At 44.7% G+C, this 72,089-nt stretch overlaps 1 protein-coding gene across 2 annotated transcripts; it reads left to right on the forward strand.

The window, feature by feature from the left end:
- Window positions 1–15,825: 15,825 nt before the first annotated feature.
- On the forward strand, window positions 15,826–48,864 carry LOC309557858 (ras-related C3 botulinum toxin substrate 1). 2 transcript variants are annotated; one of them, XM_082260652.1, is made up of 7 exons: window positions 15,826–16,116; window positions 31,319–31,390; window positions 33,222–33,339; window positions 34,102–34,137; window positions 34,523–34,585; window positions 34,932–35,091; window positions 48,113–48,864. In XM_082260652.1, the coding sequence occupies exons 1-7, from the start codon at window positions 16,082–16,084 to the stop codon at window positions 48,241–48,243; spliced, it is 615 nt and encodes a 204-aa protein (XP_082116778.1). In that variant the 5' UTR covers window positions 15,826–16,081; the 3' UTR covers window positions 48,244–48,864. The 2 variants fall into 2 exon arrangements, with proteins under 2 accessions (XP_082116778.1, XP_082116779.1); XM_082260653.1 differs by lacking the exon at window positions 34,102–34,137 and having other exon boundaries at window positions 15,833–16,116.
- Window positions 48,865–72,089: the final 23,225 nt, after the last annotated feature.

Here is a 72,089-nt window from a genome sequence, read left to right on the forward strand (position 1 = left end):
AAAAGGGATGTATTCCAGAGATAAGACTATAATCCTTCCACTTTATAAAACTCTGGTCCGACCGCATCTGGAGTATTCTGTCCAATTCTGGTCGCCAGTCCTCAGGAGGGATGTGTTGGAGCTGAGAAGGGCAACTAAACTGATTAGGGGATTGGAGGACCTTAACTATGAAGAGCGTCTGTAATCGCTCAATTTATTCTCCCTGGAGAAGAGACGTCTGAGGGGGGGACATGATAGCAATTTATAAAAATCTTAATGGGGATCTCAGCTTAGAAAAAAAGCTGTTCATTCGAAGGGATTGCATGAGGACTCGAGGACATACAATGCGAATAGAGGAGAAGCGTTTTAACCTCAGGCAACGAGGGGGGTTCTTTACTGTTAGGGCTACAAGATTGTGGAATTCTCTACCACAAGAGGTGGTTTCTGCGGGAGGTATGGTGGCTTTCAAAAGACTCTTAGACTTACATCTCAAGGATCAGGACATTAAGGGCTATGTGAGATGATTACAGCCACACACACCTACACAGGTTGAACTGGATGGACTATTGTCTTTATTCAACCTCACCTACTATGTAACTATGTAACTATGTAACACACACAGAGCATTTGCCAAGCTTCATAAAAGCTTTAAAAAAAGCATCACTAAAGCCTCATCAAAGCATCACAGAAGCATCAAAAACACATCAGAAAACGATGTTGAAGTGGTAAGCACCCTAATGTATACTAAAGTTGAATCAAGTGTCGGGAGGAGCCAGGGTGAAGTCACTTTCGTGTTCACGGCCGTAACCGGAAGTTCTTTTGTGTACCGCTGCTAGCGGTGTCAGTGTGTAACAATTTGTTTCCATGTGAGTGCAGTACTTTTATTTAAATAAATAAATGTTTATTGAAGATATTGCACCATGAGCGATTTTTTCTTTACATCCCCATGAGATCGATGCTTTGGGTATAAGATGATATAGTGGAGAAGCCGTATGCACTGTATACATAGCACACTTCCGAACTCTGCAGGTAGCACACCCCTGAACTCTACTCTCTGTGTTTAACCCCACTGAACTCTGCACTCTGTACATAATACACTCCTGGTATTTGATGCCGACTTAACCTCCCTGGCGGTATGATTATGTCAGGAATTCTGTACCAAAAGCGGTACAATTTTTTTCATGGAAATTTGGCGTTATGTATTATAGGCCTACAATTCTTAGTAATTACTGACTTAAACCTGACCAAAACAAGACTCTAGTAGACATCCCAGATGTGATCAATTTGAAACACAAATGCATGAATTATAATCTAATCAATAATATAATTTTATATATTAAAAATTATATTATTGATTAGATTATAATTCCTATATATATATATATATATATATATATACGTGTGTGTATATATATATATGTGTGTGTGTATATATATATATATATATGTGTGTATATATATATATATATATATACATACATACATATATGTATATATATATATATATATATAATATATAAATGTTATGTGTGTGTTTATGTTTTGTGCAACGTTCAACGTTTGAATTTCCCTCCCTAGTTCCGCTCCCATGCAGCACTGCTGCTGCAGGGAACGGAACTAGGAAGTCATCACACCGACGGAGGACGGACGAGCGGCGGGGATCTCAGATGGCTGGCGATCACAGCAATGGGAGATCATCGCTGGATCGCCAGGAGAAGGTAAGACACCGCTGCGCGCTCTGCACATCCACCCCAAGCGTGACTCGGGGATACCGATAACAGCATAGAAAATCCACCCCGAGTCACACTCGAGGATACCGCTAGGCAGGTTAAGACCCTCTCACTGTTAGTGAATTTTTGACCAGTTTGGGGAGGGGGTTTTGGGGGGGTTGTGGTTGAGTTCCTGCACCTTTTTTCTGAGAAAAAAAGCCCTGCATACTACATACATTGATACGCGTAAGCACATTCTTAAATGCACGTTCTTAAATGCAGATTCTTCTTCTGTGTTACGGATCTGAATGCAGTGCATGTTTTTTGCAGCTGTGTGAATGGTTCCATTGAAAACAATGCAGCTGTGTTCAGGTCCGTAATTAAAAAACACTTGTATATGCGTTTTTTTTTTTTTTTTACGTGTGAATGAAGCCATAAAATTCCTTCCTGTATGTACTACATTTCTTATCAGTGCAACCTGCTCAACAGAAGTGCCTTACCATGATCTTTATAGCATTATTAAATGTTTAAACTGATTTCCTTTTACACTCTGCAGTCATTCTCTTGGAATTAAATCATTCTTTTCATTGACTGTTTTTTACTGGTTTGGGTGTGATCGACAAATCAGGGCTGTGGTTTGTGGCATCAAGAGCCCCTCGGGGATAGGTGGGCTTCTTTCAGCAAGAAAGCATTCAATCATTGTAACAGCAGGAACAACTATAAAAGTCCCGAGGAAATGACCTGCAAATGGAAAAAAATATGCAGATCGCATAATGGAGGCAGCATGGTCTCCAAGGGAGCTAGTTTGCTCTTAGGATTTCAATAAATTAGTAAAAATGACAAAATCCAGACATCACTGACACTTATAAAATCACATACTGAAGCAGAAAGACAATAAAATTGCTGTGCTGCCAAGCTTGAAATGCTAATATGGAATTGAATGAGTCTTACAAAAAGCTTAGTTCTTTGATGAAATATCAGTCTTACTAGGATTTCATACTCATTTCATCTGTTTGTATACCTGTTTTCCTAGCACTGCATGCAACATTTTTCTTGCTGGCTGCTGTCATGATATAATAACACATTAGTGTTTTACTATTTGGGTACTTTACAAAACTGAAAAATCTAAAGAGTGCTAATTAGAATACTTGTACAGGGACATTCTTTTTCATGCGTGTCTGCAACCTGTATTGCATCCTACACTCAGCAAGCACAGCAGAAAAATAAACCTCCATTTAACGCTTTCAATGAAAGAGCCATTTTTACATTTATTTGCACTTTAAAAAAAAATGATTTTAAGCCTATAGATTTGTTAAAATATCAATATATATTTTCTGAAAGCAGAGACCCTGGAGAATAAAACAGATGTAGTTCCAATTTGTTTATGTCACACAATATTTGCGCAAAGATTTATTTATCAAGTGCAAATTCTTTGTAAAAAAGACATTAGTTTTAGGGCATAAAAATGCAATACCTTACCCAATGGTTTAAAAAATTAAAAGATGAGGTTGTGCTGAGTAAATAGAAACCCTACATGTCAAACTTTAAATTTGTGAGCGGCGACAAACTTTAGTACCCTATATTTTCCATAGGCGAGGCTTTAAATGCCCCTACAGGTCTTTCACTTACAGCTAGCTGTGATTATTGGCCGTAGAATTTTAGCTCCCCCTCTGGCCTGCACAGCTTTATGTAACACGGGTTGCAAGTGACAATTTCATACACAGGCATAAATTTTTACTTTTTTTTTTATGATTTCACTAAAAAAATCTATAAAACTAAAATATCACAACAAAAACTCTGTTATATGATATTATTTTTTAAGACAGGTTTTCTTGAATGAGACATTAGGGGTCTTTTAGACCCCTGATATGCCACCTACATTCCATGCTAGCTAATAGAGCAGTATTATAGCATTGATACTTAACGCCATCTAGTAGCCAAATATGGTATTTTCTGTTTTTAATACATTAAGGCCTCATTCATACTTGACATTTTTTCTGGTGCTCCTAGGGGCGTTTGGCATTTTTTTCCTGCATCCAGAGCCCCTGCATACTAGCCTATGTGTCCATGCACACATAGGCATTTAGAGGAGTTTAGAAAAAAAAAAACAAACCCACAGCCTTGGAGTCTAGGAACAGCAGAGTCCTGGCAGAAATAAAATGCTTGATGCGTCTAAACATGTGTAAACATATCTAAACGCATCTAGGTGTCCAGGCACTTGATACGCCCAAACACAATACATGAGTTTACAAGCATCAAACATTTTTTCTGCCAAAACTGCTGCCAGGAGGAAAGGAGTCTAGGAGAGTTAGCAAATCGTTCAGTGTGCATGAGGCCTACAGCAATTGTAAAGGTTAAAACAATAAAGATGTTATACTTACCTGCTCTGTGCAATGGAAATGCACAGAGCGGTCAGGAACCTCCTCTTCTGGCATTCCCTGCCTGTGCTTTCAACTTCTCCTCTAATGTATCTGCCATCATAGCAGTCCTTTTCCTATTGGGGCACACCTGGGGGCTTGTCCCAAGCAGGGCTGTGTGCGTCCATAGACGCACACAGTGTGGCTCAGCCCCCCGCTGTCTGCTCGCAGGATTTGATTGACAGCAGCAGGAGTCAGACTGCAGGGAGAGAGGTTAGACTTGCTACAGATGGGCACAGGAGGTTGTGGGGGTGTGGGGGGGGGTACAAATATTGGGACATTGTTTACTTTAATGCAAGGAATGCATTATGGTAAAAAAAATGTGATGGCTTTAGAACCACTTGAAATTAATTGTTTTCCCCATTCACATAGAACAAAAGTACATGCACTTTTACTGGGCTATGCCATTTTGTTTTAATAAATAGAACTCGACATGTTGACTGCAGGCTTATTTCTTTCAAACGTACTTAAAAATTTAATTTTCATATTGGCATGAATGGAATTTCCCAAACGAAAACCACATGTACTGTTAGACATTTGAGAATGGAGGATTCTGAACCTTCTAATTTTTAGTACTGCCAAAAATGAATGTTGTTTTGACCCCAGTAACCATTAGAAAATTGTTCAAAAAATGGGCAGTTTTGGGACTTTAGATGAGACACCGGCAAGCACTGCTCAACGTCTCCATCCCTATACATAATGAAATTGAAAAGCAAGAGGGATAATAGAAGGTGGGTGGGAACCAGCCAGTCCCCAGTTTGATATACTTACCCACCAGTCTGCTAATAAACCAAATATACCTGTCTAACAACTTGGGTTAAAAACAGGGGTTTAGTTAACACACATTTGCAAACGCATGTATAAGCTGCAAGGCCAACAACAAGGCACCCTGTGTATCTTACAGTCCTAACACATACTAACACTACTCAACCTGAGTGTCTGAGTGTCTCCACCGTGGAAGTATATGAATGCTGATGGATGGGAAACAGATGGGCTTGGAGATCGCCCAAACCTCCCCCCACCTGCTCCAATCCATGACTGGTAATGAAAAACTAATGGCTATGTACTAGCCATAGGGTGCAAACTAAAAGTGATCGGCTGGGAAACACACACCCCCATTCCTTTAGTAAAAAAGGGGGGACTTTGAGTGAGACACCCGCCTGTAAAGCAAGCGTCTCTATCCCTGATAAGGTTAAAAAAATGGGCAGTTTTGGGACTTTAGATGAGACACCGGCAAGCACTGCTCAGCGTCTCCATCCCTATACATAATGAAATTGAAAAGCAAGAGGGATAATAGAAGGTGTGTGGGAACCAGCCGGTCCCCATTAGAAAATTGAACAAATGTTCAGAAAATTGAAATTTTCTAATGAAATTCTACTAGTTTACTATATGTCCAGCTTAACATGAAAGTTCAGACAGTTTATGTGATGAGAAATTATTGCTGCATCCTTTAGACCTCTTTGTTGCATATTTTACCGCAACACTCAGTAACATATGGCGGTTGGTTCATTTAGTTAGAATGGCAAACCAATGCACACATACAATAATAACATACCACTGCTAACGTGCACTACAATACACATACCTTGGGTTACACGTCCTTTTTTTTTGGCTGTTGCAGTCTTTTGGCAGACTAGTAAAATATCATGGGTTAGCAACTGCGTGTGTGTTAAAGCACTACTGTAAACCAGACATGTCTGGAGGGGCCCTCAAGTATTCACCTGTTCTTAAAAATCAGTAAAATAGCTTTAAAATAGTCCTCACTGGCCCCCGTATGCAAAGGCACGGTGGAGTGATTCATCCTCAAAGTTCACAGTAGAAGCACCCAAGCCAATTGCACACTGCTGATGTTTACATGTATGTCATGAATGAGTCATGGGATTGCTGCGGACAGTACTGCCAGCAGAGTGCAATCAATTAAAGTGAATGGAGCCTCGCTGCAATTCAAGCACGAAACATGCACGGTTGTGGCGCAGTCGTCCGGTATTTAGGGGCTTGTTAATGAAGAAGCAGATATGCCTGGAAACTCATTCATTGACTGTCCATGCTCCTTAAATGGAGTTGGCACTAGGCTGAGGAGGGCGCTCTCTGTCATCCCAGCCGCTTTCCAATCACACGGATGAGTACCGCCTTCTAAACAGGGACACCTGGCACCCAGCACCATCTCTTTGGCTGTCACCTGTTGGCTTCCTTCATGGTTGTATGCTGATCCCCGGAGCTGCGAGTCTTATCAATTCTGCCTGCCTACTACTTGCTCTTGTGAGTGCAACTTACAATGTTTTAATAAACTGTTTTAATACTACGCTATGGTGGCCCTTACGTCTGTTGTTTTTCCTCTCCCCTAGTGTGCATTCTAAATGGAATATCCCATCCTGATTTATGGGCTGCAGCACCCACCAGTCAGTATAACATTTATTTTGTATAGTGTTGGCTACCCACTCAATAGATTCCATTTGTGTATTAACTATAAATTAATTTGTAATATCACTTTTCCTTTTTGAGATAATAGGTGATAAACTGCTACTTTGATATCACACATTACCCATTTGGTTTTCGCCTAACCATTCAGGGGCTTCTTTGTGAAGCGCTGTGGTCCCACTGGATTTCTGCATTTTTGTGTCATATACCTGTAGCACTACCCCCGAAAGTGTTGCTAGTAACTGGCTCCCCTATTCCTGCACAGCCAGGCAACACACATTTCCAACTTGCATCCAGACACAAAAAAATCAGTCCATGGGCTTGTTTTTGTTGTTTTATTGAGGAAAAAACTTGGAAAGGGTAAAGGAAATGTGGGATGCCCAACTTGATTTGAAGAACAACAGTAAAGAACAACTTCCTAAGATCGTAGACTGCTCTTCTTGCTAGAAACAACCAGTCTCTTGGATCGGTGGCAAAGTTCCTTATGGACCAGAAGCTCTCAGCCCCCTTTGGAAATTAGCGCAAAATATTGAAAAGCTGCATACAGGAGTATCTCCTTTTCTCTTGTAGACTTGCTCCCAGCTCCACCTACCATCCCTCTTGGCTGCAGGTCTACCAGCCCACCTGGCTGCTTTGAAGATCTCCCAGGACAAGGGATAAAGGGTTAATCACAGTACTGTTCTTTGAAAGCATGTGGAAGTCTCTCCCCTTGTGAATCTTGGGTTTGCTGATGTACTCACTCTGTCCTTGCTCCCACTGCTCTCAGGCAAGAATACTGTTCAAATCGTGATGCTGAATGGATCTTCCTGGAGTCAAAGGCCCCTCTTAGACCACTGACAGCCTCCTCAGCACTCCATCTTTCACCAACTCCCCTGCTAGCATGGTTCCTCCATATTTAAGGTCTGACCTAGCCACCCTGCCAGAGCATTTTGCATTGGGATTGGCCTAGTTCCCTCAAATATGCAGACCATTCCTCTTGGCCTTCGCACACTAACTTTTAGAAGTTTCCCCAAACTTCCAGATCCAGGGGGAGGTACCACAGACCTACCTCTGTGAGTCATCCAGCCTGACCTGCAGTAAACCCTGACCCGCAGTAAACCCTGACCAAATTTCAGACTCACAAGCTAACAATGAGTTATAACATAAATTTGTCTGCACTAACACTAGTAGCACACTAGCGGGTGCTACACCTAAATAAATCAATACGTTCATGTGTGGGCGGGACCAACTCACCCTGCACTTCGGGTACCATTTTCTGTAAACTCATTCCCACAATGCCCGGGATCAGGTGGGGACTGTGCTCATGTGAAAGTCGAACATTAAGGCAGTTCCCCGACTTAGAGATGAGCCCTGTGTGTCACTGTGTGCAGTAATAAAAGTACAAAGTTTTTCTGCAATATGTTGCCCTGTGTCCCTACACTCTGTTTTCTGATGGGGGTTGCATTTAGGAGAGACACTGCTGAGCCTGTTCCCTCTCCATGAGTCCAGTGTATCTCTGTTACCTCACTCCTAGTAGCAGAATGGGTCCCGCTGTGCAGATAGCGCAGACCCCAAGCATGCACTTTTTAACTCCTTCACTCTCGTACCCTGTGATCGGATCATGGATCTCCTTAATGTGGATTCAGTTCTGGTTGCTACTAAAAAATTTACCACCAGGGAAGGAGCCAGAACATTGACCCCCTCGCTACCAGAGGACCTGTCATCTATACCAGGTACTACGCCTTACAATTGGCTGCAATGTGGTTTGGTCTAACCATAGCAACTCTTCCTCCTTGACTTGCCGAGTAGACCTTTTGTTATAGCTGTGCTTCATACCCCACATGTGCCTTACTGACCTAAGCTTTTTTGAATACTCCAGGACCAACCTGCACTCCTTTCTGATAACCGCAGACCAGGCTTAGAACAGTTGATGCCACTTTACTTAAAGAGTTTCTGGCAAAACAGTCAAATAATAATGTCCATATCCTGACCCTCACTATGACTGATTGGCTGTGCAGGCATACCTCTTGAAGGTAGTAGTCCAGATTGGCATTTTTCAAGTGCTAGTTGATCTCCAGATCCTCGATGCCCCTGACAGATTGCAAGACCCAGCAGTTCTCCTCCACAGAAACCACAGCATATCCTGCCCAATTTGATTCAGGACATCTCTCAAATCCAGCCTTCCTCTGTATTTATATCACCGGTGGGTAGGCTGGATCCAAAAGGCCCGGGAACAGTAGCACAGACATTAACTCTTGTCCTCCCAGCCTGAGCCAGCCAATAACCAAAACTATACTCTTATAGGCAACCTGCCTACATCTGTGAAGGCAGGTTGCCTACAGTATGTGAGTAAGGTAGCTGGCTGGCCCAGGCTGCGGAAGGGGTTCATGTTTTGCACCTCACTTCCCAGAACTTTTGGGCCCTGCCTTTACATTCAGTGATATAAATATACGGGGAAGGCTGGGTTCCGAAGACAGCCCACTCTCAGAGATGCTGTGACATCTTTGGAACACTAAAGGGGGACTGCTGCTCCCAGCAGTCCACTAGGAGTCACCGGGATTCCAGAGAACTGCCAATCCTTGAGGGAATGCCAGGAATGGATTACCAACTTGTTGAGGTACACATAGACAGACTGGTTCAGTTAGAAAGGGACATGTTGCACTGGAAATGTACTTTTGAACTTTCTGGCAAATGCTCAAGTAAAGTTGCATCAACTGTTTACAGCCTGGTCTGAAGTCATTTAAAGGGTCAGTAAAGAACGTGTTGGGTATAGAGTCAAGTAAAGCCACTGCGAAAGGACTCCTCGGCAAGACAAGGAGGAGGAATGCAGTTGCTATGGGTAACCAAGAACTAGTGCAAGGTACATTGCAGCTGGTCATAAAGCATGGTAGCTGGCATGGTTAAGAGTTCTACAGTAGCAAGAGGGTCATTGATCTGGCTCCCTCGCCAGCTGGGTTACCAACCAACAGTAGATTTACTGAAACTTTTACAACTATCCGTTAATATCAGGGGGTGATAATTTGTCATGCTGTGTTGACTTTTGTAAGAAAATACCAGGCTAATTACTTGTTATGTGTATTGTCAGTGTTTACATTGATTGTCTTTGTTTTTAATAGGAGTTCTGTTTTTTTCAAGTTGTCAATAAAATATGTGTCAGTCAACTTCCCATTTTTTGTCAGTAAAAAATGCCACAGGAGGTTGACAACCCTGCTCCCCCCGCGGTCGCTAATCTGAAATTATTGGGACCGAACCCACGTTGCGGTGACCCACAGCTTAGGTGAATGGTGCGGGTGAGTGGAAAGAGTTAATTAAGGTGGAAATTTAGAAAATTAAGTCCTGTCAAATCACTTCAAGCTGGCCCCTTTGGCAGGTATAGTTAAATATAAATGCCTATATTGTTTATAATCCAGTAATACACTGTCTCTGCACATGCTCATTTGCTCTCTATTTTTAGGCACTGCTGAGTCTGTAGAGGCTGACAGTCTTAAAGCGGAATTAAACCCTCCTATCCTTTACAGCCAAGGAAGCTGCTTCTGTTTGATCTGAGTTCAGTTATGACTCCAGCCGTTTGACAGTTTGCTAGTTTGGTCAAGAGTTCAAAAGCAAATGTGACAGTGATCAATCCTTGCATTCTAAGAATATAACTGTTTTTTGAAACCGTTAAGTGGAACTTTACTCAGAACAACTTGATAAAAAAAAAAGTGTTCTTTAGCAAGGAAAATAAAAAATAATTATACTACCAAAATGAGTGTGTGCTGTAAATTGCCTCCAGAAGTGTTCCTGTTTCTTCTTGCTGGAAGCTGCCATTTTGCTGAAGCGCAGACCCCCAGCTGAAGTGATCTAGCAGGACTTCATTTTCTGACTAAAGTTCCACTTTAACATCTTGCTCTCACTATAAGTCACTGATTGCCACCAATACTAGTAAATAAATAAATAAATGGAAATTCCATAAAAATATCCCATTGTTAGTAGATGCTATAACTTTTGCGCAAACCAATCAATATACGGTTGTTGGGATTTTTTTTTTACCAAAAATATGTAGCAGAATACATATTGCCCTAAACTGATGAAGAAATGAGTTTTTTTACATTCTTTAATTGGATGTGTTTTATAGCAGTAAAGGCCCGTACACACGTAGCGATTGTCGGCCGTAAATATTCGGCCACCGACCGATCGGCCGATAGTCGGCTTGTTAGTATGATGCTTCCGACAACCGACTGCGACTTTTCGGCCAAACAGAATCTGGTGTGCAGGCATTAAAATTTTTGTTGGCCAACACCAGAACGGCCGATTGTTAGCCAGTCAGTACAGAATTCGGCCGACAAACAGCAGATGAGCAAGACTGGGCATGCTCAGAGCAGAAAAAACACACGGAAAGTTAACCATCACATGACATCACTTCTGCAGTCGAATGTTGTTGGCCGACAAAATTCGTGTGCAGTCTTTAGCACTTTTCAACCGACAGGACAGCCCTGGACAAAAGACGGCCGATCGTTCGGCCGACATTCTGTACGTGTGTACGGGGCTTAAGTAAAAAAAAAAATATTTTTTTTTTTTATTTTCACAATTGTCGGTCTGTTTTTGTTTATAGTGCCAAAAATAAAAACTGCATGGGTGATCAAATACCACCAAAAGAAAGCTGTGGGGAAAGAAAGGACATCCATTTTATTTTGGTACAGCGTTGCACGACTGCGCAATTGTCAGTTAAAGTAACGCAGTGGCGTATCACAAAAAATGGCCTAGTCATGAAGGGGGTAAACCTTCCAGAGCTGAAGTGGTTAAATCAATAGGTTTAGTTCTGCTTCGTGATTTACTGCTGTTCAGGGGCTCTGGGCTTTAGCAAAATGACAGCCTCCAGCAAGAAGAAACAGGAGCAATGCTGGAGGCGATTTACAGCACACACTAACTTTGAAAGCATAATTATTAATGGGGAATGTATGCTGCTTGCTAAAGAACATTATGTAATGGGTAAAGTTCTGCTTTAGGCCCTTTTCATACAGGCGCCTCTGTGTAACGGATTCTGCTTGCACAGTGGAGGATCACTCGGCTGATCACTGCTGAGCAGGCGGATGACAGGTCCTGTCTTCTTCGCTGTGCAGAGCGGACACGGACACAGTCCCGCTCTCTTCTATGGGGAAATTGGGTGGAAACAGACCGCCTGTCCATTTTCATCTCATCCGCCAGAGGGATGGAAAATAGGATCACCATCTGTCTGGATTTTGCAGGCAGGATCAGATTGGATGGCGGCGGATGTCAGTGAACATGTGTCATCCACTGCTCCATACTTGAGACTGGAGGGTCCGATCAGGTCCACCAGAAAAACTGACAGCTGGATCTGATTGGAAACCCCGTGTGAAAAGACCCTGATGCTGGCCATACACTATACGAAAAATCATTCAAACTCATTTTAGAAAAACGAACACTCGGCCGTGAGAGCAGATGATCGTGCCATCATGTAATGACCAATAAATCGTTCATTGGATTGGACATAAATGAATCTGTTTTATTGTTTGTTTTTTTCACATAAACCTAGTGCAAACAGTTTGGACGAGAAACACTAAATTAACCTTTAAATTTATCGGCAGAAAATTTCCAAACTTGTCCTTTGTTTTTTTTTTTTTTGCTCAAAAACGTCACAACTGATTACCTATTTGTGCCGATTAACTGGACGAAAAAAGGAAGGAACTGTCCAAATGGCCTAATTTTGGCTGATTCTTCATATAGTGTATGGCCACCATTAATGTACACATGGGGTTCATGCAAGGTGCATGGTGGGGTCCCATTCTGTCACTGGGAGTGGGGTGACTGAGATACATAGGACTGGTGGAAAGGGCACGGGCTCCGCAGTGTCCCTTGTTAGTGCAAAATACAGTAAGAGAAGTGAGTAGTGACAGCGGACAGCACTCAGGATTCTGTAATTAACCACTGCACACAGTGTACGGTTCATCTCTACGTTGGGGAACGGCCATGTTTGATCCCCACATGAATGATGGCACACGCGAGAAAGGTACCTCCCCACCAGAGGGAAGGTGGCTCCACCTGTGTTCCATTAGATTAGCGAAGCGAACCCGTCAGATCAGCGAATGGAAGTGACGTTCTGTCAGCCGCTAATGCATTCCACAGACATCTTACTACACCCAGCTACGTCCTAAATTTCAGAGTAATTTTAGCAATAAAGTGAGGCTATATAAATAAATATAGTATATTGACATCTGCGATACAGTTTTGATGTTACATTTTTTACCACTTCTGGACCGGAAGGATTTGCCCCCTTAATGACCAGGCCATTTTTTGCGATTCCGCACTGCGTTATTTTATAGAACAATTGCGCGGTCGTGCGACGCTGTATTCAAATAAAACATATATTTTTTCCCCACAAATATAGCTTTCTTTTGGTGGTATTTGATCACCTGTGCGATTTTTATTTTTGCGCTATAAACAAAAAAGTTTACTACAATTTTAGCAGGGAAGGGGTTTACACAGTGGTGATCAAAGGGTTAGGTGTGAGCCTAGGGAAGTGGTTTTTAATTTTGGGGGGGGCTTGTGAAATGACCACAGAGATCTGGTTGTCTTTATAGAAGGATCACAGGCGCTCTGTGATCATTTCAGAGAAAATAACGGTCGGCTGTGTTTACAACGGCTGACTGGTGTTCGCTCTCAGCGGGGAGTGATCGCGGGTGCCCGGCGGCAATCATGACTGCCGGCCCAGTGGATTGCCATCCCCGCTGCCTAGTGGGGGCGTGTGCTTGCCCCCAGCACCACTCCCGCGAACTGATGTACCCATACGTTTATTCACGCAGCTGAGCCAGCCTGCCGCAGTTTATATGCAGCGGGCGGTTGGCAAGCGGTTACAGAAGCTGGATGCCAGCAGAAGGAATGGCGGAGGCCATGTTGGTACACCCCGCGTTACTCTGCGCTAAACCTTTGGGCTTTTAAAATGAAACATCAAAACAGCATCACAGTTTACTATATTTTATATATGCTCACTTTATGGCTAAAACTACTCAGACGTTCAAGATGTAGCTGGGTGTAGTAAGATGTAGCTGGGTGTAGTAAGATGTAGCTGGGTGTAGTAAGATGTAGCTGGGTGTAGTAAGATGTAGCTGGGTGTAGTAAGATGTAGCTGGGTGTAGTAAGATATATAACAAAAACTATCAGCGCAAAAAAATATCAATAGTGAATGGTGCAATAATCAAATGATATAAAGACCGGCTGCACACACTAAAAGTGTCTAAACCACACAATGTAAACTAAATAAACCAAAAAGTAGTGTTGCGCCAGTCATGTGCACACATAGTGTAATAAAACTCAAAATCAGTGTCCATACATGTTCCAATGTCCATACAATCAATCAAATAAACGGTGAATCCACGTGTCCAAAAGAATCTTGTGCAAAACTTAATTAGTGCTTTCGTGATTACTTAGTGCAATCCCACCACCAGGTGAATTGGTCTCTCACCTCCACTATAGACCCACTGCTGGGTCAATCACAGCGTTGTATATACACAGGGACCTTCAGATAGTAAAGGCTATGGATAGCCTATCACCTCCAGAGGGATTCTCACCGATAGACATAAAAGGGGAACAAAGGAAGAGATCTAGTGCTCTCTGTATGGTTACAGTAAACCGCTTTATTGAGTAAAGGAATGGTACTCACAAAGGTGGAGCTTCCAAAGCGCATAGCAATCAGCACAAACGGTATCTAAGAAGAGACAGCTTCCAGCACGCAGGCTCTGTCCCCTATACGCGTGACGTCGAAGCCCAACCACAGGTGTTGACTTCCTCAAAATCAGACACTGATTTTGAGTTTTATTACACTATGTGTGCACATGACTGGCGCAACACTACTTTTTGGTTTATTTGGGTGTAGTAAGATGTCCGCTGCCGCTGTTCTGTCAGATTAGCGAACCCGTGGAACACATGCGCAACCGACAGAACGTCACTTTCGATTGCTTATCTGATGGGTTCACTAATCTGATAGAACACCTGCACATAAGGCCGGCCTGTTCTAAAATTTAGTCAGACCCATGAAAATTCCGGACCCTCGTCACTTCCGGTGACGCTACGTCATAACCCAGCTGATGCGAGCCCATTGGCATTTTCAAGGTCCAATAAAATTCTAAGACTTACGAACAGCTGAGTGAGAGGAGGAGGGGCTGAGGTGGGACGCACACACCGCCGCGTCATCGAGCAAGGAACATGTTGCAGAGCGGACTTAGAGGAGGCGGGAAGGAAGTGAATACTCATACTAAATAGTAATGATAAAAAAAAGAAAAAGAAATACTAAACATTTTTTATCATTACTATTTAGTATGAGTATTCACTTCCTTCCCGCCTCCTCTAAGTCCGCTCTGCAACATGTTCCTTGCTCGATGACGCAGCGGTGTTGTAACATTTTCCCGCAGCGGTGTATGCGTCCCACCTCAGCCCCTCCTCCTCTCAGTCAGCTGTTTGTAAATCTTAGAATTTCATTGGACCTTCAAAATGCCTTGTGCGCATGCGCACCGGAGCTCGCAGCAGCTGGTGGTGACGGAGCGTCCCCGGAAGTGACGAGGGTCAGGAATTTTCGCGGGTCCGACTAAATTTTAGAACACCGGCCCAATGTAATAATCAGAGCCTGCATTTACTACTATATTATTATTATATATTATTTATATAGCGCTTTACAATTTGAGGGTAGACAGTACAAATACAATACACTTTAATACAGTAGGAATCAGAGGGCCTTGCTCGTTAGAGCTTACAATCTAATTGACTACACCATGTTCTTAGGGCATTGCGGTACCATGCGATCCGCTGCAGTCAAATCTGCATTTGCGATCTGCGTCTGAGGCGTCGTTAGGAATTATATGGCGTCTGAGGCGTCGTTAGGAATTATATGGCTACCCATAACAGATCGCACACCCAGCACGTTTTGTACAGTGTGGGAAAGGAGTTCCTCTTCAGCTTTCATTTACGACCAGTCATACATTTTATTTCTGGCTTATCCGCTGATAATTCCACACTTGTATCCCTGTTTTTAGTACAGTGCCCGAAGCTCCCCCTGTCCCCAGTATTATTCTCTATATGTCCCCCAGGAAGTCACCCTCCACACTAATACATTGTAGCCAGGTCTCTCATTATCATGTCCCCGGAGAGGAGGAGGTTTATTATGAACGGTATGTGATGAGGAAGGGAGCAGATTTCCCCCCTGAGGGGACGGATTCCCCCAGCCGAGAAACACAACACACACCAGCACGCCTCTTGCCCGCGCTTTCCCCTATGACGTCAACCCCCCGAGCGCGGCCACGGTCGCCTGGGCGCACCCAGCGCGCTCCCGCGGCGTTTCAAGGCGAGGCCGGTAGTGACGCGGGCACAGCGCTTCCTGTATCTTGTTGAGGTGTTTGATGGTCAGGCTCTGGGTGGTGGCCGCATTCTGACGCTTCTCTTCTCACACGTTTGTTCAGGGACAGCCGGCGTCACCGGACCGGGGCACACCTCAGCGGGGGGACCCTCGTAGCCTGTCCAGGGCTCCTCTGCGCCGCCTCGGGCCTTTATTTTTTATTGTATTCCCTTTTACTTCCCGGACGGCGAGTAGCCATGCAGGCCATCAAGTGTGTGGTGGTCGGAGACGGGTGAGTAGAGGCTCTGCCATCACATCTACCTCTATATACCACCCCCAGACACTAGGGGGCAGATGAGGCGCCCTATTTCATCTCACTCTGTATACCACCCCAGACACTAGGGGGCAGGTGAGGTGCCCTTTTTCATCTCCCTCTATATACCCCCCCCCCCCCAGACACTAGAGGGCAGGTGAGGTGCCCTATTTCATCTCCCTCTGTATATCATCTCAGACACTAGGGGGCAGGAGAGTCGCCCTATATTGTCTCCCTCTATATACCACCCCAGACCCTAAGGGGCAGATGAGGTGCCCTATTTCATCTCACTCTGTATACCACCCCAGACACTAGGGGGCAGGTGAGGTGCCCTATTTCATCTCACTCTGTATACCACCCCAGACACTAGGAGGCAGGTGAGGTGCCCTATATTGTCTCCCTCTGTATACCACCCCAGACCCTAAGGGGCAGATGAGGTGCCCTATTTCATCTCACTCTATATACCACCCCAGACACTAGGAGGCAGGTGAGGTGCCCTATTTCATCTCACTCTATATACCACCCCAGACACTAGGAGGCAGGAGAGTCGCCCTATATTGTCTCCCTCTATATACCACCCCAGACACTAGGGGGCAGGTGAGGTGCCCTATTTCATCTCCCTCTGTATACCACCCCAGACACTAGGGGGCAGATACTGGCAGTAGATGAGATGACATGTTTCATCTCCTGGGGGAAGCCTGGAGATCCTTTATTCCAGTACCTCAGGCTGGTCATAGACTGTGCCAGGTGGGGCTCATTCACATCTGTATGTATCATACGTATGATTGTTCTCACACTGGTATGGCTCATGTATGAGATGCTGTGAAATCTTAGATGCAATGATACCCCTTAATGCTCCGATCACATTTCATTGTGTTAAATAACACATTCCAGATGCCTCATCTGTGTTGCTTTTCCATTTTTTGGATTCCTATGTTATCGGCTCAGCTAGTAACCCTTTCTAAACACATCTCAAATGTGCTGTAAATGCCATGGGGGCACCTGTGAGGCTTTTGTAGCATGTTTTCCAGTGCGTTTACCTTGACAAGAATAAAGGTGTTTGGGGGGGGGGGGGGAGATGCTAAAGCTCCACCTCAATGATATTTGATAAACGCTTGTCAAATGTACTGTAATTGCTACAGGCGTGTTTACCGTAGACGTAAGTGGAAAGAGTTGACTAGCTTCAATGCCTTCCAGACCCAACATGTAGCTTCCTTTTTGCTGCAAACACTACATGTTTTTAAAATGTAAACAGCTCTGTACGCTGTCCATATTATCCGCTGTAGGCCGCTTTGCTAGATGTTCTGGAAGCAGCAAAAAGGTGCCACAAACGCTTTCTAACACCAGTGTGAATGAGGCCTTAGGCCAGTGATGGGGAACCTTGGCACTCCAGATGTTTTGGAACTACATTTCCCATGATGCTCAACTACACTGCAGAGTGCATGAGTATCATGGGAAATGTCGAACCTTGGCTTCCCAGATGTTTTGGAACTACATTTCCCATGATGCTCATGCACTCTGCAGTGTAGTTGAGCATCATGGGAAATGTAATTCCAAAACATCTGGGGTGCCAAGGTTCGCCATCACTGCCTTAGGCTAATATTACACTAGCATCAAAAGCAGGCATTTCAGCTGCATTGTTGAAGCCTCACGAGTGCCTATCAACGCTCTGTGTCGGTGATGTGCATTGCATATGGTTGCGTTCTCATCGCTTTGTGTTGTGCCAAAATATATCCAACATATAAGCCATTTAATAAAGGGGGGCAAGCAAAAATAGCTAAATGGTGAATTGTATAGCAGCAGTGCAATGTGTTCTTACAATGGACACCAGCGCAGGCACATGTTAGTGTGCAGGCTGGTATAAATGACACCCCCCCCCCCCCCCCAAACCATGACGTTTTAGACGCAATAACTGCCTATGCTTAGATGTGGTGCACCTGCGGCAAGTGGACTGTTTATTGTGGGGAAAGAAAGGATTGCTGATCACATGCAGAGATTTTTAACATGTTGGAAAATCTGAGAGCGGTAAAGAGCACTTGGCGAGTGCTGATTATCTTTTTTGAATCACCCTGTACATGGCTTGGTTGTGACAGCGCTTATCAGGCCCCTGCAGAGTGCAGCAAAGGTCTGTAACCCAGAGAAGCTTGAAATGATCTAGTTGCTATTCTGTAGTTGGGAGCTTAATTTTTCACCATATTCTAGAATAGGCTTAAATCTGTGCTAAGACGTCAGACACCATTGAAAGAATTAAAATTCTGACATTATGGCTCTGGAGAGAATGGCCTCCAACCTCCAACGTAATCAGGTTATTTTTCTCTGACAGCTCATTCACACACCGATCAATGCAGGTGCAATGAAAAGGCATCTAAAGCCCCGTAAACGGGCTGAACATTGGCTGCTGTCAGCTGGTACAGTAGAAACTAGCCGACATTTGGCCTGTGTACAGGTCCTTCCCTTGTCTGACAGAATCCAGTCTTACTACTGGCTTGTGTTTATTGAGCATGCTGGAAAACCAGCAGCCGATCAGCACTTTCAGCCAATGGCTGTGAGCACTGGTGGGGGAACACAGCACAGTGGGGAGATTGAAATTGCATTACTAATGTCGCATAGTTAGTAGACACCACCTAAAGTGTTTTTTTATTTTTTATTGTTTTGTTCAGCCCACTGGGTTGAACGAAAATAACTTGCTGTGTGTACCTGGCATTAAACATGGTTTACTTTGTGTGCTCTGTTCTGTACATGTGTGCTGCATAAAAATGCAGAATTTCAACTAGGGCTGCGCAATATAATCGGAAGATCGATGCATCGCGATGCGACCCTTCGCGATTCTGCATCGATTCGGGGTGCTTGGAAAATCGATTACTAATGACGTCAGTTCCGGGGGCGGGGACAGAAGTGACATGGCGGCGCTGGGCCGCTGGCCGGGCTTGTGGAACACGGAGCTCCTCCTTGCGGCGAGGTAGAGGAGAGCGGAGCTATCGGTGCTCTCTCTGGCCCCGGGATCAGGGGTCGGCAAGGTGTCCGCTCACGGACACCGGTGTCCGCTCACGGACACCGGTGTCCGTGAGTGGTTCTTGCCGGGTCTGCCACGCTGCCCTGCCATCATTGGTTTTTTTTTTTTTTTACTCCCAGAGATGATCATGTGCTCACTGACACTGCCTCGCCGGCCGGAGTCGCTGACCGCCGCTCCCCCCTGCAGACAGTCCCGCTCAGCCTCCCGAGTCCTGCTGGCCAGTAAGATTATCTCTCTGCTGGCTGGGGGATGGACTGTGGAATTGGTGCGGCGTTGAGACTCCGGTGGTCACTGGAAGAACCGTGTTGTTGCAGGCAGCTGGGGGGCCCCACTGCTGGACCAGTGGAGAGAGAGAGGCCGGAGTCGGACTGACCAGGGGACCAGAGACTGAGGGGAGACACAACTTACACAAGGTACAGTAACAGAAGAAGTTTTTAAAGGTTTAACTTTGGGGGAGGGGGTCAGTAGCCAGTAGGCCACCTCAGGAAGGGATGGGACCTGCTCTGGCCCTGGGACCTAGCCTGTTTTTAAGGGTTCTTTATGGAGGATCCACCCTGGGGGGGACTGGGCTGGGCCCTGGTCTGCTGCAGTGTTCTTCTATGGGGGATCTATAATGGAGGGGGTCGCTTGGGAGTTGGGACCCTGGCCTGCTCTTAGGGGGGTGGGGGTCTATTGGTTGGGACCAGTCACCAAGCCAGGGGTCCTCCCCACATCGATCCCCCTAGAGCAGGCCAGGACCACCAGGGTCCCCATATAGATCCCCTTAGAGCAGGCCAGGCCTGCTCTAAGGGGGGGGGTCTGTGGAAGGGGGACCCTAGCCTGCTCTATTGGTAGGGGACCCTGGCCTGCTCTAAAGGGGAATGGGATCTATGGGGGGACCTGCCTGCGCTAAAGGGGGGCCTGCACTAAAGGGGGATCTACGGGAGACCTGCCCTTCCCTGCACTAAAGGGGGATCTACGGGAGACCTGCCTGCACTAAAGGGGATCTATTCCATAGATTCCCCCTTTAGAGCTCAGTTCCCCTGGATCCCCTTTAGGGCAGGCCCAGGCTCCCCATAGATCCTCCTTTAGAGCAGGGTCCCCATAGATCCCCCTTTAGAGAAGGGTCCCCATAGATCCCCTTTAGAGCAGGGTCCCCATAGATCCCCCTTTAGAAAAGGGTCCCCATAGTAATCGTGATGCATCACGGAATCGAATCGTATCGAATCGCGACCCTAATAATCGTAATCGCATCGAATCGTGAGGTAAGTGAAGATGCACAGCCCTAATTTCAACACAGCAAACCTCATATCCCTGCATAGAGATGAAGTGCCATTTTCTGTGCTTATAGTTCTGAAAAATGTAAACTGTGCAATGGGTTTTAACACCTGTTATCAACCCTACACCACGTACAGCAGTGCACCTGTGTTTTAACGTTTAGGCTTTTGTGAATGGCCCCTCAGTCCCAGCGTGAGCCGCTAACCTCTACATGTGAAGTGCTGGTTTCTCCTCTTAGGTATGTTTTATGGAGAAAAAGACCCAAGGACATGCAAGTCTCTTCACTTTATCTGCTTTTGTCCTGAAAGACTCTGTTCTATAAGTGGTATTGTGTATCACTTATATTCATTTTATACCGTGTTCCTGTGGCTCCAACTCCTAGGCTAGGTTATGCCTGACATCTTAAATATTGGAGATTAGGAAATGATTACATTAAGGGAATGAGCAGCTAGTACAGGGGAGGTCAAACTTTTTGACTCCAGGGCCGCAATGGGTTTATATATTGGACCCGGGGGCCGCACCAAGAGTAGATGGGGAAAAAAATTGCGTGACTTTGAGGTCACAAGTGTGAAAGGGGCCTTCAGTAATTTTATAGTGTTCCCCCTTTCAATGCAGGGAGACCGGCGCGCCCCCTTTCAATGCAGTGTGCCCCCCCCGAGACCAGTGCACTTACCTGCAGCCGCGGCAGCTTCTCCTCAGTCCCCCGGCGTCTCCTCGAGTCCTCCCGCCTCCTCGGCCAATGGCATGGGGTTTGCATTGCGGCCAATCAGGAAGCGGGTATTAGACCCGCTTCCTGATTGGCCAGGAGGAGGATCCGTGTTACAATAGCGAATTTTCATTCGCTATTGCCACACAATGGGTGGGCTCGGGGCGCACTGCTCTGCGCCCCGGGTCCACCCTTTGCTGAAGCCTAGGACCGGCCTCCACTGTTAGCTAGCGCTCCGCGGGCCGGATTAAATGGTCCGCCGGGCCGTAGTTTGCCCATTCCTGAGCTAGTACTATGAAAAAAAGCTGTAGAAGTGGTTTTTCTAGGTTTATTGCTCCTGGAAAAACAATTAGTAAAATATTCTAGCAGTACAGAGAGTAAAAAATATATGAATTTGTTCAAATGCTGGTTTTGCATCTTGCACATGTTAACATGTTTACCCACCTACAGTGGGTATAAAAAATAATTGCCCTCTTTAAAATCACATTTTGTTGCATTGCAGCCTGAAATGAAGACAGTTTTTGATTTATCCAGCTGTATTTATTAGTGCAACTTATAGTTGGAAAAAGGATCACCCCCTTATGTTAGTATTTTGTTGAACCACCTTTTGCTTTAATTACAGCCTTTAGTCTGTTAGAATATGTCTCTACTAACTTTGCACATCTAGACTTTGCAATATTTGCCCACTCTTCTTTGCAAAACTGCTCAAGTTCAGTTAAATTTAATAGGGACTGTTCAAGTGGGCTGCAGTCTTCAATTTTTTTTTTTTTTTTATGGGGTTTAAGCCGGGGCTCTGACTTGGCCATGCAAGGATATGCACATTTTTCTCCTTCAACCATTGTGTGGTAATTTTTGCTGTGTGCTTGGGTCATTGTCATGTTGGAAGGGAAACCTTCCCATCGACAACTTTCTGGCAGAGGGCAGCAGATTTTCCTCATGAATTTGATGGTATTTTACCCCATCCATTTTCTATCCTGACAAGTGCTCCAGTTTTTCAAAGTTCAAAAATACTCTAACTCTATTTAAAGTGGTTGTTAATCCACTTTTATATAATCCTCTGTGTAGTCTGATTACAAGTGCTCCTGAGAAAAAAAAAGTGTTGCCTTAACCGTATGTCAGAGGGGCTCCCGGCAATCGCGTGACCGCCTGGCTCTTTCCTCTTTCCGTCTAACATATGCAGGGGGCGAGACCAATAAGAATAGAGACAGATGTCGCATGTGACAACCATATTAGTCTAGGATCCCCTGCTGGGACAGAACCAAGAGCACTCATGTAAAAGGTGCCGTAAAGCAGGCCATAGCTATCACTACAATTTTTGTCCCCCTTTATACGTACTGCAACATGCATTCTGCCAATAAAACCACTTTGATACTAGCCTAATATTGGTTTCTCCAGCCATTGTCCTGGAAAAAAGTAGTTGTGGGGGGGTTACCGGACTATTGGCAGGTAGGTACCTGGCTAATGCAGAGCCACTGATTAACTGGAAGCTGGATAAAGCCTTTATCGTTTTTAGGCGGTGGTGAGGAGGTTCCTGTCTTGAGTGTTTCCTGCAAGCTTCGCTGGATCAGTAAGTAAGGGCCCCCTTCTCTCCCCTGGATGCAGTGGGGGGCGTGGGTACTCGGCTACTTCCTGGGGTGGAGCCCGCTGTCTCCCTGTAGCCCTTGGGGAGGCTGCTATGGTGTGGATGTTCTTTGGATCCCCTTGGGAAAGCTGGTGAGCCTGGGGGGGGGGGGGGGGGGGGCGGATGGCCTGGTAATCTGTGGGTCCAAGTACCACTCGGTCGGGCAGGCCAAAAATTTAGGCCATGGCTTTTCAGCCTACTAGCTAGAGCTTGGATGGGGTGACCCCAATTGCGGCAGCTGAAGCTGCCTTTGTACCCCGGGACAATCTTCTCTCCACTCCCTGGGCTGGTCGTGGGTTTCTCGCGGATCGCGCTCCTCCAGTGCCCAAAGCTTTCTTGGGGAGAACAGGGTTCCTGGCAGGTTTAGCTGCTATGGCACTGTGGGGCATCAGTCTTAGTGGACGCTGGGGGGGGGGGGGGGGTAGCCAGGTCTATTTGGCAACTACTGAGTCCTTTCGGAGGATAGACTCGCTCTTTGTGATTACGGATAGGCCGCAGAAGGGGCTTCCTCTGCTGCCATTTCCAGATGGATCAGACAGACGGTGACCCAGGTTTATTCGCTTAAGTGTCGGGTTTCCCCCTTTTCCTAGGATGGCACATTCTACTCGGGCACTTAATGCTTCTTGGGCCTCATGTCATCGGGCATCAGTGGCGCAGGTGTGCACTTGGTCGTTGGTGCGTACTTTTTCAAAGTTTTACGGAGTGGATGTTTTGGTATCTGCGGATGCCTCCTTTGGCCGCAAAATTTTGCAGGCTGCGATTTAGAGGGTTTGTTTTTCCCTCTTGAGGGTGTATTTCAGGTTGGGCTCCTGTTCTAGATGAGATACTATTTCCTGGATTGGCTTGTGTTTAGCCTTGGGTTTGTTATTCCCATCCCATGTAGCATGGGCAGGTGACAGGCACTCCTTATGGTGACATGTTTGGCACTGCTTTGGGGCATCCTTATGGTGAAGAATATGGAGCTGTCTGTCAATGAATGGAAGAGAAAAAAGGATTTTTGTATGCCGTAAAATGCTTTTCTCTGAGTTCATTGACACACAGCACCCGCCTCTCTAAGGAGTTTTTATGCTTCGGTTACTGTGTTATAAAACTGAGTGTATTTAAGCAGAGAGGGGGATTATGCCAGCCGAGGACGGCCCATGGGGCGTAGCCAAGCTTTTGTGTTGTCTGCCTAGTCCTACTCCTGTAGAGGGCAGCATAACCTTTTGGTGAAGAATATGGAGCTGTCTCTGTCAATGGGACAAGAAAAGGATTTTATGGGGAGTACAGAAATCCTATGTTTACCATCATGCGTAGAATGAATGTAAAGGCACAAGGTATTTTACCTTCAACCACTTTAATAGAGAAGTTCACCTTTCATAACATTTTACAACCATATTCGGGATGTAATGTTATGAAATGACCAACCCCCACACCCCCTGATTCTGAGCGCTGTGGTAGTTCATGGATTCGCTTTCAGGATAGGAACCTTTTGATTGCGTTTTTGCAGCGATTCACGTTTAGCCTCAGTCAGCTAGCGTACATGTAGCCTTATAGCTATCACAAGTAGGCTAACAAGCAAATGTGGTAAAAAAACACGAAGAGGGCGCACCAACCTTGCGCATTACCCAAGTGCGATTTATTAGTATAAAATTAAAGGAAATCTACTCCCAAACATCAGTCATAAAAGCATTTCAAAATCCACAATGGACACAAAGCAACTAGGTCACCGGGACCGTGTCCAGCACACCTGGGTACCTTTCAGATGGCTGACGCGATTCGAGGGGAGATCCCCCCCCCCCCTCTTCCTCAGATGGCTCTAAGAGGGGATCTCCCCTCGAAATGCATCAGCCGCCTGGAAGGTCCCCAGGCTTGCTGGACATGGTCCCGGTGACCTAGTGGCTTTGTGTCCATTGTGGATTTTAAAATGCTTTTATGACTGATTTGTTTGAGTATATTTCCTTTACTGTGTTCCCTGACCCATGGAGGGCAGCAAGGTCTATGCATTTACCCAGAGCCTGAACGATCCTAGGCAATATCCACTGCCATCACATCACTTTTGAGCGCAGGCGAGTCTTTTGCGTTTAACAAAAAAATAAAAATGTAGCATGGGCAGATGACAGGCACTCCTTATGGTGACATCAGGGCTCTTAGACCCTCATCGTCTCCTGCCTTCCACTGCAGCTAAAAAAGCTCAGATTGTACTTGATTGGTGCATTCTTGGCTACAGTATTCGAGAAGTGACCGCTCTGAAACTGGAAGTCATGAAAATATTGTTTGTTAGATACAGAGAAGATGAACGGATATTCATTCCCTCTGCTGAGTACTACTTTAAAAGTATAACTTTAAGCAGAAAATGAAGTCTTGCTAGATCGCTTCATGTTGACCTCTTTTGCAGGTATAGCTATGTAAAACATTAAGGCTAAGTTCATACTGGCATTAAAAGCAGGCAATTGAGGTGTTAAACACCCCTCAAACGCCTATGCACATGATACAGTAGACGGCACACAGTGCTGTTCACATTACAAAAACATGAAGCGTTAGCTTTGTTTTAAAATGTAAGCTTCATGTTGAGTCAGGAGGCGTTTGAAGCCCTTCAACGCCTCCCATTCAATTATGTGGTAAAGCTTTGCGAATGCTCTGGTAGGCCTTTGCGGGGCATTAGAGTGAGTTTTTCTGTCCCTTTCCATTGTGGAGAAGTTTTAACATGCCAACTCTTAAACGTTTCAAAACCACGCATGGGGGCTTTAGGGAGTGTTTTTTTAACCCTTGTAAAATGCCCCATAGTAAAGCTTATTGATGCCAGTCTGCTGCCCATACGAACGCCATATAAACTCCTATAGAAGTGTTTGAAGGCTCTCACACCTGAGAATTTCAGCTGGTAAAACACTCCTTTCTGAAGTTCCAAAACGCCCAACAAGCAAAATCCCGTTAATTGCAATGGCCCCTGTTCACGTATGAGCGTTTTGTTGCCTGAAGTTCAAAAAAGTACAAGCTGCTTTTTTGGCAGATTACAAGTGTTTTTGGTCAGATGTCAATACCGGCCTCCAAACACCTGCAAAAAATGCCCAAAAAAGCCTGAAAATGATACGCTCAGGTGTGAATGTAGTCGAAGCTTTAGAAATTTAGTCAAGAGTGAACAAGCCCTAAAAATAAGTGTCTAAACTGTTTAAAATCCAGTAATTTGCTCTCACCCTGCTCTGCACATGCTCAGTTGTTCTCTATTTTTTGAATAAAATCTGAGCCACTAGAGGCCAATCTGCTGACAGCTCAGAGATTTACTGCTGCTCAGGGCTTCAGCAAAATGGCAGCTTCCGGCAAGAAGAAACGGGATCAACGCTGGAGACAATTTACTGCACACACTAATTTTGGTAGCATATTTGTTAATGTGGAATGTATGCTGCTTGCTAACGGGGGCTGCACTGCCATATTAGAGGAAACACCGTTGATAAGGAAAGCGTTTCCAATCAGCCTCCAGCATGACCATGATACCATTGTTCTAATTGGCCCAAACCCCAACTTGTTTTTGTTTAAGTGACCAGTCTCTCACTTCCCTCAACTTAGTTACCTTATTGGGGCTGACTTTAATCCTAAGGAATTTTGAATACGGAAGCAAGTTTCTATATTCATTAATTGTTTGTCTAGTTGGGTTTTTTTTTTTCCCTGCATGCTGACAATGGTTAGTCCTGTCTGCTGATTAATGATTTACTTGCATTCTACTGAAAGTAAATTCTAGATGAATTGAGCTTCTCTTAAATTTTGTATAATCGTGTCTACTTTATCTGAAGTCAATAGTCCTTTTTTGTGCATATGACCATTAAAATAAAAAGCCATCACTTTTAAGGTTTTTTTGTAGGTGGCTAAAGTGCAAGATAAAGCTAATAATTTAAAATGCTGCCCCCCTCCTCCTCCTCATTAATTTTGCACGGCCTGTTTAAAAAAAAAAAAAGCAGTGTAAATACCAATTTTCAAAAGGATCATGTGATCCAGCAGCTTCGGCTTCTCGGTGTCAGAGATTGGCTGCTGCAGGGGAGAGGGGGAAGCACTCACAATGAAGGGGCAATGAGAGTCGGGTGACAGTGCTGAGAATGAACAACCATTGAGTGCTTCCATTACACAGGGGAGTCAGAGCTGCTAGATCACATGACCATACATGATTTAAAAAAAAAAGTAGTTGTACTATCCCCCCCCCCTCTATAATAAATATATATATTTAGTAAAGCTGCACGATTAATCGTTAAAAATTGTGATCTCGATTCACCCCCTCTCACGATCATAGAGCATGTCCTCGATTCTTACAGAGCTGTTCTCTGCTCATTCACAGCTGTCAAAAGGAGGAGGAAAAAAAACAAACCTCCGGCAATTGTTAACATTAAGCCCCCGTTCACACTGGTGGTCACACTCGCCTGGTCGCCTGACAGGTTGCCGTAGGTCGCCTGGCATAGAGAAGCTGTGGACCCGTTCTAATAGGAGCGACACAAGTCGCTCTGACTTAGAAAAAGGGTCCAGAGCTTCTTTGGGGCGACCTGCATTGACTTCAATGTTATGAAGTCCGTGCCGGCCGCTCTGAGGTCGCGGTGCGAGCAGCACGCCGTGACCTGTGAGGTCGCCCCGGGAAGTCGGATCGCCCCAGTGTGAACGGGGCCTTAGGCTGCTAGATAGCTATAAACACAATGCTTTACAATGTATCATTTTTTTGTTCTCTTTTTAGATGAAAGGAATGAACTTCCGTCTGTGAGGGCAGTTTAACCTCTTAAAGACTAAGCCTTGATACTTGTTGCTTACAAGTTAAAATCAGTATTTCTCTTTCGTTCATTGACGGACACAGCTCCCATATCTTCTTTGACCCTTGGGTATTTCTGCTCTCCATAGGAGTAGCTGGAAACAAATTTGACTACACCCCTATGGCAGTCCTAGGGGGTATACTTCCTGCTATAGGACTTCAGTTTTTTTTTTTTTTTGCCTAGTCAGGAGTAATGAACTTGTTCCTTGCTGCAAAGGAAGGGGTTTAGTTCCTCAAGCCAAAAAGAAAGGGGGGATTTTGTAGGCAAATTTTATAAATAAAATGTAGGTTTATTGATAAAATACATCAAACAAAGAGCAAAAAATGAATGCAAGTTTAATGCATGATCATATAAGTACTATACATAAATAATACAATCTACATTGTGAACTATTGTACTTATGACTTGGAGTGGTGATTCCCGGTTGTGGAAACTGGGGTTCCGACGCGTTTTGGCATTTATACAATAGCCTTTATCAAGGAAAAAATCACCATACTCTATAAAGTGAAGAAAATTGCAAAAAATTAGTGACAATTGTGCTGAAAAACATTCAATATAATCACATTGTTTTTTCTAGTTTTGTACCTAAGATGCAGAAGTGATTGCCCCCATGGGTCAGTGGGAGGGGTTTGTGGTCTGCAGTCCCCTAGCTTGCTGGGATCTCTGGTCCTGGCATTTTTTCCTTTTTTTGAATTTCATTTTTTTTTCTTTTTTCGACGCACTGGATATCCTAGATCCTTACGGTCTTCCCAGTCTGGTCATCGAGTGCGACCAAACTTTAGCTCCACGCTAGGTTGGCCGCGACATCGCCCCTGTGTCCTTCCTTCCTGCCTGGTGTTCCCGCCACCCACCCCCACCTCACTAGCGGGCTTCCCCCTGCCCATGTTACCCTCATCTACCTCCGGCTTAGTCCCCCATCCCCGGGGTGGCCTAGCTACTTTCGGGTACGGGCTCGTGCGGTGTTGGGGAGGGAGCGCGTTGGTGGCGTCTCATAGGAATCTTTTTATATGGGAATATCGGGGTGAGGGTCCCTGTTAAAGCCCCCCTCCTAGCGGACTGCAGGTACCTGGAGGGCCTTTGGGGGTCCTGGGTGCCGCGCCGCCATTTTGCTGTGGATGGCTGTTTTAAGGGCTTTGGCCATGTTTGTGTAGTCCGGCGGCCAGGTCTTCGCAGTTTCCCATTGGGCCTGTAGTGGCAGTGCTCCTTCTCTGTTCGCCGCATGCCAAGCAGCTTTGTGCTCTGCATCGTTCCCTAAATCAGTGGTGGTGAGTCCCTGCCAGTGTACAGCTCCCTCTTTCTGATATAGCAGCTCCGCTGGTACTAACGCTTCAGCGGTGAGGAGTGTTTTTTTTTTTTTTTTTTTTTTTTTTTTTAAATTGCAATTTTTTCACACATTGCAGACGGCCTCCGGGCTAAGCATGGAGTCCCTGGAGCATGTGTCACCACCTGAAGGGGTGCCCTCATGCGTATCTGGGATGGGGGGACGTTTTTTGTTTCTTTCCAAACCCGTGGATCTTTCATTCAAAACAAATGGGTCCACAAGTTGATTAGGTCTGGGTACAAGATCGAGTTTCTGTTCTTGCCCTTCTTCCCTTCCAACTTGCGCCTGTCCCCGGATCGTCTGCAGACGGTGGTGCAGGCCTATTCCATTAAGGGCCAGGATCCTCCTTTTCTCTTTTAAGGTGCATTCTACAAGGGTGTTGGAGCCTCCTGGGCCTTCCGTCGTCAGTGGTCCAGGTGTGCAAGGCGGCCACATGGTCACCTGTGCATACATTCACAAAGTTTTACAAGGTGGATGTACTCGCATCTGCGGATGCTGCCTTCGGCCGCAAAGTTTTGTGGTCTGCCGCTGCAGAGGCTCCTGCCTCTTGTCCTGCCTCTTGAGGGTATTTTTTTCTGGTGGTGAATTCCAGTTCCTGGTTGAGCTCCTGGTTTACCTGGTTGGCTAGGTTTAGCCCTTTTGGGAATTATGCGCGTGGTCACGTGAGATCGTATGCCAGACGGAGCGGTATCACCCGGGTGTCACTTATGGCAAGTGGGTGAGAGACGGATCTGTATCGGGTGGGTGGTCGATGGAGCGGGTGAGAGAGCAGTATTGAGTGGATGCCGAATGGAGCAGTATCACCCGGGTATCACGGCAAATGGGTGAGAGATACCGATGTGAGTGGCATATTCAATAACATTTGTAAACGGAATTATGCTATGTGACATTTTACCCTTACATGAGCATCACCACCTAATGGTTGGAGGAGAAGACTAGTCTCGGACCCTGACATAGAATGTACAAAATATCGGCCGATACCAATATGCGATGGCCAAAATATCAAGTATCTGCAACGAAAAACCGATATTGGTCGATCCCTAGTCTTAATGGCGTCAAAGTGTAGAATAAAAATATAAGCAGAATTTCAGGTGTTGCTTTAATTTTCACCTTTTATTCAATGGGATAATAATTAGACGATTAGATTACCGTGTTTCCCCGAAAATAAGACCGGGTCTTATATTAATTTTTGCTGCAAAAAACATGCTAGGGCTTATTTTCAGGGGATGTCTTATTTACGGTATGTACAATGACGATCTTAAAGTGATTGTAACCCTAAAATAAATATCCTGATGCTTTAAAGCATGCTAGACAGCACAGTGCTTGTGATGTGTCATTTAGCCCTCGCTATGTTCTAAAAACCTGGAATAAAACAATAGAATGTTAAAAAAAAGTTCTCTCCCCCTCTCTCTCCGTCAGCATTATGACAATCTGTAATCCCAAAAATAAACCTTTGGATAAAGTCATTGTAAATTGGATAAAGTCATTGTAAAATGATGTAATCGATTTTGTAAAAAGATTATTTAATGTGCAGGGAGTCTCCTTTTTGTAACTTTATTGTGGAAAACACCTTCTTTACAGCGCCGCTGGGCCCTCATGTGACCCTCCGGAGCTCTACTTTCCCTCTCCGAATACTGCAGAGGGAGGGGCTGAGATCAAGGATTTCACTAGGGCTTATTTTCGGGGTAGGGCTTATATTGCAGCCATCCCTGAAAATCATGCTAGGTCTTATTTTCGGGGTAGGGCTTATTTTCAGGGAAACAGGGTAGATGGGCTTCTTTGGACAGCGGCTCCAATTTTATGCTCATATTTCTTCCCCCACGTTTGATGCATTGGGTTCAGATGTAAGCTGGCTGGATGGATCCTGTAGTGAGATATAGATATAGAGATAGATATTGTATTCCTTAAATCAAATGTCAAGACAAAATAAACCAAAAAACCTATGCATTCCATCTCTGTAAAACGTGCACATTTCTGGTGTTTATCCCTTTTTAAGTCTCTGCAAATACAGAAAAATAGTTCTTAAAGCGGAGTTCCACCCAAAAGTGGAACTTCCGCTTTAAATAGTCCTAACCCCCTGACATGCCACATTTGGCATGTCATTTTTGGGGGGGAGCGGGTACCTAGTTTTGACAGGTACCCGCTCCTACTTCCGCTTGGAGCGCTGCGGCGCCCTGAGCGGAAATTCTCCTCCCTCCCTGCAATCTTCTGGGATTGCCGGCCAATCACGACGCATAGCGCAACTCGCGCATGCGCAGTGCGTACCCGGCTGTGAAGCCGCAAACTGTCACAGCCGGGTGCCCACATCAGTGATGCCGCAGAGAGGGAGAAGACGGCGCATCGCTGGACCGTGGGACAGGTGAGTGTGTGATTAGGCTGGAACTCCGCTTTAAGTAACAGTCAACCAGGTAGAGGCTTTCTGGCGATATTCAGTAGTTCTTTGTTTACATTACATTAATATTGGAATAAAGCATTTGAGTTATCTTCTATTCTTTTACAGAGCGGTTGGTAAGACTTGTTTGCTCATCAGTTACACCACCAATGCATTCCCTGGAGAATACATCCCAACTGTGTAAGTAAAAAAAAAAAATAGTCCAATCACTGTAATACTTTACCGATTTTGACTAATCTGCCATTTTTAAAGTGGACCAGTTAAAAATTGGGTAAATCTACAAGACTAAGTTTCTGACAGGTCACTATATTCAGCAACAGTATATTTTAAAAACGTCTGTACCATTTCAATATTACAAGCAATCGTTGAGCTCCCGTCAAATCAACTTGCCCAGCCAAAGGGCTGGTTCACACTAGGAATCGATCCACGTGCAGTGTGATTTCAGGCCATTTTCTTTAAAGGACTGAAATCGCACCATATGAAATGTAGTGCATGCACTACTTTTGGAAACTCCCTGCAACTGCATTCCATGGTACTTCTGAACTGAAATCTGGTGCAGCAAACAGTGTTTGCAACCTGCATTTGAGGTGTCATTCACTTAGTGGCTGTAAACCCTCACATATACCCAGTGAAGTGAATAGCCTCAGATGATACACAGAAATGAAACAACTCTCCCTCCCTAATTATTTGTATATCTGCTGTCTTCAGCATTATACACAGTTTAGAAAATGAAAATCATGTTATAATTTTAACTTCCTGTTCCAGCAGTGGGTGTGGAGGCTTGTATGACAGCTGATTGGAGGAAAGGCACACCCACCCCCCCCTTCCACATGGGGCAGAGGAAGGAAGAAACATAGAGCTGTGTAATAGACCTGCTCTCTGCCAATCTATCTCAATGTACCCACCCAGACCAAATCTCCAGCTGCTTTTATCCCCTGTGTCGGAGAACTCCTCAGATGTTTTCATGCTTGTTAGAGGAACGGAGCAGCAGAAAGACACGGGACTTAGGGCTTTGGAGGGAGCTAAGTAAACACTACAGATGTATGTGCCCAGATTTCATGAATGTGGTTTACATCCACTTTACTATTGACCCCCACTGCATATCGCAACTCCAGTGTGTATTGAATGCAGTGCGGAAAATGTGGGACGTGGGTTTCCCACACCGCATTCTGGTGTGAACTGGCCCTGAAAAATTAAAGGCTACAGGAAGAAGCATTTTCCAAGTCTCCTCTTACAAAGTGATCAGACTGCAACACTAAATCTGCAGCAAGTACACACGGGCTGAAGTCAGCCAGTACAGTAGATACCGGGTGACATTCTGCCAGTTTGTACAGGTTCTCGTTTAACAGAAGCTGATCTCTCGGTCGGCTTCTGTCGAAAGAGCTTGCTGGAAAACCAGCAGCTGGTCGGCATCAGATCAGCGCGCTCAGCCAATGGCGGCGAGCGCTGACTGGTGTGTTCTGGCAGGGAGGGTGGTCCCCCTGTCAGAAAACACAATAGCTCAGCTGGGAGATCACTGTACTAAAATCGCGTGGTTAGTACAGCGACCTTTTGGCGAGTTCTTCAGTTCGGGCTGAATGGGGGAAAAAATATCGTGTACAAAGCTTGACACTAACAGCCACAAATTTCAGACGCTAGGATTACCATGACTCCTATCTCAGTCCAGGAAGTAGATGCTGTCCCTAGTTAGTGATTGAGCAAATGTGAGTATCTGAAACGAAAATGTTATGGTGTTTAGCAAGGTTATACATGTAGTACCTATAGTTTTTGTTACTTAGCATTTGTTTAACATGGGCCAGTTAAAGGAAGCATGTTAGTGTTTCGGTTTGAAAGCCTTCCAAAAATCAGACTTGCTGGAGGATTCTGTTTTTTTTTTTTTTCTGTGTTTTTTTTTTTTTTTTATTTTTTTTTTTTTTTTTCCCTCACAGCTAACCAGCAGCTGACTTTTTATTATTTTCTTAAAATGTTTAAGCCTATTGTGTGAACATATACATTTAAATTCCAAATTCAGATTTGACAACTACTCTGCCAATGTTATGGTTGATGGAAAACCAGTTAACTTGGGCTTGTGGGATACAGCTGGGCAAGAAGATTACGATAGGCTGCGTCCATTGTCTTATCCACAGACGGTAAGGATCTATGTTTTGATCTTCTGTACAGCTATGTGAGCATGGGTGAAAGCACCGTGTTTATGCAATAGATCAGATTATTCTGGGTTGGATGTAATTCTTTGTTCCTCCAATGTATATTTTACTAAAGAGGCACACAAGAAATATATTTGATGCTGCCCACAGTGGTTAAGTAGCCAATGTAACAATTGCTATAAGTGCTGTCAGTCAGAAGGCTTTCCGCCCTCTTCCATGCCCTTCATTATCATACTGCGGACTTAATGTCAACAGCAACCCTTTTCATGTGTGGGCTAGCGCCAGCCTTTATTTTTTCCTCAGCAGTTTTAGGAGTGGTTAAGGTAAATATTTATTTTATAAACAGATAAGGCTTGGTGGCTGTTTCGCCTGTTGCGTCATTGTCTGGTCGTTGGGTACACTGGGTAACTTAAAACTTTTTTATTTTAAACTGTAATCATTTAGAAATAGAAACTTGGCAAATTGATTTTAGAAGGTTCTCTAGCAATAAAAGGTTTATTTCCTGTAAAGGGAACTTTTTTGTGAACGCAACCAGACTTTTGTAAGGTTTTATTGCAAGGACTGTTGCTCTCTTTACAAAGCAGAATTTATTGCTTCTTTCCTGTTAAACCAATTTTGTTTTCCTGATGTTTGTGCTAAAGGTCTCTTTGAAAATTATTTCCTAAATGTATCTGTCTCCTATTAAAAGGGAGCTTAGCTAATTTGAAGCACTAAAATCTGCTTTTGAATCTGAGTATTTCTTACTAGGCTTTTAGCCCGAGCCCCAAAGCTTCCAATGTTTCGGTGAGTTAATTAATACCTGCTGCTAGCAGAGGGATTGCAATTCGTTCGTCCGTCCATGCGTGCCACCTTCTGTCGGTGTGGGTTGCAATTTGCAGAGCTTATTTTCTTGCTTGCAAGGAACAATTAATGCTTTTCTCTTGTCCCTTTTTTGATCTGCAATCTAAAACACCCTGGTAAGGGGAAAATTAGAGGAACTGGTAATTCAGTGTCTGTGTTCTATGTTTTCAATGTTTTCACTTCCTGATTCTAATGTAATGCACTTTTTTTTATTTTTTTTTTTTCCTCCTGCAAGATCTATTTTTTTTTTTTTTTTTCTTTTTATTTGCAGCATAATCAAATATTGTTGAAAGACTTGGTAATGTACTGTTTGCCTTTATCTTTTTAGGACGTGTTCCTTATTTGCTTTTCACTTGTGAGCCCAGCTTCATTTGAGAATGTCCGTGCTAAGGTAAACATGTGTGTTTTTTTTATTTCCTGGGGTTTTCCGCACTGCAGGAATGTAAGGATGTTTATATGTACTGGGAAGGGGGTGAGCAGTTCAGAACCTGCTTTAAAAAAAAAAAATCAATGTAAATGGTACATTGTCTTAAATGGAAATGGTATTTTGGAACCGTAGACACGAGTGTTTGGCCTACTTTCCTGACATCTGCCCTGACCTGGGTCATTGTTAGTTTTAAGCCCCTTTTATCTATAAAGGCATAAGGCAAAATGTTTGCTCTTAGTTTTAGCTGTGGGTTGAAAGAACTTTACTAGATTTTTTATTTACTTATAACTTCTGTTTATGTTTTAAATAGTGGTACCCAGAAGTCCGACACCACTGCCCCAACACTCCCATCATCCTTGTGGGTACAAAACTTGATTTGAGAGATGATAAAGACACAATTGAGAAGCTGAAAGAGAAGAAGCTTACACCCATAACTTATCCTCAGGGACTTGCCATGGCAAAAGAGATTGGTATGTTTTGTGTGTGTGCTTTTTTTTTTTTTTTTTCGTTTGAAATATTTATTACTGGTGAAACAGGTTTTGCAGCATAGCAAAATAATGGCTTGAGTTCATCCTAAATTTAATTGTCAATTTGTCATGTAGCAGAGCAGGAAAGTTTTATAATCCCTCCTGTTAAAACTGACAGCGTCAGCTTTTGGCTTCCTACAGTTCAGTGTGATGGTCTTCTGTAAATATTTGGATTTCATATGTGAGATGGTGCTTTTAGGGCCGGTTCACACTTTTGCGAGTGCGGCGATCGCATGTAATTCGGAGCGCACTGCTCCATTACATGCGATCGGATGCGAATTCAGCCATACACTTTGTATGGCTGAAATTCGCACTGCACCCGCACAAGACGCACAGGACCCTTTTTTCCAGCCGCATCAGGATCGGATCGCACAGTGGTTCACACTTGTGTGATCCGATCCTGTGCGAACTGTCAGATCGCACTGCGATATGCGATCAAACTGGGGGTGTCAACATTTAATTGACACCCCCTGCGTATCGCATATGGCAGTGTGAACTGCCAGATGTGCGTTTGCGATGCGGGAACAGGCTGCGAATTCGCAGCCTTCCCACATTGCACAAGTGTGAACCGGGACTTGACTAGTTTGCCTCTTCAGGCATGTCTGGTGCATGAACAAAACAAGCTCATAGCTGTGCTTTTTTTTTTTTTTTTTTTTTCAGTTTTTATCTGTCTGCTCTGAGATTTACTAGAAATGTTATCCGGGGGGCTATGGAGTGACCTGATCACTTTTACATAACTGGCAGGTGCTGGCCCCTGTGTGATAGCAATAAAGTTAGAAGTCGCATTAAAGGCAAAACCTCATTTTGGTTAGAGTAAGGAAGGGATTTTGCCCCTCCAGTGGATTTTTATTTTATTTTTTTTTTATTTTTTTTATTTTTTTGTTCTCCCCTACACTTTCTGTCCCATAGCCAAAACGGAGTGAGAGGAAATCCTTCCCAAAGTAGGAGAATCCCAGGGTCTCAACCCAAAATTTGTTTCTTTTTTCAGGGATAATGTTAAACAGTACAAAAAGATGGGGGCACAGATGGCAATAAAAACTGGCACAGGTTCTAATCCCTCCACTCTATCCAAAACTAAAAAAAAAAATTTTTTTTTTTTTTTTTTTGCCTGTATGAGCTTAGGGGTAGAGCGATTTGGGTGTCATCCGCATAGAAATGGTATTGAAAACAATGGGAGGCTAAAACCTGACCCAGGGAGGAGGTGTAGAGTGAGAAAAGAGGTCCAAGAACAGAATACCGACAGAGAAAGGAAGAGGAGTAGAATTGTCAAGTGACACTGAAGGTGCCGTGGGATAGTTAGCATGGGAACCCGCCAAAAGTACAGTCACAACCAAAGACCTTTTTTTTTTTGTTTTGTTTTGTTTTGTTTTGTTTTGCGCTGGCTTAGTGTCAAAAGCAGAATAGAGGTCCAGGAATAGGCACACAGAATAGTGTCCATAACTTTAGCCATTACTAGATTGATTGTGAGTTTAAGGAGAGCGGTTTCCATGGAATGTGGAGGGTGACATCCCGAACTGAAGGGGATCAAGAAGTTTGTTCTGGGTAGCCAAGCAGAGAAGTCATCAAGGAAGGTTGATGCCAATCCAGAAGGTCAGTAGATCACAGAAACTTTTAGAGAAATTGGAGAAAATAGATGAAAAAAAATGTACCTAAAAAGTGCAGTGTGTGTCAGAGGGGGATGTGGGTGAAGCACCCGATGGGTGCTTTGTGGGCCAAGGAGGATTCCCACTACGTCTCCCTTCTGACCACTGGGTCTGGGGAATGATTCCAGAGAAGACCACCATGGGAGAGGGAAGCAAGCAGGAGAAGCAGTGTTTGATTCATGAACCCAGGTTTTGGTAATGGATTAAAGGAATTCAATAAAGAGGTTGTGGAGAGAGGCAAGTTTGTTACCGACAGAGCGGGCATTCCAGGGGTTGCAGGAGAAAGGGTGACTGGTTTTGGGAAGAGGAATGGAAACTAAGTTCTGTGGATTGCAGCAGCTGCTGCCAGAGAGTGTAGGGTAACGGGAGTGTTGGGCATAGTTAAATAATGGAGGCCCAGGGTTTAAAGCAATGTTACCAGAGGTAAGGAGAAGCAGAAGGGTGAGGGGAGGTAATATGGGAGTGCCAATTTTGTATAAAGGGACATACCCCAAGGCCTTGGAGGTTTTATCAGCTTGTGGGTGTAGAAGTCACAGGAGTTGGTGAGTGCATTATTAGGGAGAGGACAGAAGGGAGGGTGATCCACACTCACTGGCCACTTTATTAGGTACACCTTGCTAGTACCCGGTTGGACCCCCTTTTGCCTTCAGAACTACCCAATTCTTTGTGGCATAGATTCAACAAAGTCCAACAAGGTGGAAGCATTCCTAAAATGTTGGTCCAGATTGACCTAATAGCATCATGCAGTTGCTGCAGAATTGTCAGCTGCACATCCATGATGCGAATTTCCTGTTGAAGTAGCCATTAGACGATGGTTACACTGTAGTCATAAAGGGATGGACATGGTCAGCAACACCATATTTACACCACCATCGCAAGCCTAAACCGATGATCCAAATCAGGATGGATCCTTGCTTTCATGTTTACACCAAATTCTGACCCTACCATCTGAATGTCGCAGCTGAAATCAAGACTCCTCAGACCAGGCATCGTTTTTCCAATCTTCTATTTTCTGATTTTGGTGAGCCTGTGCGATTTGTAGAATCAAATTTTTGTTCTTGGCTGACAGGAGTTGTCTTCTGCTGTAGCCCATCTGCTTCAAGGTTCAATCTGTTGTGTGTTCAGAGATGGTATTCTACATTACTTGGTTGCAGAGTAGTTGTTTGAGTTACTGTTGCCTTTCTTTTATCTGGAACCAGTCTCCTCCTCTGACCTCCAACAAGGCATTTACGTCCACGCAACTGCTGCTCATTGTATACTTTTTTTCGGACCATTTTCTGTAATGGCTCTGTGTGGAAATCCCCAGTAGATTAGTGTGGTGTGTTTTTTTTTTTTTTTTTTTTCCTGTGGGATCTGCAATCAACTGCGGGACTGGGCGACGGGCTGGATCATCTAGATCCAGTGGTCACCCCAGTCTGGCCAACGAGTGCGCGCCGACCTCAGCTCCGTGCTAGGTCAGCCACGACAGCCCCACTGGACGGGGGACGGCCTGCGAGCTAAACGGCTCGCGAGGTCGCATACAACCGGGTCTCAGGCCCGAGTCGCAATGTTGCTCCTGGCTGACGCCCCCCCCCCCCCCATTTCAATGGAGAGGAGGTTCTGTCTGGAGCAGTGCCCGCCTGGTTCCTGGTATGGTGAATAGCTGTCCCCTCCCCCTGGAGGGTTTTGGAGTGGATTTGGGCCCCCCCTCCACTTATGCTGGCGCTGTGTTGGTGGTCTGGTCACCACCTGGGATTGGGGAAAGGTGCTATGCTGGCAATAGGGGCCGGGGGATGCATGCCAGTGACTGGCTGATCTACTGGGGGTGGAGGTTGTACCCGGTGGGGGGCTCCTGCCTGGGCCTGTTCTTGAGGCCTAGGGATCCCTCCTGGGAGCCTCTGTGGTGCCGCCAAACTGTAGCCTGTGTTTCTATGCACAGCGGCCATGTTTGTGTAGTCTGGTGGGCATTTTGCGGTGGTTTGCCATTGAAAATAGTGGCGACCATTACAGTGGAGCTCTGAGGGTGGGGATTTTGGCGGTGGGAGCCTCTCTTCCCCTGGTGCTGACTCCTTAGATCTTTTCACTTCCTTATCGCTGCACGTGGAGTGCGGATTATCCTGGTGGCTGCAGGTGCCTGTTTGTTTCTGCTGGGTGGTGAGTCTGGGGTTCTCTCCCTCTCTGCTGAGGATTGCTTTGTGTCTGGTGACCAGGTGGTGCTTCCAGCGCGGTGGGGGCTGTCCCTTTGCAGTGTTTTACACTTTTCTTTTGTTTACTGATGGACACAGCTCCTGATTCTTAAGTTTGGTTATACTGCCCCCTACAAGAGTAGGACACTAGGCAGGAAATAGCTTGACTACGGCTATGGGCTGTCCCAGGGGGTATACACCCACTTTCAGCTATTGACACTGTCTTTTTCTGCCTAGTCAGGAGTAAGGACCTAGTTCCTTACTGGGATCTCTGGTCCTGGCAATTTTTTCGTTTTAAATGGAATTTTGTTCCTCTTAAATGTAGTTCTCACAGTAAAAAAATTAAGTGCCGGACTGGGCGAGGAACTGGATAATATATATTCTTAGGGTCCCCCCCAGTCCAGCCAGCGAGCATGTGCACACCGCATCTCTGCGCTAGGTTGGCCACGACATAGCCCAACTGGATGGGGGCTGGCCTGTGAGTTACACGTCTCGCGAGAACACATACGAACTGGCTTCGGCCTGAGTCGAAGCATTCCTTCTGGCCGACTGCACCCACATTACGATGGAGCGTTGTACTGTCCTGAGCGGTGCCCACCTGTTTCTGGTGTGGTAAGGATCTGTCGTCCCCCCCCCCCCCCCTTCCACTACCCCTGGAGGGTTTTGGAGTGACGTAGGCCCCTCCCTTGCATGGTCGGACCCCCCGGTTCCCCTCCCTTCCTAGCCCCTCTAAAATTTTGGTCACTGAGTCTTTCGACCACAAAGCCGCAGCCTAAATTTTTGGTCTACTCGTTGTAACCTATGTGAGGTGGCCCCTGTGAGGATGGCTGGGGCTCTCGTCCTGGCAGATGGGTGCCCTCACAAATTTGGGCCGCGGCTTGTTGCCTACTAGGCCCCAGTGCGTGTAGCGGAAGCTCCCCATTCTTCCTTTGAGCATTTGCCAGGCTGAGGATCTGTGTAATTGTGGCTTGGCCCCCACAAAAATTTAGGCCGTGGCTTGTGGCCTGCCGAACCATGTGGTCAGCTTGGCACCTCCCTTGGACCAGGTGGCGCTGTGGGGGCTCTTCATTTTTAATGACAATCTTGCCGCCGTTATTGTGTGGGGCACCTGCCTTGTTTTAGCAAGGGTACCCTGCCTGCGCGTCCGCGTCACGGCGGGCGGCCCCCTTTTTAAGGGGGCTATGTCCTAATTTGTCCTCTATGGAGGGCTGTTTTTTGGGGGGTCCAATTGGTGGTCCATTTGTGGACCCTTGGTCGGCGCCCCCCTTTGTAGGATTGCAGTCGGCTCAGTATATAGCGACACTACTGGGTCTGCGTTCACGCAGCCTGAGTGCTCAGATAGTGAGGCTGGCTCCTCTAGCTGCGCTTAAATAGGTGCTGATGGATGCACTGTTTGTGTCAGTGCATGAAACTTTAAAAATAGGTTTCGGCTCATGCCGCTTTTGGAGGCACCGGTTTCTTTTGGCACCCACACGCCCTCCAAAGCAGTGAGGGTTTTCCTCTTTCTGCTTACCTTGACAACATTGTAACAAACAGTGGGGTTGTCCAAAACCCAGTGGTTGCTAGGCGTTTTTTGCTTGCGGTATCCTTTGAGGATTTTCTACATAAAAAGGTGGACGGCCCCACCTGTAGTGGACTTGCTGGTTTCCAGGTCAAATTGAGTTGCCTTTATCCCAGTTGAGGAGCCCCAACCTTTACAGGTCCAGCTAATAAGAGGGCGGATGCTATGGCCTGCCATATGTGCGCTATGGCTGATTTAGTTATTAGGCCAGAAATTACTATTGCCCTGGCGTCGCAAACTGACTGAGTGGGCTAAACTTTTATGCCGAGACCTGGAGGGGGAATAGCTTCTTCCGTCTTGCGCAGCTGGTGGACCGGTCGGTCCAGGGGCTACAGTTTCTGTGATGCCTCTTTGAATGCGGCTACTTTGATTTCTGCACTTGTCCCCAGATCCCTTACGGGGTCTCTTTGGGGCCCTGCAAAATGTTTTTTTTAAGGGGTAATGGTTCAGAGTTTGGAACATTTTTCAAGAATTGTTTTTTTTTTTTTTTTTTACTCCAAACCTCTTTACAGTCCCCAGGAAGGAATGCAAGGTTCGTCCAATTCTAGACCTCAAGGCGCTAAGCTGCTTTGTACAAGTACAGAAGTTCCGCATGGAGTCCATTCACATGGTAGTGGCATCCCTACATCAGGGGGATTTCTTCTTGAGCCCACCTGCACATTCTAATATGTGCTTGTCGCCAGCGCTTCCTCTGTTTTGCCGTGGACATGGAGCATTATCAGTTTGTGGCGTTGACCTTTGGTCTCACCTCGGGTATTCACAGGAGTGTTGGCCCCGGTGCTGGCATTTTTTTTGAGTCAGTGGGTGATCGTGGTACTGGGGTATCTGGACCATCTTCTGCGAGTGGAGTCTCCGACTGCTCTGATGGACTACTGGAGATTGTTTTGCGAACTCTGAGAGAGCTTGGTGGTATCCTGAACATTCAGGAGTCTGCTTTTGGTTCTGTCCATAGAAAATGGCCTGTCTGTGTCTGACTCTGGACTCTGCCTCAGCCAGAGTGCTTCTTCCTCAGGAAAAACTCCAGACCTTGCAGGAGGCAATTCAGCTTCTGTTCAGCAGACGGTCATCCCTCCGGGCTGGCAGAGCCCAGACTGCTGATTAGTGTACTGTAACTCCAACCGGTCAGACTTGTCTGGCTCATTTGACAATAGTCTTCAGGGGTGTCCGGTACAAATTCATTCGAACAATTCCACGGCTGTGGTCTGTCAATCGCCAAGGGAGCACAAGAAGTGTCCTGGCGGCTCGGTAAGTAGCTGGCATTCTAAGGTGAGCTGACTAATTTGTTCCAGCCCTCTCAACCTTCTGCCACGACTTCTGTGCAGGATTCGGGCAGAGGGGATTCCGGTCATACTAGTGGCTCAAGACTGTCTCACTGGTCTTGGTATGCCGATCTGGTATGGCTGGTCGCCGATGCTCCTTAGGGACTTCCCAAGGACCAATCTTCATCCTACTTTAGTCGCTGGCTTTAACGGCTTTGCCACTTTCAGGGTGGAGGTTTGTTTGAATTGGTGATTCCTACGCTGTTAAAAGCTTTAAAATCTGCCTCCTAGGTAGATCTACTATCGTGTGTGGTGTGAGTCTTTTGAGGTTCATTCTCGTTCCTTCCCGGTGGCTTGGATCTTGACCTTCCTTCAATGGTGGTTGAACAGAAAACAGAAATTGGCCTGGAGTACTTCAAGGGCCAGGTTTCAGCTTTGGCGGTCTTCTTCCAACAAACCTTGGCCACACTCCCTGGTGCGTACCTTTCTTCAGGGGGTCAGACATTTGGTTCCTCCAGTGCGGTCTCCGTTGCCGCCTTGGGACCTCAATTTGGTGCTTTCGGTCCTCCAGAAGCCTCCCCTTTGAGAATCTTCGGGAGATTCCCTTGCTTGCGCTGTCTCAGAAGGTGGCTTTTTTTTGTGGCTATCGCCTCTGCCTGCAGGGTGTCCGAACTGGCAGCTTTATCCTGTTGTTCACCTTACTTGGTGATTCAGAGATAAGGTGGTTCTTCGCCCCTGTCCATCGTTTCTCCCAAAAGTTTTTTTCTCGGATTTCCATTTGAATGAAGACATTGTGTTGCCTTTCCTGTGTCCCAGGCCAAAACCTCCAAAGGAAATTTGCCTGGGCGATTAGGCTGTACTTTGCAGCTACGGAGTCTTTTAGGAAGTTGGACTCCCCTCCGACCATTTCCAGATGGATCAGACAGACGGTTTTTCAGGCCTATTCCATCAGGAGTCGGGTCCCCCCTTTTTCCTGTCGAGGCCCACTCTTCTCAGGCACTTAGTGCCTTCTGTCAGGTGTCAGTGACGCTGGATTGCAAGGCAGCCACCTGGTTGTCGGTGCACACTTTCACCGCTTTCAAAGTTCTATAAAGTGGATGTGTTGGCATCAGCGGATGCTTTAATTGGCCGCAAGGTTTTGCAGGCTGCTGTTTAGGGGACCTGATTCTCTTTGAGGGTGTATAGTTTTCTCCTTTTTTCTCAAAGAAGAAAAATCAAGTCTGTAGTTCTGACAGGAACAATCAACTGCCGGACTGGGTGACTCACTGCATATTCTAGATCCCTATGGTCTCCCCGGTATGGCCAGCGAGCGCGTGCAGACCACAGCTCCGCACTAGGGCGGCTGCGGCATAGCCCCACTGGATGGGGGCTGGCCTGCGAGTGAAACACTTCGCGAGGACGCGAACGACCCGGTTGTGACCTGAGTCGCATCATACCTCTGGCCCACAGCACCCCCCGGTTCCAAGATGGGGAAGGTGACCTGCCCAGTTCAAAGGTGTGTTGAGTAATGTCCCCCTCTCCCATGGGAAAGATTTGGGGTGGACGCGGGCCTCTCCCAGGGTCTGTAGGTCCCCCTTTGTGCCCTTCCTACCCATTCGGTGGGGAGTACTGGGGCGGTGTATCTCTGTTTTTCTGCTATTACAGCACTGCTGGGACCTGTAGTGCCACCGGAGACAGCAGTGGGGGGGTGTTTAACAGCGTGCCTTATAATTATTTTTGCTGACGGTCCCCAGGGTGTCATGGAGCCCCTAGAACATGTCGCCACCCGACCCGCCTTTTAGAAGCTGTGGGGACCCTCTGGGTCTGTCTGCCATGGTGGCAATGATGGCGGTCCTGCAGTCATTGATGTCAAAAGTGGTCATGGTTTTCCAAAAGAGACCTAGTAAAAAGCGCCCTCCGCCTTCACCAGTTTTCTTCTGCTTCCTCAGATTCTGAGGCTGATTTGGCCACCAAGGACGCAAGTTGCCCCCACGCACTGAGTGCTCTGACAGTGAGGATGATTCCTCCAACCACATCTGCGCAAGAAAAGGCGCTTGTAGAGGCACTGATTTTATCAGTGCAGGAAACTTTGAAAACTGAGGACACAGCTGCATACCATCCAAGGTGACCAAGGTGTTCCCCTTTCCTGCCTATTTCGATGAGATTTTTGCTAGTCATTGGGGTCCCCGAAACGCATGTTTGGGATACTTAAGTGTTTGGCTTGGAGGTATCCTTTTAAAGAGTCCCTCTTAAGGAAACTGACAGTGCCATTGGTGGTGGACTCTCAGGTTTCTAGGTTAAATAGTCACGTTCCTACTAGTGGAGGAAGCTGCGTCCCTTAAAGACCCTGCAGATAGGAAGGCTGAATCTCTGGTCTGCCTTCTTTTTACTGTGGCAGGTACAGTCTTGAGGCCGTTGTTTGCCATAACCTTGGTCCCTCAGACCTTGACGAAATGGGCAAAGCTTTCACGCCAGGATTTGAAAGGGGCTCAGCATCCTCATGAACTGGCGGACCAGTTGATACATGGGTTACAGTATATTTGTGATGCCTCCCTGGATGCGGCTCCTTTAGCCTGCAGGGTGTCGGTCACTCTGTGCCGCATGATCTGGTTGAAATGCTGGCCTGCGGACCAGGCCTACAAAAAGGTGTTGACGGATCTCACCTTTTGTGGGTGACCGATTGTTCGGAGCTTCCATGGAAGAGATTATAAAAGGTCTCGTGGGAGGCAAGAGCATCCTGCTTCCATAGGTTACGAAAAACCTGTCTCGCCGCAAAAGTGGTCCTGTCTTTTCGGCCCACAAGCAGCCCTTTCGTCCTACGGGGTAGCTGGACAAGGGTTCTTAATCCTCCCGTTCCTTCTCGGGAGGTTAAGTCTAAGACGGGCTCTGCTGTCATCGCGGACAAGCCCGCCTCTACCAGAAGGGACGCTCACCTGTACTTGGGGTGGGGGGGGAGTCGGAGTGTTTTTCAGGGGTTTTATTCAAACCTATTTATGGTTCCCAGGAAGGAGGGCAAGGTTCATCCAGTCTTGGACCTCAAGGCCTTGAGCCACTTTGTGCGAGTTCAGAGATCCCGAATGGCGTCCGAACAGTAGTGGCTTCCCTTCATCAAGGGGATTTTCTGGCCTCCATCGATATCAAGGACGCCTACCCTCATATTCAAATTTGTCAGGCATCAGGTTAGTCTTTACTTTTGCCGTAGGGGAGGAGCACTATCAATTTGTGGCGTTACCTTTTTGGTCTCGCCTCAGCTACTCGGGTGTTCACAAAAGTGTTGGCCTCGGTGTTAGCTTTTCTGTATCACGTCTGCTGGAGTTTCTACAAAGAGGTGTAGATCAGCGTTTGGCCCTGGGCACCATTCAGGGCCAGATTTCAGCCTTGGCCATTTTCTTCCAAAGGTCGTTGGCCACAAACTCCTTGGTTCACACCTTCGTGCAGGAAGTTCACCACTTGGCTCTCCCGGTATGGTCCCTGGTGCCCCTGTGGGATCTTAATCTTGTACGGTCGGTTCTTCAAAAACTGCCCTTTGAGACTATTCGTGAAATTCCTCTGCTTGCCTTGTCACAGTGCCCTTCTTGGTAGCTATTACTTCTGCTGCACCCAGGGCCTCTGAGCTGGCTGCATTGTCCTGTTGGTCGCCTTACCTGGCTGTTCACAGGGACAAAGTGGTGCTATGTCCCTGTCCGTCATTCCTTCCAAAGGTCGTTTCGTAGTTCCACTTAAGACATTGTGTTGCCTTTGTTGTGTCCTAAGCCAAAACATCCAAAATAAATTTTCTTGCATTCCTCGGATGTGGTCCAGGCGAGCAGGGTGTACTTATGGCGACTGAGTCAATTTACTATTCAGATTCCTTTGTCTTTACAGATGGACCCCGTAAGGGACAGGCTGCATCTGCTGTGACCATTTCCAAATGGATCGGGCAGACTATGGTGCAGGCCTATTCTATTAAGTGTCAGGTTCCTTCTTTCCCTGTTAGGGCGCAATCTACAATTACGCTTGGTGCCTCCTGGGCCTTCTGTCATCAGACGTCAGTAGTCCAGGTTTGCAAAGCGGCCACCTGGTCGTCTGTACACACATTCACCAAGTTTTACAAGGTGGATATTTTTGCATCTGCAGATGCTGCGTTTGGCTGCTGTTTTGCAGGCCACTGGCAGAAACTTCTGCCTCTTGAGGGGGTGTGTTTTTTTTTTTTTTTTTTTTTTTTTTTTTTTTTTTTTTTCTGGTAGGTGAGCTCCAGTTACTGGTTGGCCAAGTTGAGCCCTTTTTGGCAAATTTTTTTGCTGCGTTTTCCACCCCTCACACTGCTTTGGGACGTCCCATTGGTCAAAGAAGATATGAAGCTGTGTCTGTCAATGAAAGAGCGCTGGATTTTTGTCTTACCGTAAAATCCTTTTGTCTGATCATTGACATACACAGCACCCACCCCTCTGGAGTTGGGTTATGTATCCTTCTGACATTTCTTGTTACAAAACTGAGATCTTATAGAAGGAAGTGGGAGTATACCCCCTGGGACTGCCCTATAGGCGTAGCCGAGCTTTAACGCTTTTCTGCCTAGTGTCCTACTCCTAAGGAGAGCAGCATAAATGATCAGTCAAAGGATATGAAGCTTTGTCCGTCAATGAACATCAGAGAAAAAGATTTTACGGTAAGACAAAAATCTTCCCCCCCCCCAATTCTAATGCTCGGTTTGAACTTCAGGAAGTTGTCTTCACCACGTCTAGATGCCTAAATGCATTGAGTTGCTGCCATGTGATTGGCTGAGTAGCAATTTCTTACCAAGCAATTGAACAGGTTTACCTAATAAAGTGGCCAGTGAGTGTGTGTATGTGTGTATATAAGCTGTGGGGTGGAGAGAAGGGGTGAAGGAGTTTGAGAGAGTACACAACTGTTAGGTGTGGAAGGAGAGCTGAAGAGAGAGACAGTCACCTGTAGCCTGTTTAGTGCTTTTCAATGCAGTTTGCTATGTATATACGCTTTGTGCAATTGCTGAAGTGCATATCACCTGTATAAAGAATCACTAAAAGAAATGCACTCCAGCAAAGTGCTGTCGCCATAAGGGAAGAGTTTTAAAGCTAAGATCTGACCATAACTTGGGTAAGACACTACAGAGCAACATAAACATAATTGATACATATGGGGCAACAGATGGTGAAGGCAAAAAGTACATATCGCTTATGTGCAAAATGCACACAGACACAGTTAAGCAAACAGCCGATTTTTCAGTTTTTAGGTCAATGAAGAGCAGGAACATACCTGTGGAGGGACAGATGTTATGTTCAGGTGATGTAGAGCAGTGTTTCTCAACTCCGGTCCTCAGGGCACACTTACAGGCCAGGTTTGCAAGAAAACTGAAATACATCACAGGTGATATAATTTGCTGCTCAGTGATTGCAGTATTCTAGTCTGCATCTCCCCAAGGTAATACTTAAAACCTGGCCTGTTAGTGTGCCCTGAGGACTGGAGTTGAAAAACAGGGATGTAGAGCCTAAGGTGCATATCGCTTGCATTAAGAATCACTTGGAGAAATAAAGCGAACCCCAAAAAAGTGCCCCCCCCAGCAGAGATGCCTAAATTTTTGTTAAAATCTAAAATGTTACATTAACCTAAGTAAATAACCGAACAGGTCACGATTTAAAATTGTGCCGCCTGTAAAATAGCAAAAAACTATGGTAAAAATCCCGATAGGCAACGCTTCAAAAGCCTTCACAGGTTACCACTTGAATTGCACAGGAGGTCTGGCGCTAGAATTATTGCTTTGTATGATGCTTTCAGCGATACTTGTGTGTAGTGCGATCACGGTTTATGTATGTGTTCGCATCTGCTGTGAGCATGGGGGTGCATGGGGAACAGGTTTGTGGATAATCAACCTCCCTTGTTACTAGCATGGGCCATGACAGGTCCTCTATGGGGAGATCTGGGGTCTTTTACGTCCCAGATCTCTCCTCTGCAATCCAAAATCCTTGTCACTTCATATTTCTTGCATCACAGAGGGGAGTCGGGTACGGATGTACCTTCCTTCCCTCTCAGTGCACCACTACACCAACCGGCTGCAGTTGAAAAGATTATTGGCGTATTAAATGAATAGGTTAATATTTTCTCTAAGTGCTTGGATGTCATCTTTTTGGTGTCCTGAACAGTTTTAGGCTGTCATTGGCAGTTTATTTTTCTCTCAGATGTCAATAGAACTAGGAAGTTAATTTTACAGTCATTGACATCTGTAAAGGCGTTGCCATAGCTCAGAGGGGTTTGTCAATATTACCTTTTTACCTTGGCTTTAAATAGATGTTTTTCATTACCAAATGGGAAATCCCCAGAGTTGGAGGAAACAATTGTCTTACTGTGGCTTTCTCCTGACAGGTGCCGTGAAATACTTAGAATGCTCAGCACTTACGCAAAGAGGACTGAAGACTGTGTTCGATGAAGCAATAAGAGCTGTTCTCTGCCCACCACCAGTGAAGAAGAGGAAGAGAAAGTGTCTGATTTTGTAATCCTTGCACTCCTTCTCCTACCCTAGTCCCAGACTCAAATGCCAACCCCCAGTCCCATTTGTAAGAATTCATCCTCTGCCTAAAAAATCCTAAATATAAAATCCATTAAGTGACACATCTTTTTCAGACTCTACTAAAACCCTTTCCTGAATGATAGATCAGTCTATTTAGCCTTATTTTTCTGAAAACGGTTTATCCTTTTTGCTTGAACTAATTAAATGTTGCCAAAACACCCACTCAGCTCAGTTTCTATATTTTCTGCTACAAACATGAGCCATTGAACCTATTAGAGACATGACTTTTTACTCGGATCTGATTTTCTGGATGGAGGAAACAAAAACTGACAGTAGGCGGGAGCCTTACTGCATATATTAAAACACTTTATTAATCTTAATTCACTGTATTGCATTGTAAATCAAAATTGTTATTTAGGAATGTTAGATCAATTATGTATCTTTTTACTGCTTGAGCTAAAAATAAAGTTTTGGTTAAAGGGTACTAATTTGCTCTTTTGGACGAAAACTATTTAGGCAAAAATGTAAAATAGGTTTCAGGATTTTACTAGCGAACATAAGAAACAGTATTTAAAAGTGACACTACTGCTTTGAGACCTTTTTAACTAAGTTTTTTTTCTTTTTTTTTTTTTTTTCTAAGGAGGATTTTTAGTGTTTTACAGCCCTTGGCTTATTAACTTTGGAGAGTTGAGGTCTGTGAGAATCCTAAGCCTGCCTTTGAAACCTGGTGTCTGGAGACCAGCTTGGGGGACAGTAAGCTGTCTTAGACATGATACAGCTCTCTTCTACCCACAAAGTAATTGTGGGCTAAAGGCTGTATTGCAACTGCCTCCATTAGTTATTGGAAAGTGTTGGTCTTTCATAGAGATCCTCGTTTTACCCCACTCAAGAACCTATTGCATAAGGCCTGGCCCTTTTTTTGATTCTATTTTTTACCACCCCTGGGCAGTATGTCATTTTGGGGGGGGGGGGGGGGGATGGTTGAAGCATTCTATGCTGGCTGCAGGAGTCCTTAGTCACTGAGCTTAATTGGATGTATCTTGTGCTCTGCATGCATTCATAGGTGCCTCTACTTCTCAGCTCAGTGTCCATAAATGTGATATCCGTGTCAACTATATAGGAACGTTAACTATGGCAGGTGCCTTGCAGACGGCACAGAGGGGCAATGAAACACTCTTGACTACCAGCCCTAAGATGTTTTATAAACACAGTAGAAATGGTTGCTGTAGTTTGAGTATTTGATTTCAGGTAATCCCCATGCCCTATTTTCACATAGGCAGTTTGGTTCCCTTCTGAGACAGCCAAACACTTGGGTAACATATGTCATTGGTTGATGTATAGCATTGTTCTGATTTCTGTATTCCAGGCTACATAGTGCTATTTTGTTATGATCAACCACTATATATGTGCCTGCCTAAAGAGAAAAGGGTCGGGGATAGTGCTCATATAGGTTACAACCATCATTCCCACAGATTCTAATATGCACAAGCTTTCTATGTTGGCTTGCTCGTAGAATATCTTGTATTTTAATATCTTTCTAAATATTGTAGCTTGGAAATTTTTGTAGTTTATAGGAAGTTATTCCTAATACTTTTTCTTATGTTATTTTGCTTATAAAGGTGTGCGTTTCATGACCTTTCCTGTAACACTAGGTGTACAAATCATGTGAACTGGCTATACACAGAGTAACCCTTTTTATGTTTTCCTATCTTTTTTTTTTTTTTTTTTTTCTCTCTCCTAGTCTATAAAATTATACTTTTCAACATTCGTAGTAAATTCATACTGTCATCTTGACACCCCTCAGTAAAATGATCCTTCTTTTTTTTTTTTTTTTTTTTTCTTCTATTGGGTCTGTAAGGTCTTAATTATAGAGCAAGTATTAATGATGCACACCCCTAACTAAACACTATGAGACATGACATATGACTCAACCTTTCTACAAAGAACAAATTCAAAGCGCATTTGAGAATGTTGCAAAAAAAAAAAAAAATTGTGAACAGTGTTTTTACATTGATCTTTTGCTAATGCAGTTTAGTGTTTTAAATGCATGTTTGAATTAATAAATCCTTAAACTACAAATAGCTGTCTTATTTTTTTTTTTTTTTTCTTCTCATTTCAACTGTAAGGACTCAATAACACTGGCACTGTCAAACCTGCATTCAAATGTGTTTTTAAAAGATGTTTTTCAATGGTGCCATTCACACTGTGCATTTTTGCTTACGGTCATTTTAGCTGCATGTAGAGAAAATATAATTCTTTGGGGTGGGAAAAATACTGTGCACTTTGTAAGTGCAGTTGCACTACTTTTCCCCAGAGCTTAGTAAATGTGGTAAAGCTCTGCAGATTTCCATTATCCAATCATGTGCAAGAAAAAAATATATAATTTTTCTTCCCCTTTCACCTGATTGGGTATACTTTACAAAGTGAAGCTTTACCATGTTTACTAAGCTCAACTGCACAGGTGCATCTAGTTACATTTTAGTAAATTACCCCTGTGGATCCAGGATCCGATTTACACTGGTCTGTGAACCTACTGTAAAACCGAAATATCTAAAAGGAAAAAAAAAGGTGATCATGGGGTCGTAAAGGTTTTTATACTTCCCAGAGAAAGATACTTTCCACTTAAAAAAGCTTAATGCAGGAGTGCAAGTTTAAATGAGGCCTGAGACTATGGCTGTTTGTGTTAACATTTTTGTAAATCGAAGGGGAATGATTGCATAAAAGCAAAGTAAATATTTTGGATTCAATTTTTTAAGTTTAGATTTTTTATTTTTGTTGCTGGAGAACAATTACAAGTCTACATTTAGCAGGGCATTCAGCTGCTGCATTGAGAGGGATCTTTGCCAACTTTTGGGCCTTTTATATCCTTTTATATAGAATTTGTAGACCCTTTAAAAAAAAAAAAAATAAATAAAATTATTGGAACCAAATATTAATCCTTTTCCATGTCAGCCACTTACCTGGCAAGGATTTTAGCACCAATGCCGATACATACCTGCTTCTGGTCTGTAGATAATGTGTGAGTGCTTGCTTTGTTTTTATATTATTAATGCTGCAACCCTGTTTTAAAAGTAGATATATGCTGTCTTGCCAAAGATGAAGCTACCAGTATGCCACCGCCAGGGACATGACTGTTGACCTGTATTTGGATGTTAAGCTCTGTACAGACTTCTGTGGAAGATGGCCATTTGTAGAAAAGCACAGATGGAAATTCAGGAAAAAAATAATCTGCATGAGCACTGTGCTCATGCAAGGCAGAAAAATTTGGCAGTATTAAAATGAATAGGTAATTGTATAATATGTAATCACAAGATGGCATCTGGTAGTTGTGTTAAGTTAAATAAAAACTCATGATTATCTGTTAAGGACTGTTTTCCAGCTACAACACACTGCTCTTCCTACCATGCCCCCTCTTAAGAGGATGCATTTCCCTGGGACTGTTGCCCAGGAGACGGGCTGTGCTGCTTCTGAGGTATCTGTACTTCACGGCACAGAAGTCGGACTCGGTATCAGAATAGAACTGCGCTGTTGTGAGCTAAAATTTGCTGTCACTTTTCTATGGATGCTCTCATCCATAGAAGTACAATGTGCTAAATTTAGCGCAAACTTTTCACCCGCAAATGAAAATGTTCATCATCCTCTCCTTTCCCTCTAGCCCAAGCATGTCCAACCCGCGGGCCGCAGACGGCTTGGAACCGCAGGCAATGCGACCCACCAGCCGCGGAACTCCAGACAGTCTCCCACCTTTAGCCGGCGGCTCACGGACACTTGAAAGTGCTGTGCGATCTCCTGGCTGCCGTGGGAGACATAGGATGTTTGCAGTCAGTGACAGAGCCGCTGCTTCCTGTATAGTTCCTGCTCTCACAGGCTCAATGATATGAAATGCTCTCCACCTGCTACAGGAGCCATACATGAAGCAGCGGCTCTGCTCTCTACTGCAGCTGCTGCTTCCTCCAGCAGTACCCACATGACCAGCATTACACGCCAGCAGTACTCACGCATACTACCTGCCAGCAGTGTCCAGCAACACTACCCGCCAGTAGTCTGCAAAATAAGAAGAAAAGGTATGTGCATTTGCGTGTGTAAATTGTTGCAATGTGTTTTATAATAAGTTGTCATAAAGTGTCATGTCCTTGTTCATACATGTATGAATAAGGACATGACATTTTCTGGCTGCCTAACTCATATGTGCTAGGAGTGCAACTAGCCCCCAGCAAATGACTGTAAATATCTCAGCATGTGCAGTGTTTGACTCCTACCACCATGACCACTTCAAATCACTGAAGTGGTTAGTGATCCTCTAGTATATCTCAGAAGAAGTAAACCTCCTGTATACTGATTCCATTTAATTTGATCATCCTCTAGTTGTGTTAAATTAGTGCAGGGCGTGGTGGTGTTTTATTACTTATATGCCTAACTATAGTATATATTTTATATGCGGCCTGAGAAAATGTCTCTACACTCAATGTGGCCCAGAGAAGCCAAAAGGTTGGACACCCATGCTCTAGCCTGTATCATAATCCTATTTAACCACTTCTGGACCAGAAGATTTTTTTCCCCCTTAATGACCAGGCCATTTTTTTGTGATTTGGCCCTGCATTACTTTAACGGACAATTGCGTGGTTGTGCGAGGCCATACCCAAATAAAAATTGTCCCTTTTTCCCACAAATAGCTTTCTTTTGGTGGTATTTGATCACCCCTGCGTTTTTTTTTTTTTTATGCTTTAAACCAAAAAGGGCAACTATTCTGGGAAAAGAAAAATTCTCTATCGTTCATTGACAGACGCAGCTTCATATCTTCTTATCCATTGGGTTATGCTCCTCCCTTCAAAAATAGCACACTAGGCAGGAAAAAGCTTTCACCACACCTGAGGCTGTCCCTGCAGGCATAACACCACACGCTCTGCTACGGCCCTTAGTTTTTCTGCCTATTTTAGGAGTAGGACCTAGTTACCTGCTGGGACTTCGGTCTTGGCTGTTATTTTTTGGGAACCTAGTTTTGTACTTTATTCTTTCCTGGAGAACTAAAACTACAAGCAACTGCCCGGCAGGTTTCAGACTGGATATTCTAGGATCCTTAATGTCTCCCAGCCTGGCCAGCGAGCGTGAGCAGGTTATATATAGTCCAGTACTAGGCCTCGCCACGACAGAGCCCTGATTGGACGGGGGCTGAGACTGGAACGCTTAGTCGCAGCGTACCCTTGGCTGGCAGCACCCTCATCTTGGGTGGAAGGTAGTCTGCTCAGAGTGGCGCCCACCTGATTCCGTGGTATCCCCCATTTCTCTGGAGGTCTCTGGGCGGATGTGGGCCCCCTCTATGGAATAGTCAGACCCTCGGGTATCCCTTGGTTCCCCTGGCCTCTCGGATATACCAGACCCTCCTTCGGCTGTCCCCCCCCCCCCCCCCAATTACAGGTTCCTACCTTTTGGGGGGGGGGGTTCTGGTGGGGTCCCCTCCTGAGGACCATCTGATACCCTTGTCGTCTGACCCCCCCCCCCCCCCCGTGGGTCCTGGGAGCACATGACGCACTGTGGGGGGTGCCGTTTTGCTGTAGACTTGCCTTGCATTATTGTCAGAATCCCTCAATGTAAAGGCAGCCATTTTCGAAATCTTCCCCCTGGGAATGCATAGGGTGGCCATTTTCTTGTGGTCTATGGTGCTGGATAGCATAGGCAGGCTTCAGACACTCTAGGCATGACCCAGGTGCTTTCACTTCCTGTGTCAGATCATTTCTTTCTGCTGTACAGATCGTTCCTGCAAGCCTCCTGATCGGTTTTGGTAACCTTTTTTTTTTTCGGGGGGTCTCTTGTGGGTTTCCTCATACACTAACAGACTGTTAGGCTGGGAGTTGCTGTACTGCCAGTGCAGCGGTGCGATCGCGTTTTGCGACTTTTTAAATTTAGTGTAAATGGAGTCCCAGCACAAAATTTCACCTACAGACCCCCTCAGTGCGACTGCGGAACCTTCTGGGTCGCAGCCCCTGTCAGCTCTTACAGCAGTTTTGAAAAGCCTAGTGTCAGAAGTGGATTTAGTGTTAAAGTGTTAAAAAGTAACACTAGCCGGAAGCTCCTTTTTTGCCTTCTCCCCCCTCTATTGTATCTTCAGATTCAGAGGCAGATGTGGCCACCGCAGACGCACCCCACCCTGGTGGCTCTGTGTCATCGCATTATGATGATGAAGAGGACCTGTCCTTGTCAGCCGCTGCGTGGGAAAGCGCATTGGTGGAAGCACTTAGTTTGTGTGAGAAACTTTAAAAATGGCAGGTGAGCCTACAGTGTCAGGAACGCAAATCCCAGAAATCGGGCAAAGTGTTCCCCTGTCCGGAACCTTTTGACAATATTGTCAATGAACAGCGGGGGCGCAACAAGCACATGTTGGTGGTGCCCAAGTGTTTTAAACGCAGTCATCCCTTAATGGATAAGGTTTCCACTCGGTGGATCATCCAGTTTCCAGAATGAATAGGTCTACTGTGATCCCCTTTGGAAGAATCCCTGGCCTTTACGAAGCCAGTTGATAGACTGATTGAGTCTCTGTCCTGCCATTTACATGTGATAGCGGGCTCCATGTTGAATCCAATGTTTGTGACCACCCTGGTGTCGCAGACTATCACTGAATGGTGAAGTTCCTAAAAGGTGTTTAGGAAGCGGAACAGCTCTCCCAAGGGCATATTGAGCTCTTAGATCAAATGGTTCAAGCCCTTCTGCATATATGATGCGTCTCCACTGGTAGCCAGAGTGTCCGCGGTGGGGATAGCAATTAGACACATGATGTGGCTAAAAAGCTGGTCTGTGGACCAGGCTTCCAAAAAGGCTCTTTCTGACCTTCCTTTACGAGGGAGAGGTTGTTTAGATCCTCCCTGGATGAGTTGATCAAAGGCCTTTCGGGTGGGAAGCGTACCCTTCTCCCTCAATCTTCTAAGGGCAAGGCACCATGTGCTAGACGGGGGGCCTTCTTTTACTGCTCATAGGCAGCTTTTTCGTACCTCTGGGTGGCAAGAAAAATTCAGGTGTTTTGGGAGTATCAAGAAGACGTGGTCAGGCCAATCTGGATCTGCAGACAAATCCTTGTCTGCATGGAGGGGCGTCCTCACCTATTTCTGGTGTGGGGGGGATGTCTTAGCTTCTTTCCAGAACCATGGACTTCCTTGTTTCAGGACAAATGGGTTCAAGAACTGATCCAAATCAGAGTACAAGATCGCATTCCGGTCTTGACTGTGGGACAGGTGCGTCCAATCCTGGACCTCAAGGCTTTGAACCTCTTTGTGCGGGTACAGAGGTTTCGAATGGAGTCCATTTGCAGGGTAATAGCGTCCCTACACAAGGGAGAATTTGTTAGGCGTGGCCTCCATAGATATCAAGGACGCCTATCTACACATCCCTATCTATGCTGGACACCAGCGTTTTCTCCGATTCGCTATAGGAGAGGAGCATTATCAATTTGCGGCATTACTCTTTGGTCTCGCCTCCGCCCCCCAGAGTCTTCATCAAGGTGCTGGCTCTGGTGTGGCATTACTGCGCCAACGGGGGATATCGGTACTGGGGTACCTGGATGATCTCCTATTGAGGGCAGACTCTCACTCAGCCCTGTTGGACGACTTGACTGTCACTGTCCGAACACTGAAAGAGTTTGGTTGGAACATCAATTTCAAAAAATCCGCCCTGATACCTTCAATGAGACTGGATTATCTGGGCCTGACTTTGGACTCCACTTTTGGTGAGGGTCTTTGTTCCCCTGGACAAGTTGCAAAATTTGCAGGTGGCAATCCGGTGGTTGTTGGAAAACAATCTGTCCTCTCTGCGGACTTGCATGCGGGCCTTAGGTCTGATGGTATCAACCTTCGAGGCGGTTCCACACGAGACCCTTACAAAAGTAGGTTCTCGTAAAATGGAACTAGGATCCAAAATCCTTGGATACTTTCATTCGGTTGAGTCGCAACACAAAGTCTTCTCTTCTGTGGTGGCTTCACTTGTCAGCACTTTGCAAAGGCAAGTCCTTCCTGCTGTTGTGTTGGAGGGTGCTGGGAAAACTTCCACCGTCCAGGATCCTTGGGTGCAGAGCCCAAGCTGCCAATAAATATCTTGGAGCTCAGAGCCATAAAGTCATTGGATGGCTCGTCTGCAAGGTTGCCCGGTCCGGATTCAATCGGACAATGCTGTGGCGTACATCAATCATCAAGGGGGGTACCAAGAGTGTCCTTGGTGGCCGAGGTTCTGGATTGGGCAAAAGTTTGTCCCAGCTCTTTCTGCTGTGCACATCCCAGGGGTGGAGAACTGTCAGGTGGATTACCTGAGTTGGCAGGTGTTGGATCAGGGACTATCAAAGGTCAAGTGTCGGCTTCGGCTTGTTTTTTTTCCAATGCACTTTAAATACGCATGCCCTATTTTTTCACACTTTTTTTCAGGGGGTGTGTCATTTGGCGCCTCAGACGATCCTGGTTACCTCCGTGGGATCTGAATATCGGTTCTTCCAAAAAACCTCCTTTTGAGAACATTAGGGAGTTTTCCCCTGCTTACATTATCTCAGAAGGTTGCCTTTATGGTGGCTATCACTTCTGCCTGCAGGGTGTCTGAACTGGTGGTGTTGTCTTGCCGTTCACCTTATCTAGTAGTCCACAGAAATAAAGTGGTACTTCGACCTAATCAGTCGTTTCTTCCTAAGGTGGTTTCTGATTTCCATTTGAATGAAGACATTGTGCTGCTTTTACTCTGTCCTAAGCCCAAGCAAATTGCTTTGTATTCTTTGGATGTGATTCGGGCAATTAGAGTTTACCTGGTGGCTACTGAATCTTTCAGGAAATCAGACTTTGTCCTTACCGAAGTACCTTGAAAAGGATTGGCTGCGTCTGCTGTGACCATATCCAGATGGATCAGGTGGTTCAGGCTTATTCAGTGAAGGGTCAGGTTCCTCCTTTCCCGGTGAAGGTGCATTCTACTAGAGTGCGGAGTGCCTCTTGGGCTTTTCGTCATCAGGCATCAGTGATGCAAGTTTGCAAGGCGACAACTTGGTCGTCAGTGCACACGTTTACTACATTCTACAAGTTAGATGTGTTTTGCATCTTCGGATGCGTCTTTTGGCCACAAGGTTTTGCAGGCTGTTGTTTTAAGAGATCTTTTTTTTCTCTTTGAGGGTGTATGTTTTTTTTTTTCTTCTAGGTGAGCTCCAGTTGTTCCTGGTTGAGCTCATTGTTACCTGGTTGGCTATGTTTAGCCTTTGGGAAATTAAGTTCTTTGCGTTGTTCTTCTCACCCCTCATAATACTATAAAGAAGTGTAAAGAACGCGCTAACCACAGAGAAAGCTGCCAGCACTACCAACTGACAAAAAAAATTGGTGAAAAGAATAAAATATAAAAAGTGCAGCGGTAATGAAGGAAGGATGAACCAAGAACTGTTCATACATCAAGTGCATAACACTGAGAGAATTTCATACTTCAAGTGAATAAATGTGATGAGTCCTATATGAAAAAATAAATATAGTCCATACGTTGAAATGTCCCATCAAATTAAATCATGGATGGAGTAAATCAATATTAGGTCACTGACAGACTGTGAAAATTTTATATATATATATATATATATATATATATATATATATCTCAAACAAAAAGGAGCAAAACACGGACCAGGGTCCTGTCCAATCCACTCAGCGCTGATGAAAAAAAGCAATCTCAAATAACTAGTGGCTACTCACCACCAATAGATGAATGTGAAATTCTCAATTGCAATTACATATATTCAATCACAGCTGCTGCTATAAGAATCAATATTGTCTTTAAAAAAAGGTGCGTACATAAACAAAGTCCATATATGCACTAGCAGCGCTAATGCACCCTTGCTTCCAAAGGCGGCGAATATAATGATGAGATGACAGGTGTATACTATATCAATATTATATAAGTATGAAACACAAATTGCTGTGGAAAGTCTCTATGTCCAATAAAACAAGGTGGAAAAGGTGTAGATCCAGAATAGTCTCTATAAATCACCAAATCAGCCACCAAGAGCCTTCACCACACCACCGTGCTCCCCCCTAGGTAGTAAACACGTCATTGCTGTATAGGTCAAGCGCCTTGTATCAAAACCAAATGATCCTCCACTCTCCTATGGTGATCCACCCTTTGATCCTGATATCATGGAAATCAGCGCCTCCTTGTGTCCACTCATATGGATAACATGCAATGAAAAAAATAGGGACCCATAGCGTAACACGCTTCACACCAAAATATTTATTGATAAAAAAAAAATAGTCACACTCACATGGGATAAAAGATTGAAAAGCAGATATGTATGCCAAGGTGAAACGCCTGCTCCTCCCACTGTATGCGCTGTCTCCACTGTACCGCAAGATCCGGGTGCCTCTGCCTCCGACTTCCCGGCTCGCGGCAGTCTCAACAGCGTGACGTAGGACGCTCAGACGCTGTACAGGGTTGCCTTGGTAGCCGCGTGCGCATGCTTTGACGCGTTTCGTCGTCACGGACTTCAACTGAGGGCGTCAGTTGAAGTCCGTGATGACGAAACGTGTCAGAGCATGCGCACGCGGCTACCAAGGCAACCCTGTACAGCGTCTGAGCGTCCTACGTCACGCCGTTGAGACTGCCGGGAAGTCGGAGGCAGAGACACCCGGATCTTGCGGTACAGTGGAGACAGCACATACGGCGGGAGGAGCAGGCGTTTCACCTTGGCATACATATCTGCTTTTCAATCTTTTATCCCATGTGAGTGTGACTATTTTTTTTATCAATAAATATTTTGGTGTGAAGCATGTTACGCTATGGGTCCCTATTGTTTTCATTGCATGTTATCCATATGAGTGGACACAAGGAGACGCTGATTTCCATGATATCAGGATCAAAGGGTGGATCACCATAGGAGAGTGTGATATATATACATATATATATATATATATATATATACATATATATATATATATTTATATAATTTTTCATCTTTCTTCCACATATTAATTTGGACTATATATATATATATATATATATATATATATATACGTATATAGTCCAAATTAACGTGTGGAAGAAAGATGAAAAATGTAGAAATCTTGTTCTCCGTTATGGTAGTAAAGATATGTTTACCAGAGCAAGTGGACTTACACTACCATATGGCAAGCAAGTCACTTAGGCTACAGGGTTGATATCGGATGTCTCTGAAGAAGATGTCATCAGGCGGTGTTTCCTGAATGTGTAGTCTTCAAGAGGGGCAGAGGAGAGGAACTCTCTGTCCAAACCGGATTGAAGTAGGTGACACAAAAAAGGAAATATATAGTGTGATACCGCTATAATAAAGTATCACATAAAATGTGCACATTTGTCACCCAAAAATTGTGAATATTTGGAATACAGAATATTCACAAAGATCAACCGACCAGAGTGAAATATAGTGACCAAACCAGCCCGTCACCAGGTATAAAGGTTAAATATGCATTTACCAGAAACAAAATAAAAACAACCAAAAGAATATTTGTCCTGAGGAGATGCTAGAATCCACCAGTAATGTATGAATCCCGTCACCATAAGGAAAATCCTAATATATACGCTTACCAGATAGCGTGTGCCTATATTACTATACAGCACAGGTGTCAAGCACAAGGCCCGTGGGCCGAATGTGGCCCCCCAGGCCATTTCATGTGGCCCTCGCACCTCTCCTGCACTCCCCCTTGTCTCTGCCCCCACCTTGTCTCTAGTCAGCAGCAATGAGAACAAAACTCCTTTGCCAGATCCTGCACTCCTCTGTGTAGCGGCAGGAAGGCTCATCTTTGCCCCCCCCCCCCCCCTTCTCAGCAGTCCACAGCAGAGAGGAGGGCAGAACTCCTGAAGATCCTGCACCTCTCTGTGCAGCTGCAAAACCACCTTGCTTTTGCCTCCCCTGGTCTCAGCATTCAGCAGACTCTGGAAGCTGACTCCAGCCCTCCTCTGGTTCTCCTCCAGACCCTGCACGTCTTCCCAGATCCACCCACATCTTCTTCCTGGCAGCAGCACAAGGTAAGGAGGTGCATTGTGATGTAAGGAACGGTGGGTGACTCTTGACTTTTGATGGTGGGGGGCTCTTGAAATCCAATGTAAAGGTGTAAGGGGGCATGGGGTGATCTTGTCATATAATCCTACAGATATAACAGGCCCTTTTAGGGCAACCATAATGCTGATGCGGCCCGCAATAAAATTAAGTTTGACACCCCTGCTATACAGCATTCAGGCTAAGCAGGTTTTATATGAATATCTATACAGGCTGAGCAGGTTTTATACGAATATCCTCCACATGTAAAAGGATCCGTGAAAGGGGTGATCAACTAAATAGAGTGGTGTACCATCACCGAGTGAAGTGTAGTCTATAACACTTACAATAAATTATGGACCCGTAATACTATACAGTAGACAGGTCATCAGAGCATAGCAGGAAAGATGTATATGGATTCCTCTTAACCAGCTGTTCACAGGAGAAATATTGAAGGTCTCACAGGCACAAGTGGATGTAGAAAGGTGAACTCCGCATTCAATGACCATGTAAGCAAGTCAAACTAAAGCACATAGTGTAAAACTGTTATATTACATTTTATTAAAAAAGGGACATGTACTTACAGACATACACAAGTAAACAGCATAATAGGTTCAAAATAGGCCAACATGATGTATACTGACGCGTTTCGTTTCATCAAACATTATCAAAGGATTCAGCCATAATGTATCAGAGGAATCGCTGGTATTTATAGTGCCCATTACAGACATACACACTGGTTCTCAAGTGCATAGCATTAGACTCACTTCCGCCTTCCTATCCAAGATGGCGGTGGCGTGAGTTCCAAGCCTCGTTTTGGTTACGCTCGGATACTTCCGGTTTACTACAGGAAGTGGGGCAGCGTCACTGCTTTGGAACGTCCCAATGGCTAAGAAGATATGAAGCTGCGTCTGTCAATGAACGATGGAGAAAACTGTATTTTTGACATACCGTAAAATTATTTTCTCTGAAATTCATTGACAGACGCAGCACCCGCCCCTCTGATTATGAGTGGAATGGGGTTGTTGTCTTCTAAACACTGCTTGCAACGAAACGGAGGGCTGTAGCAGTGTGTGGGGTTATGCTTGCAGGGACAGCCCCACAGGTGTGGTGAAAGCTTTTTCCTACCTAGTGTCCTATTCCTGAAGGGAGGAGCATAACCCAATGGCTAAGAAGCTATGAATGTGCGTCTGTCAATGAACTTCAGTGAAAAGGATTTCACGGTAAGTCAAAATTCCAGTTTTTTCACTTTCTGCTACATATCATTCCCAATATAAAAAAAAAATGTAAAATTTTCATAATTTTTAGGCCAATTTGTATTCTGCCGCATATTTTTGTAAAAAAAAAAAAATCACAATAAGTCTATATTTATTGGCTTACGCAAAGGTTATAGTGCCTACAAACTAGGGGGAAGATTTGTCATTTTTAGTAATTTTTTTTTTTTTTTTTTACTAGCAATGGTAGCGATCAGCGATTTTTAGCCAAACTGCATCATTGTGACAGACACCTGACATTTTTTGGGGCACCAGACATAACTACAGTAATCAGTGCTAAAAATATGCACTGTTAGTACTAATGACACTGGCAGGAAAGGGGTTAACACTAGGGGCGCTCAAAGGGGTAAATGTGTCCCTAGGGAGTGCTTTCTAACTGTGTGGGTTATGGACTTATGGAATCAACACAGAGACCTGTGTTACTAAATAGGAGGAACACAGGATCCCTGTGGTTATTGCTGACAGAACAGTGGTCTGCCGTGTTTACAACGGCACACCTCCAATCTGTCTCCGCGGGGGGCGATCGCGACTGTCGGCCCTGCAGATTAGCTTCCCCTCTGGCGAATGGGCACGTTGTTTCGCGGGAACCTGCTGACCTTATGCCGTATATCTGTGGCGGCTGGTCCGCCAGTGGTTAATTTTTTGGTTTCTAAGAAATTACTTGTATATGTGTCTAAGGTAAGAGGTGACTGTTCTATTTGATTGCTACAGCAGTTTGTTTACCTTGGGTATTTAAGGGTACATTCGATGCCTGTAAATCAAACAAGACTGAAGAAAGCCATTATTGGGGTACTGTCAAGTGTATTGGGTAATGGTGATCACTGTGCACTTGTCATTTTTGCTACCTGACACCTCTTGTGGCATTTTCATAAATTAAGACCTGTCTACAACCCTGGTTAGCTGGCATTTTCAAAGTGCAGGCCTGCACAGCACAATCTGAATTTTGCAGAGTTGTGCTAACTTATGCACCTCACAGACTCCATTTGTTTGAATGTATAGGCTGTCTGTCAAGTTTGAGTGACATGCTTTCCAATAAAGTGCCTTGCATGCATTGGTGGTGTTTTGCCGAAGTCTCAAAATATTATGGGCAGACAGATTGAAGATGTTGGAGGAACAAGTTTGTTGGTATAATCTATTTTAAAATTGCTTGATGAGGAGGAGGTGGCTGAGAAAAGAAATAAAAATACACAAAGGTAATCTTGATTGCTTAAAGAAAACCAGCCAGCATTAAAACTTCCCTTACAGTAGTCCTGCCTTGTACATGAGAACATTGGAGAGGGTACTGCAGCATTTAGTGGCAAAGACAAGCAGCTTTAATAGACTGGTTATATAGCAGTATTTTTTTTAACTCTTGTGATTTAGAAGTGGAGTGCCAAGTGAAGTGAAGATTTATGTTTGGGTGATTAGGGTTTAGCAGGCTACACTTGGTTACATGACTTTACTAGTTTTAAATGGAATTTTCACCCTACAGTTTGTTCATTCTTTATACGCAGATGGATTCTGCTCAAGTAACAAGACAGAACTAGAATGGAATTCCACATTGTATACTAAAGTGTGCAAGAAGATCCTATGTTGTCGGCTGTACTTGTACAGGATGGATTGCTGTAATGTAAAGGAGTTAGTCTAGTTGTCCCCCCCTTTGCTGATACATCTCTTCAGCAGTGTTCATTTTGGCATCAGTCCTATTTTTAGTCAACTAAAATCTGCAGTACGATTTAGTCGACTAAAATCAAATGCATTTAGTTAAATTGTAATGTATTATTTAAGTATTTCTCTAGAATTTCCAAACTCATTATATACTCCTGGAGTAAAAAAAAGTCCTTTTGATTTAAAGCCTGCCCTGGTGATTTAAAGCGGAGTTCCAGCCATTTACTCACCTGTCCAACGGTCCAGCGATGCGGCCGCCGGAAGCCTCGATCCTCTCCCTCGGCGCCGGCATCACTGCTGTGGGCACCCGGCTGTTACAGTTTGCGGCTTCACAGCCGGGTACCCACTGCGCATGCGCGAGTCGCGCTGCGCGCCGTGATTGGCCGGCAATCTTCTGGGACCTCTGACGTGTCCCAGAAGATTGCAGGGAGGGAGGGGGAGAGGAGAACTTCCGCTCAGGGCGCCGCGGCGCTCCGAGCGGAAGTGGGAGCGGGTACCTGTCAAAACTAGGTACCCGCTCCCCCCCCCAAAAAATGACATGCCAAATGTGGCATGTCAGGGGGTCAGGACTCCCTAAAGCGGAAGTTCCACTTTTGGGTGGAACTCCGCTTTAAGTAGGTGTCAGGTTGAAACTTTTCTCTGAGGTGTGAATGTCAGTGCAAGGATCCCTGGGTAGTCTCGACAGATCATTTTGAATATTTCTGGGACTTCTCAGGCTGACCACCTCAACATTGCTTCACTCCCACATGAGTTCCATCCTCCCTTCAAAAGTCACGAGTGCTTCAGCAGTTCCTTCTCTGGCTTTAAACTCAACGAGCAGTAATCCCAGTTTCATCTTCCGGAAGATATATGGGTTTTTATTGCACCCTCTTCCTAGTGGCCAAGAAGAATGGAGATTGTGGGCCAGTAATAGACCTAAAGAAGCTCACCTGTTACATTCTACTGGAAAGTTTCAAAATTAAATCTCCTCAGACTATCATCCAAGTAGTACAAACGGGGGATTGGATGTAGTCTGTGGACCTACAATGCCTATTTGCATGTTCCAATCCTTCCACAATTCCACAAATACCAAGATTTGCAGTACATTTGCAAGTTCAGAGTCTTCCCTTCGGTCTGTACACCTCGCCGAAGGTCGATATTTTGCTTCTGGTAAAAAGTCCTGCTCAGCTGTGGGAGCACAGGAAAATTCTCATGACAGCTCTAACACGGTTCGGATAGTTAGTAAACCAGGAAAAGAGTGATAGGAGCCCTGTTCAATACTTTGAGAGGGACAGTATCTCTGCCACCTCAAGGTGGTGACTATACCGCAGAAAATGAAGAGGGTGAGGCTTCATTCCCACGTGACAGCTTCAAGGTACTTAAGCCTGATAGGGTTAATGTCAGCATACATCCCTATGGTGCCATTGGCTCATTGGCAGCAGAGGCACTTCCAGCTGGGATTCCTGTGCCAGTGGAAGAAGAAGTCTCAAATTGTACGCATAATGGACTGTATGTTCAGAGGTCTCCATTGGTGGACAGATCAAGCAGTCCTTTTGAGGACGCGTCCATTAGGGTGTGTCTGTTGGACCATAATTACAGCAGGCGCCAGCACAATAGAATGGGGAGCACACTGTGGCCTGGACTCAGTCTCCAACATCTTGGAGATTCGTGCAGCATGTTTGGCACTGTTGACTCACGTTTTAGAGGAAGGCCAGTACTGCTGCGTTTGGACTACAAGGCAGCTGTTTTGTATATTCAGCATGAAGACAGGACACACAGCAACTCGTTTATGAGGGAAGTGGAGCCTCTCATGTTGTGGGCGGAAAGGAACTTATCAGATCTGAGAGCAGTCTATCTGCCGGGGCACCTGAACTTGAAGGTGGATTGCCTTTCTGGCAAATTCCAAGACAACAACGAATGGTCACTCCATCCTCCAGTGTTTAAATGGAGTCTGAATCTTTGGGGTCTTCCCGAGATAGACCTTTTTGCTACAGCAACCAATGCCAACTGAGGTTCATTTCACGCCTACTGCATCAGCTTGGCAGAAGCAGTGGATGCTCTATCGTGCCTATAGCAATGCAAACTAACATATGCCCCCGACCCCTTATTTAGAAATTTCTTGAGACTTTTGATTGAGTTAATGGTAAAAGCAGTTCTACCATAGTACTGGTCAAAACGCTCATGGCTGCCTCTGGCATGGAACCTCATTATATGCCCTCCAATCAAGATTCCACTCATTCCACACTTCCACACCTATCAAGATTCCACTCATTCCCCACTTTCGATCTAAAGACAAGCACACCCATCCAAATCCTCACAGGCTAAACCTCCAGATATGGAAGATGAGAGGCAATGGATCAGATCCCTACGATGTTCTTCCTAGGTCATCATTTATGCAAAAATTTGGGACACTTAAAGCATTCGATGTAGGCAAGGAGTTTGATCCTGCTTTACCCTCTGCCTTTCACCTACTGGACTTTCTATCTAGATCTCACTGGTCCTGAGGGAGGAGTCCCTCAGGACTCTATTTTCTATTTTAATAAAGCAAATAGAAATTGCACTTTGCATCCTTCCACCCTGCTATTCTTCTCCATCTCACCTGTGCACTGCACAGTCAAGGGCAGGCATTCTCACCAGAATGCACGTGTGAAGTTTCAGCTGGTTTGCACAGGAAATGGAAAACTAATTCAAAGGAATAACTACAGGTAATACAAATAAAGTTTAGCCTTTTTACTGAATATAGGCATAAACGGGATGAGGATTTTTTTTTTTTTTACCTTTTACTAATAAATTCAGGATGCAGCAGCTTGTAAAAGGCATACCCAAAGCTTACATACCTTGGGTTTGTTACAGTTGACCACCATCCTTAGTATTTGTTTTTTTTAAGTCTTCCATGTTAGGTAAACTCAATCTGTGCAGAACAAGGTAACAATCGATAGTGAGGAAATCATACTACATGTGTATGAAGTATGGAATACATATTCAGAGTTGGATACTTACATTGGTACAAGATCTTTACCCAGAATTAAGGAGATAATGAAACTTTGTGAATATTCAGCAGGAGCTTTGCTAGTCAAGAAAATACAAATTGAGGTTATTTTTTTTTATTACACAGCCTTACCAGACCAGAATAAAATGAGCTCTGAGTAACACTGGAAAAACAATATAAGGAAAATATCCTACTTAAGGGCTAAGTCCACCTTTACACAAATTTCCTAAAAATAGCATAATTAGTACATTTTTGATTGATCCTCCAGACCTCATTCCAGTACCCTGTGATTTTGGAGCAGGACCAAAACATACGCAACAATGTTCCCCGTTCCTCCCGACACTGACAGCATAGATCCGTGGTGTGGTTCATTGGGTGCCCCCACAGAGAGCCGCTTTCCATGGGGGCACCTGTGCGAACGCGCTCATGAGCCCCGCTGCTGCGTCCATTGACACAGACAGCAGGACTCAGCCACGCTCCTGTGTACCTGGATTTGATTGACAGCAGCAGGAGCCAATGGCTCCTGCTACTATCAATCTATCCAATGAGAGGACCCGAGACAGCTGCTGGGCTCATACTTGTCGCTTGAATGATCAGGTTCAGGTAAGAATAAGAGGGGGTCTGGGGGAGCTAGAATGCATTAAGGTGAAAAGCCTTAAGACTTTACAACTCCTTTAATGAGTGGAGGAAAATTAAGGTTGAAAGTGCGAGGTACGCTAGCTGGAACATAGGTTTCCATGTATTTTAAAGCTACTTCAATTAAATTTTTTAAATAAAGCTGTAACGCCCAAAGCAAGGATTGCTGTACTCTCGTGAGTTGTGATGAAGCCAAACTAATCTAAGTGGATCAGTAGTGACAAATGGTGCTGAAAACGGGTAGATAAGATTTTAGTGAACAGCTTAAGGTCTATGTTTAGCAGGGGTATTGGTCTGTAACTGTCACAGGATGCATGATCCTTGCCCTCCTTGGGAAAAACCGAGATATGAGCTTTCAAAGACTCCAGGTGAAATGACGCAGAGGTGCCAAGGACATTTAATATTCTAACCACGTAGGGACTGATAAGGGTTAGCAAGAGCTTGTAATACTGTAAAGCCATCATTAGAAGAGCTAATGGTCTGATGAACCCATTACTAAGAGCAGAGGTTTACTCAACTGCCAAAAGCAATACATGCAGTGAGCTATAATCGGCCTACGATCGTATGCGAGGACGCTGCACCTCTTGCTCCTCAGTACTTGGTATATGGGAATACATGCTTACATTGGTGTTTTACATGTGAGTGTACTATTTGCTTTTAATAAATTTGTTCTACTTGTACGGTATCACGCTATGTCCTTTCCCATTTTTTGTCTTTTTGGCATCTGAGCTTCTATACTGAATATCTTCACAAACATATGCTATATTGAACTACATCTGGCGGATTCCCCTGATGATAATTAAGCCAGCTGAGGTCTATCCATTCAATTGCGTGGCCACATATATTTGGTTAGCTGCCTTTTTGGATGTTTTTGGTGACCTATTCATGGGTGCTTTACATCTCCTACATTCATCAACAGAGTGGTGTCTTGCCTGCTGGGATCTGTGGTTCCTCTCCCTGATCTTGTTTTTGCATGGGATACAATGCCTTGCGAAAGTATTCGGCCCCCTTGAAGTTTGCGACCTTTTGCCACATTTCAGGCTTCAAACATAAAGATATAAAACTTTACATTTTTGTGAAGAATCAACAACAAGTGGGACACAATCATGAAGTGGAACGAAATTTATTGGATATTTCAAACTTTAACAAATAAAAAACTGAAAAATTTGGCGTGCAAAATTATTCAGCCCCTTTACTTTCAGTGCAGCAAACTCTCTCCAGAAGTTCAGTGAGGATCTCTGAATGATCCAAAGTTGACCTAAATGACTAATGATGATAAATAGAATCCACCTGTGTGTAATCAAGTCTCTGTATAAATGCACCTGCACTGTGATAGGCTCAGAGGTCCGTTTAAAGCGCAGAGAGCATCATGAAGAACAAGGAACACACCAGGCAGGTCCGAGATACTGTGGTGGAGAAGTTTAAAGCCGGATTTGGATACAAAAAGATTTCCCAAGCTTTAAACATCCCAAGGAGCACTGTGCCAGCGATAATATTGAAATGGAAGGAGTATCAGACCACTGCAAATCTACGAAAACCTGGCCGTCCCTCTAAACTTTCAGCTCATACAAGGAGAAGACTGATCAGAGATGCAGCCAAGAGGCTCATGATCACTCTGGATGAACTGCAGAGATCTAAAGCTGAGGTGGGAGACTCTGTTCATAGGACAACAATCAGTCGTATACTGCACAAATCTGGCCTTTATGGAAGAGTGGCAAGAAGAAAGCCATTTCTTAAAGATATCCATAAAAAGTGTTGTTTAAAGTTTGCCACAAGCCACCTGGGAGACACACCAAACATGTGGAAGAAAGTGCTCTGGTCAGATGAAACCAAAATCGAACTTTTTGGCAACAATGCAAAACGTTATGTTTGGCGTAAAAGCAACACAGCTCATCACCCTGAACACACCATCCCCACTGTCAAACATGGTGGTGACAGCATCATGGTTTGGGCCTGCTTTTCTTCAGCAGGGACAGGGAAGATGGTTAAAATTGATGGGAAGATGGATGGAGCCAAATACAGGACCATTCTGGAAGAAAACCTGATGCAATCTGCAAAAGACCTGAAACTGGAACGAAGATTTGTCTTCCAACAAGACAATGATCCAAAACATAAAGCAAAATCTACAATGGAATGGTTCACAAATAAACATATCCAGGTGTTAGAATGGCCAAATCAAAGTCCAGACCTGAATCCAATCGAGAATCTGTGGAAAGAACTGAAAACTGCTGTTCACAAACGCTCTCCATCCAATCTCACTGAGCTCATGCTGTTTTGCAAGGAGGAATGGGCAAAAATTTCAGTCTATCGATGTGCAAAACTGATAGAGACATACCCCAAGCGACTTACAGCTGTAATCGCAGGAAAAGGTGGCGCTACAAAGTATTAACTTAAGGGGGCTGAATAATTTTGCACGCCCAATTTTTCAGTATTTTATTTGTTAAAAAAGTTTGAAATATCCAATAAATTTCGTGCCACTTCATGATTGTGTCCCACTTGTTGTTTATTTTTCACAAAAAATTACAGTTTTATATCTTTATGTTTGAAGCCTGAAATGTGGCAAAAGGTTGCAAAGTTCAAGGGGGCCGAATACTTTCACATGGCACTGTATGTGCTTATTAATGAAGTTTTTATATGTGAGTGCAATACCTTGTTCTTTGTTTCATGTGATTGTGTGTACGGTATCACGTTATGTCCTTGAACCTCCTTTTTTTTTACATATGGTCTCTGAGTATCTGCTATTGAATGTCCTCTACCACATACCGTATTGAATTACACTTGTTGTATCAAGTCATTATCAATTAAGTGTGCTGAGGTCTATCCATTAAATTGGATGACCATCTTCATCTGGTAAGCAGGCTTTTGGGTCATATCCTAGAGTGTCTTTTCTATCCAGTAAACGGAGTGGCATTCATATACTGGAACTTGTGGTTCTTCATACCAATATTCTTTTAACTTTTGGATTCAGTTGGCATTTTCTTTTTTTTTTACAGTTAAATTTTTATTTTATTGTTAAACATATAAACAACACAAATATTCCAATACAATACATTACTCTGCACAAAACATAATATTATCCATACATAGAAACACACACACAGAAAAAAAAAAAAAAAAAAAAAAAAAAAAATTCTTTAGGGATGGGAGGGGAAGGGGAATATCAATAAACCAGTTTAGGAGCAGGAAGAAAAAAAAAAAAAAAAAAAAATTAATTATCACCTAATTAGTTAATAAGTACCTACTTATGTCATTATGGAACAGGTGACATTGGCACACCTACTGCGTCAATCCAGGCTGACCAGACTTTATCAAATTTTTTTGGGCAATTCCTACTACCGTATGTGAAACGGTAGAATGGAAGTGTCTTAGTAACGGCAGCTATCCAGGATAATCGGGTAGGAGGTTCGGGTAACTTCCATCGCAGAAGGATTTCTCTCCTGGCATAAAACAGGGTATATGTAATGCACTTTTTAGCATATTTGTCCCCTACCAGTTCTGTAAGGTTACTCAATAAAGTTACCTTTGGGTCCAAAGGGATCATAATGTCAAAGATTTCGCCAATAGTGTCTGTCACTTCTTTCCAAAAGGTTGCTAGATCGGGACACGACCAAACAACATGTAAGAATGTACCTATTCCATGCCCACATCTAATGCACAAGGGATCTTTCATGGGATATATCCTAGCAAGACGTTGCGGCGTATAATATGCTCTATGTAAGAATTTAAGTTGTATAAATCTGTCCCTGGCTGCTATCATTGAGGGAATATAATTATTCACCGAGTCCTCCCACTCTTCAATAGTCAGATCTGGAATGTCCTCCTTCCATTTATTATAGGTTTTCTCAGAGGATTGACTATTTTCATTGGGACTTTTTAAGTGGAATTAATAAGGATTTATAATTCACATCTTTTTATTTTTTCATTCACATATTAGGTTGTATTTTTTGAGCATCACATGCTGATAACATTTGGTAATTTTCATTTATATAATCCATTGGGTTAAGCGCTACACATTTATATATACAGTATTCTTTTGGATTTTCTATAGGTCCATGTGTGCAGTTTCCCTCTTCTTTAAATCACGTCATTATTTTTCACCATTAGTAGCGCAGAAATCCATCCAACTTTTACCTCCTTGGGAAAAACCGAGATATGAACTTTCAAAGACTCCAGGTGAAATGACGCAGAGGTGCCAAGGACATTTAATATTCTAACCATGTAGGGACTGATAGGGGTTAGCAAGAGCTTGTAATACTGTAAAGTAAAGCCATCAGGCCCCAGGGATTTGCCCGTCTTGTTGGCGCTCACTGCTAACTGGAGTTCCTCCATGGTAATAGGTGCTTCCAACGTGCTCCAAACAAAAGACTGGAGTCTAGGCATATTGGAGGAAGGCACGTATTCATCAAGTTGTGTCTGTGTTGGGGTCTCCGTCTTTAGATTATAAAGGGAAGAATAAAATTCTCAGAACGTTTGTACAATTTGTTTGGGGAGGCAGGCCTTCCCGCTATCAAGGCGAGAAATCTGAGGGACATACATTGAAGGTCCCAAAGAGATCTCGGGAGGAGCTGGACGCACTTATTACCAAATTCTTAGACTAGCTTTCTGCCGGCTTGGAGCGCCGCTTTGGATTGTTATCGAAGCAGATCTGAGACATATTTGCGTAGGCTCATGAGATCATGTTCAATAGAAGGGGATGGGCATGTTTATGACAGAATTGCAACCAATGGATGTCTGCAAGAAGGACACCAGTTTCATAATAAGAGTACCATGTTTAATTGGGATGTTTCGAATAACCGGTTTCGGAGCTTCCCATATAACTCCAGGATCATAGTCGGGAGTATAATTCGTCTGGATGTAGCACTCAAGCTTCTTGACCACCTCTGGCAGCACCACTGATTCTTGGAGAACACTCTCATTAAGTTTCAAGTTGCGGTTTTATTTCAGAATGCTGGGCGTCTGATCGGACCATGTAATATGTCCAACAGAAGTTTTCACAACCACGTGAAGTTGTCTATGAGGAACTAAGAAAAAATCAATGAGTGAGTAAAACTTATGAGGAGAGGAGTAAAATGTGTAGTCCATATTGTCCAAGTGGAACAATCGCCAGACATCCACTAACTGTGCCCTGTGAAGAGTTTGCAAGATGCATTTGCGCAAGCTGAAAGGAACTGAGGAGGAGCCTATGGAAGTATCTACATTAGGAATTAGGGGGACAATGAAGTTGCCCCCTAAGAACGGTTGTCCCTCTGCAAACTCTAAGAGTTTGTCCAGCGTAGTTTTGATAAAGAGGTCCAGTTGAGCGT

The sequence above is a fragment of the Pelophylax lessonae genome (genome assembly GCF_965119305.1).
Source record: "Pelophylax lessonae genome assembly, chromosome: 6".
Lineage (NCBI taxonomy): Eukaryota > Metazoa > Chordata > Amphibia > Anura > Ranidae > Pelophylax > Pelophylax lessonae.

Excerpts from the sequence above, each read along its gene's own strand:
- LOC309557858 (XM_082260652.1), top strand. The coding sequence starts at position 16,082 with ATGCAGGCCATCAAGTGTGTGGTGGTCGGAGACGG. Across the intron at positions 16,117-31,318 it reads TGTGTGGTGGTCGGAGACGG|AGCGGTTGGTAAGACTTGTT; the intron begins GTGAGTAGAGGC and ends ATTCTTTTACAG. Across the intron at positions 34,138-34,522 it reads CCAAAGCTTCCAATGTTTCG|GACGTGTTCCTTATTTGCTT; the intron begins GTGAGTTAATTA and ends TTATCTTTTTAG.